At 45.8% G+C, this 70,938-nt stretch overlaps 3 protein-coding genes across 5 annotated transcripts in view; 1 reads left to right on the forward strand and 2 right to left on the reverse strand.

Annotated features, from left to right (window-relative positions):
* Positions 1-1,593: 1,593 nt before the first annotated feature.
* On the reverse strand, positions 1,594-39,440 carry LOC101601540 (carbohydrate sulfotransferase 6). 3 transcript variants are annotated; one of them, XM_045156506.1, is made up of 3 exons: positions 39,419-39,440; positions 35,086-35,167; positions 1,594-4,867 (listed from the first exon to the last, which is right to left on the reverse strand). In XM_045156506.1, exons 2-3 carry the CDS (start codon positions 35,125-35,127, stop codon positions 3,665-3,667), a joined length of 1,245 nt encoding a protein of 414 aa, XP_045012441.1. In that variant the 5' UTR covers positions 35,128-35,167; positions 39,419-39,440; the 3' UTR covers positions 1,594-3,664. The 3 variants fall into 3 exon arrangements, with proteins under 3 accessions (XP_045012441.1, XP_045012450.1, XP_045012456.1); XM_045156515.1 differs by lacking the exons at positions 35,086-35,167; positions 39,419-39,440 and adding an exon at positions 29,465-29,873; XM_045156521.1 differs by lacking the exons at positions 35,086-35,167; positions 39,419-39,440 and adding an exon at positions 24,468-24,600.
* Positions 30,190-53,465, reverse strand: Tmem231 (transmembrane protein 231). Its single transcript, XM_004659607.2, has 7 exons — positions 53,251-53,465; positions 52,990-53,159; positions 39,861-39,989; positions 39,419-39,562; positions 35,086-35,167; positions 32,127-32,232; positions 30,190-31,795 (listed from the first exon to the last, which is right to left on the reverse strand). The coding sequence occupies exons 1-7, from the start codon at positions 53,387-53,389 to the stop codon at positions 31,618-31,620; spliced, it is 948 nt and encodes a 315-aa protein (XP_004659664.2). The 5' UTR covers positions 53,390-53,465; the 3' UTR covers positions 30,190-31,617.
* Positions 53,466-61,186: 7,721 nt separating this feature from the next.
* Gabarapl2 (GABA type A receptor associated protein like 2) overlaps positions 61,187-70,938 on the forward strand; it is a 13,092-nt gene continuing 3,340 nt past the window's right edge. Inside the window, exons 1-3 of the mRNA XM_004659606.2 lie at positions 61,187-61,344; positions 61,703-61,758; positions 63,163-63,335. Of these exons, the coding sequence (XP_004659663.1) occupies positions 61,311-61,344; positions 61,703-61,758; positions 63,163-63,335 (263 nt within the window). The 5' untranslated portion in view covers positions 61,187-61,310. The remainder of the gene's footprint in view (positions 61,345-61,702; positions 61,759-63,162; positions 63,336-70,938) is intronic.

Here is a 70,938-nt window from a genome sequence, read left to right on the forward strand (position 1 = left end):
AGACAGGGGCTTACCCTGAGGCTTGCCTAAGAGCTCACTGTGCCAGGAGACTTGTCACAACCCTTACCCGGAATAGCTCCTTGCACTGGGGTCACCACAAGGCTTGCCTGCAGTGTTGCACAGAGAGCGAAGCAGGTACTGATCATCACTCAGAGGAGAATGGTTGAGTTGTGTGGCAAAGACCATGGAATACATTTACTATGGCCAATAATAGTATGTGTGCCCCGAGCAGAAGAAACTTACGGGATGTCATTGTCCAGCTAGGCTCTGAGCCTCATACCAAGGTTTTCCTTGATCTTGCCAGGCACCTGTATCTTCCATTAGCCTCAGGCATCACAAGCTGCTTGCCCAAACCTGGGATGGTCTCCTCTTAGGCTGACTCCTCCACTTGAAGGGGTGTGACAGGTTCCTCAGGTAGGTTGGGGAGGGACATGCAGACAGGAAAGAGGCCAAGCAGCAGAGAACATCACGTCCTAGTCAACGGTCCACTGCACCCCTCAATATTTTGGCCCTTGAGATGTTTGCTTATGTGGGTCCTGGGGAATCGAACCTGAGTCCTTTGGCTTTGCAGGCAAGCACTTTAATCGCTAACCCAGCTCTCCAGCCTGAGATATTTGTAGCCAAATGCAATGATAGATTCCTAACATCTGAGGACTGATGTCATGGGCAAATGGTCTGGCTTTCCAAGCCTCTGGTGAAGTTCTTTGCTGTGGTCCAACTTTATCCCCACTGTGGTTTACTTCCTAGAACCACTGGTATTGAAATCAAAGCTGGGAATTTGAGTCCCAGCCTATATATGTGACCCAAGTCTTTTTTTTTTGTTTTGTTTTTCAAGGTAGAGTTTCACTCTAGTCCAGGCTGACCTGAAATTCACTATGTAGTCTCAGGGTAGCCTCAAACTCATGGTGATTCTCCAACCTCTGCCTCCCGAGTGCTGAAATTAAAGGTGTGCACCACCACACCTGATTTTTTTTTTTTTAAAGGTATGGTCTCACTCTAGCCCAGACTGACCTGGAATTCACTGTGTAGTTTTAGTGTGGCCTTGAATTTGGTGATCCTCCTACCTCAGCTTCCTAAGTGCTAGAATTAAAGGAATGCACAACTATGCCCCGCTGCTTCTCACTATTCTTTTGGCTCTTTTTAGGTAGTGTTTCAGTGTAGCTCTGGCTGGCCTGGAGTCCACTATGTAGTCTCAGGGAGGGCTTGAACCCAGGGTGATCCTCCTTACCTCTGCCTCCCAAGTTCTGGGATTAAAGGTGTGTGACACCATGCCTGGCTTTTTAAAAAAATATTTATTTATTTGACAGAGAAAGAGGGAGAGAGAAAATGGGCACACCAGGGCCTCCAGCTATTGCAAATGAACTACAGACATGTGTGCCCCCTTGTGCATCTGGCTCACATGGGTCTTGGGGAATTGAACCTGGGTCCTTCGGCTTTGCTGGCAAACACCTTAACCGCTTAAGCCATTCCTCCAGCCCTCCCCCCGCCCTTTTTTGAGGTAGAGTCTCACTCTAGCTCAGGTTGACCTGGAATTCACTATGTAGTCTCAGGCTGGCCTAGAACTCACAGCGATCCTCCAACCTCTGCCTCCTAAATGCTGGGATTAAAGGCGTGAGCCACCACACCTGACAACACTTTTTTTTCTTGGCTGTAGTTCAAATTCACCTGGAATTTGAATTCACTATATAGTCTCAGACTGGCCTCAAACTCACCTTGAACCTCCTAACCAGGCCTCCTGAGCTGGGTTAAAAGGTGTATGCCACCACGCCCAGCTCAGCACTCAGGTTCTGGGGACCAAATTCAGGTTCTCAAGCTTGTGAGCTTGACTATCTCTCTCTCTGACCCTGGACACATTAGATTTAATATTCAACTAAAGAAGCAGAAAATGTCAGATATTCTTTGCCCCAAGTTCCATCAATTGAAGGCCACACCCATGCTGAGAATCAGATGCCAGTAACCACCACTACACCTTCTGGCAAGCAATGGGAACAATGATGTGGCAACCTGAGTTCACAGACCGGCCGTGTGGCCCAGTGTGAGCTGGAGTGTTTGATGTGGACTCAAATTCAAATCCATTTCCTTGTCCTTCCTACATGTTCTGTGGAGGCCGTCCTCCTTTTTAAACATTTACTGGTTCTTGTTTCCTACAACTAAGCCCCTCTGTACACCAGCATCCCTTTAGGAAGCTTTTGTGCTGCCTGTGTGGTTTTCAGGCATGCATCTTATTCTGCTTTCCTCCAGGGCCTCACCTGGAAGTATCAAGAGAAGTCAGAACCACCAGCCAAGTGGCAAGACCTCTTTCAAACTCCTGCTTGGTGAGACAGTCACCTCATGGCTGTCCTCCATGGACCAATCCCCTCACCAATCTCTTACTGTGCTACCAGCTTCACCTGGCTTGCTGCCCAGACCTCTCTGGCTCTCTCTCCCTCCTCCTTCCAGGCTCATCTAGGCTATGTCCTGTGTTCTGCCTCTCCTTCCAGCCCCTCAGCTGGAGAGCTGGATCTTTAGCGGACTGCCTGCTCTTCCCTAAAGCAAACCACATGAGGAAATGTCTATTTGCTAGGAGGCAGCTCTCTAAAAATCTCACTTACCTTTTTTTCTCTTTTGAGGTAGGGTCTCACTCCAGCCCAGGCTGACTTAGAATTCACTCTGTATTCTCAGGGTGGCCTCTAACTCATGGAGAACCTCCTACCTCTACCTCCCAAGTGCTGGGAGGCTTGAGGTGTGCCAGCAACCCTTTTCCTACGTACTGCAGCCCAGAGCACAGTGTGTCTCCCTTCGTCCTTGTCATGTGACCTTAGACAAATCCCCGTATTTTTGAGGTGCTTGTCCAACACTGTAGACTGTAAACTGTAATTTGTGCCATACAAGTTCATCATGTTTATTTCCGTAAGTAGGCTCTGTCCCCTCAAGGTAAATTCAAAGATCATTAGTGATTCATCCATGGGTCTCCTTCCTAGAAAGTGAGGCTGAGCGGGGCCTGGTGGCATATGCCTTTATACCTAGCACTCAAGAGGCTGAAGTAGGAGGATCAAGATGAGTTCAAGGCCAGCCTGAGACTTCATAGTGAATTCCAGGTCAGCCTGGGCTGCAGTGAGACCCCATCTAGTAAAATCAAAAAGAAAAACAAACAAACAAACAAACACGTGAGGCCGAGAGAGACCACAAGTGGGATTGTCTCTGGTTCCTCGCTAATGATGCAGGTGAATACAAATGTCACAGGCTTTGATGGTACCAAGTGTGAGGATGTGCGTGCAGGTGAGGAATCGTGCAGACTTTAGGAGCCAGCGCACAGCAGTGCTCCTCCACTCCCAGCCAAGGCTGGGTCACCGGTCTTTGTTACTTCATGATATGTCTATTGCAGAACAGAGTTAAGGAGAAAGAAATGCTGGAGAAGGAGCCAAGTTGGTTCTCGGCCCAGAAGTGGGGGGCAAGACTTTCACTTTCCCTAAGAGTGAACCTTATAGGACCCCAGCTCTTTGGAAAGTCAAAATTTGAGGAACCACTTTGGATTTGGACTCAGTCCTTTCCTAGTACAATCCAAGTTCCCCAAACTCTCAGCTTCCCGCCCGCACGCCACCTGGCTTGCTATCTCAGGCTCGGTCTTCCGCATACAGTCTCCACCAAACGCTGCCGCCATCGGAACTGGGGCCTTCTGCCAAGGCTAGGGCTGCGCATTGGTGGACGAGGAAGGCGCCCACTTGAAGCTGTCAGTGCCACGAGGCAGTACCAGGTCCACAGCGAGGTCACGCTGCTCGCGCTCGGAGCTCACGGGCTGGTAGCCCAGTAACTGCAGTGCGCCTGCGCACAGCTCCTGCACGCGGTGAATCTTAGCAAAGGGCAGCGCATGGCGCCAGGCCTGGGAGACGTTGAGCGCGTCCCTGGACGTGGTCTTGAAGGCCTCTCGGCGCGCGCCGGGCCCGGACCCATGCGTGATGTTGTGGATCCAGGTCTGGAGCTTGGGCGTGAGGCTCAGGCCGGTGAAGGCGTAGAGCGCGCGGATCTCGGCCAGGGGGTCCCTCGCCAGGTCCTCGAAGCGCACCAGGCGGTAGCGGCCTCGCAGGAAGGGCGGCGGCTTGCGCAGGGCGGCCTCGGCGATGCGCACGTGGCTGCGGCACACCTCGCTGACCACCCGCAGGCCGGGATCCGCCACCACCCACGTGCCGTTGGTGCCCAGGACGATGCCGTTGTCGCGCGCCAGCGCCTTGGCCGTCTGCTCGCGGGAGCGCAGCACGGCGCGCGGGTCGCGCACCAGGTGCACGATGCGCAGGTTGAGCGCGGGGTCGCTGAGCAGCGGGTAGAGCACCTGCAGGTTGAAGAAGCGCACCTCCTTGAGCACCACGTGGCTGTAGGAGCGGCAGGCCTCCCCGGCCAGGCGGAAGGGTCGCCGCGCGCACAGCGGCTTGCACACCGCCTCGCTGCTGATGTCGTCGCGGCCGAAGGCGCTGCAGGCCGGCGGCGAGCACAGCGCGCGGCTCACCGCCCACTGGAAGAGATCCGAGAGGTTCCTGCGCCAGGGCAGGTAGGCATCGAACACATCCATGTCACACAGGAAGACCGAGCGGACCAGGTCGCGCACCGCCATGTGCAGCGCGGGGGCGCTGCCCTGCGACAGGGCCGACCACACGTGCCAGGCAGGCTCCATCAGGTAGAAGACGTCGGGGTGCTGGCTGAAGAGCTGGCCTACAAAGGATGAGCCCGAGCGCCATGAGGACAGAATCAACACATGCACATGTTCCTCCCTGCCTGCGGAGGACGGTGTCCCCTGTCGCGACACCAGAAAGAGTAGGACGCAGGTCTGGGCTAGCAGGAGAGCTGGCACGATAGTGCTGGAGAAGCGCGGTAGCCGCATGCCTCCAGCCAGGGCCTGTGAAAGCAGAGAGACAGGGTTAGAGACCGCAGTTGGCACGTGCATCCCAGGCCCCAACTAATGTAAGGGACAGCTGGGTACCCTCTTGGACACGTGAAGTAAAGGCCTATACCATGGGGACTGGGGATATAACTCAGTTCAAAAGCCAGGCGTGTTGGCGAAAGCCTTTAACCCCAGCACTCAAGAGGCATACAGGTAGGAGGATTGTTGTGAGTTTGAGGCCAGTCGGGGACTTCAGAGTGAGTTCCAGGTCAGTCTGATCTATGATGAGAATCTACTTTGGAAAAATAAGTTCAAAGTCATCCTCAGAGACACAGAGTTCTTGCTAGCCTGAGCTAGACAAAGACACAATCTCAAAACAAGCAAACAAAAAAACAGACATGAGGGTTGGAGAGATGGCTTGGTGATTAAGCCACATGTCTGCGAAGACTAAGGACCCTGGTTCAATTCCCCAGGTCCCACGTAAGCCACATGCACATGGTGGCACTTGTGTCCGGAGTTCATTTTCAGTGGCAAGAGGCCCTGGCATGCCCATTCTCACTCTCTCTCTCTCTCTCTCTGTCTCTAATAAATAAATAAATAAATAAATAAAAATAAAATCTTAAAAAAAAAACAGACATGATCTATGCTGAGTAAAAGTCTAGTTGCATAATATTGTCAGAAACCTATGAAGCAATCATCTATCCAATAGCTATTTTCATCAGCCTGCTTGAAGAAGATATTTTCAGACAGATCTTGTCTTTTGCTTAAGAATTCCCTGGGCTGGAGAAATGGCTTAGCAGCTAAGTCACTTGCCTGCAAAGCCAAGGACCCAGGTTCGATTTTCCAGGACCCACATACGCCAGATGCACAAGGTGGTGCATGTGTCTGGATTTGTTCGCAGTAGCTGATGGTCCTGGCATGCCCATTCTCCCCCCCGCCCTTCTCTATCTGCCTCTCTCTCAAATTAAAAAAAAAAAAATTCCTCAAGAAGGCACTTTTAGGTGAACTGATCAGTCAGATCATCCAAGCTCCTTCAGATTGAATCCTGAATCTTCCATTTCCTACTTTGTGGTCTTAGCGCTGAACACTTAATCTCTCTGTGGTTCAGTTTAATGTCTGTTAGAGGGGGATAATATGGTATCTAGATTATAAGATTTGGGGGATGACTGAAACAAGCATGGAGGATGGGTCACAGACTAACTCCATAACCAAGGATTGGTACTGTTCACATATTGGGCTTCCACGTTGCAAGATTTTGGAATTATTTCTTTTAGTAGGTTCTCACTCTAGCCCAAACTGACCTGGAATTCACATGAAGTCTCAGGGTGGTCTCAAATTCATGACAATCCTCCTACCTCTGCCTCCCTAGTGCTAGGATTAAAGGCATGTGCAACCATGCCCAGCTTTCTTTCTTTTTTTGAGGTAGGGTTTCACTCTGGTCCAGGCTAGCCTCAAACTCATGGTGATCCTAGATAAATCTCAGTACTGGGACTAAAGGCATGGGCCACTATGTTCAGTTCTGATTTTTTTGTTTTGTTTTTTGTGGTAGGGTCTCGCTCTCACCCAGGCAGACCTGGAATTCACCATGTGTGGTGGTTTGATTCAGGTGTCCCCCATAAACTTAGGTGTTCTGAATGCTAGGTTCCCAGCTGATGGATATTTGGGAATTAATGCCTCCTGGAGGGAGTGTATTGTTGGGGGCGGGCTTATGGGTATTAAAGCCAGTTTCCCCTTGCCAGTGTTTGGCACATCCTTCTGTTGCTGTGGTCCATCTTATGTTGGCCAGGGGGTGATGTCCACCCTCTGCTCATGCCATCGTTTCCCCTGCCATCGTGAAGCTTCCCCTCGAGCCTGTAAGCCAAAATAAACCTATTTTTCCCAGAAGCTACTCTTGGTTGGGTGATTTCTACCAGCAATGCAACCCAGACTGCAACACCATGTATTCTCAGACTTGCATGAACTCATGGTGATCCTCCTACCTCTGCTTCCCTACTGCTGGGATTAAAGGCATGTGCCACCATGCCTGACTTGATTGTTTTTTTTTTTTTTTAATTGACAAGCAGGAAAAAAACTTTAAGAAAAATGGATGGATCTGGATAACCCTAACCCTAACCTCCTCCATGTAGACCAGCTGACAGAAAGCTGGAAAAAGCCACACTGCATGCAGTTCAATGGGGGAGAGAGAAATCACCGGTGAAGATACTCAACAGTGGACCCTGCAAGCCTTATATTTGGCCAGCCAGACCAAATGAACCAATGGGTGCAATAGTGGCATGTCTGTTATGGGGGAAACCAACTGCCCTCTAATTTGACTGGAGGCCTGCTCCATGGGAGGGAATACATCCCTGATACTGAAAATCTGTAACAGGGTTAGTCATGAGCCCTAGGGGTGTAATGTCTGCTGCTGTTTGGCTAAAAGTTTATACTATGCTCATCAAACTGCCCAGTAAACACTTCTCTTAATGTTCATACCCATATATTAATGCTACTCTCACTTTTGGTTAGAGAACCTTCTTTTTCAGATGGCAGTAGCTTTGGGATGACTCGGAAGGTGCCATGATTCTGAAAAGTGACAGGGGAGTGCTCAGCACTGCAATATCTCTATCACACCTTCCAAGGCTCAGGGTCCATTGAGGAAGAGGTGGTGGAAAGAATGTAAGAGCCAAAGGAAGGGTAAGATTCCTTACAACGTGCTCCTCCAGACACAAAATGGCCTGGATATGCATGACCTCACGGTGCCTGACACAACCTACACAAGACATCATAATAGGAGGAAAAGATGATGACATCAAAATAAAAGAGAGACCGATTGAGAGGGGGAGGGGATATGAAGGAGAGAGGAGTTTCAAAGGGGAATGTGGGGGGAAGGGGAATTACCATGGGATATTGCTTACAATCATGGTAAACATGTTTACAAAAATTAAATTAAAATTAAAAAAAAAGAAAAGGACTGGAGATATGGTTTGGTAGATGAGCTCTTAAGTAGCCTGCTCAGGTCCCTAGGTTCAATTCCCAGCCTCCCACACACAATAGGCATAAAAACTAACATCGTTGGCATAGAGAGGTGCTAAAGGCAGCATAGTCTCCAGAACAAGGGTGTCCTCAAGAAACCATGTGAGTTTCAAAAAGTCCAGTTAAGTAGGAAGCAGGATGGAGCCAGACAGAACCAGGCACACCTGGAGCAGATGCGGGCCCCTTTCGTGCTAGGACTGACTTCTCAGTGCTGTCCAGGGCTGGGAGCGCTGTTAGTGCTGATCACAGATCCATGAGAGGTACCCGGAGGGTCCTTAGGCCTGAGAGAGCAGGAGGGTGACTGGTCAGAGCCCACAAAGGGGATAATCCCTGCAGATGGAAAACGCCCCAGGTTTGGGAGCTGAGCTGCCCTGTCACTGGCCGAAGCTGGGCAGTTTTCCAAGAGGATGTAAACAGATGGACTCTGCTGAAGGACAGGAAGGGGCTGACTGTGAGTCCCAGCACTGTCACTTAGGAGCTGTGAGACCTGGGGCAAGTGGTTTGATTTCACTGACGTTCACATTTCCTCCTCTGTGAAACAGAGATTGTGACTTTTTTTTTTTTTTTTTTTTGAGACAGGGTCTTGCTGTGTATACCAGGGTGTGGTCAAACTCCTTATCCTCCTGCCTCTGCTTCTCAAATGCTAGGATTTCAGGCATGTGTGTCACAATGCCTGGATGCAGCACTGAACTTCTACTGGCTGTTATGAGGGATGATGTTATAAACACCTCTGAAGAGTCGGCTTGGCATGAGAGGTCTTTGCCTAGATGAGACATCCTACAGTGGCCTTTGCTTTGAACCACAACACTTCTCTTACAGTCTAAATCCTCCCTGCAGAGTACAGGACCCTGTTGCTTGGCTCAAACCAAAGATGTTTGTCCTGGTCAGTTAGGGATCTTGATCCCAGGCCAAGGTGTTTGTCACTTGGTTCTAAGAAAGCCAGAGTTCGTATTAAGTGATGCATATACTACCAGGCACTACGATCTGATCCTATTACAGGAACTCAATAACTAGAAAGAACTTCAAAATATCCTGTGCCACACCAGGTCTCTAGAGGCCTGGGCTCTGCGTGGGAGTAACCTGATTTGGAGTCAGGTATTCCTGCACAGGTCAAGTGCCAAGGGGTTTACAGTTAAGAAGAATGGGGCTGGAGAGATGGCGTAGCGGTTAAGCGCTTGCCTGTGAAGCCTAAGGACCCCGGTTCGAGGCTCGGTTCCCCAGGTCCCACGTTAGCCAGATGCACAAGGGGGCGCACGCGTCTGGAGTTCGTTTGCAGAGGCTGGAAGCCCTGGCGCGCCCATTCTCTCTCTCCCTCTACCTGTCTTTCTCTCTGTGTCTGTCGCTCTCAAATAAATAAATAAAATTAAAAAAAAAAGAAGAATGTGTGATGAGACAGGCATTATATGTACTTTGTAATTTGTTTATTAAGAGAGAGCGAGAGGAGAGAGAATTGGCACACCAGGACCTCAGTCACTGAAATCGAATTCCAGACACTTGCTCCACCAAATGGGCATGTGTCACCTTGCACTTGCCTCATTTTTGTGCGTCTAGCTAACGTGGGAGCTGGAGAATAGAACATGGATCCTTAGGCTTCACAGGCAATAATCTTCACCACTAAACCATCTCTTCAGCCCTAATATGTACTTTTTTGTTTTGTTTTGTTTTGTTTTTATTTTTCAAGGTAGGGTCTCTAGCCTAGGTTGACCTGGAATTCACTATGTAGTCTCAGGGTGGTCTCAAACTCACAGCAATCCTCCTACCTTTGCCTCCTGAGTGCTGGGATTAAAGGCATGTGCCACCACACCTAGCATGATATGTACTTAAAGGTATCTATTTATTTGAGAGAGAGAGAGAGAGAGAGAGAGAGAGGCAGATAGAGAGAAAGAATGGGCATGCCAGGGCCTCTAGCCACTGGAAACAAATTCCAGACACATGTGCCACCTTGTGCATCTGGCTTATGTGGACTCTGAGAAATCAAACCTGGGTTCTTAGACTTTGCAGGGAAGCACCTTAAAAGCTAAGCCATCTCTCCAGCCCATGATAGGTACTTTTATCTTCATTATCAAGCTTTAACCTTCCAGTATTAGGTGGCAGAGATTATTATCTCTGTCTGTATTCACTGAGCCAAGCAGAGCTCACACACAGGAAAAGCCAAGGCTAGGGAGGTAGTTCAGCGCTAGACCACTTGGCTCGTATGTATGTGGGTTTAATTCCCAGTAATACACAACAAAACAAGGGCCAGGCTCTAGGTCAGGTCACATTACTAAGCAGCCCTGTTTTTGTTTTTGTTTTTCCCTGAAGTAGGGTCTCACTCCAGTACAGGTTGACCTGGAATTCACTATGTAGTCTCAGGGTGGCCTTGAACTCATTATGATCCTCCTACTGGGATTAAAGGTGTGCTCCACCACACCTGGCTCTAAGCCTTTTGAAGTTTTTTATTTTTACTTATTTTAGAGAGAGTGAGAGAGAGACTTGGTGTGCCAGGGCCTCAGCCACTGAAGTCAAACTCTAGATGCAGGCATCACCTAGTGTGCATGTGCGACCTTGTGCTTGCATCACCTTTGTGTGTCTAGCTTCTAAATTTCTTCCTTTTTGATTCTTTGGTGGGAGGAACACATACATTTATTACATGTTTAATTTTTGCATAAGGCAGTAGTACATGTAGCACTTAGGAGCTAGAGGCAGAAAGATCATGAGTTGGAGCTTATAGATAATGAAGTAAGCTGGGAGCCATCCTGTCTCCAAAAAAGGGGCATAAAGGAGAGTCTGGAGAGATTTCTCAGTGGTTAAGGCACTTGCCTGCAATGTCTAGCAACCTGGGTTCAATTCCCCAATACCCATGTAAAGCCAGATTCCTAAAATGGTGCATGCATCTGGGGTTCATTTGCAGTGGGTACAGGCCCTGGTACACCCATTCGTACTCTCTCTCTGCTTGCAAATCAATCAATCAATAAAATATGTATTTTTTTCAATCAATAAAATATTTTTTAAAAAGGAGTCCAGCATGATGATACACACCTTTAATCCCAGCACTCAGGAGGCAGAGATGAGAGGAACACTGCGAAATTGAGGCTACCCTGAGACTATATCGTGAATTCCAGCTCAGCCTGGGCTACAGCAAAACCCTACCACAAAAAAAAAAAATAATCAAAATAAACCTAGGGAAAAAAAAGGAAAAGGCAGGTAAAGTGGAAGACAGCTTTAATGCCAGCACTCAGGACACAGAGGTAGGATGATCACTGTGAGTTTGAAGCTAGCCTGGGACTATGGAGTGAGTTCCAGGTCAGCATTGGGCTAGAATGGGACTCTACCTCAAAAATTTTAAAAAGGGTGGGGAGCTACAGAGATGGCTCAGTGGCTAAAGGTGCCTGTCTGGAAAGTTTGACAGCACAGGTTCAATTCCCCAGCACCCATAATAAGCAAGCTGCATAAAGTGGCACGTGTCTGGAATTCATTTGCAGTGACAGGAAGCTGTGGTGTACCCATACCCACTCTCTCTGCCTGCCTTTCTCTGTCTTTTTCAAATAAGGCTAAGAAAAAAAACACCAGCCAGGTGTGGTGACGCACACCTTTAATACCAGCACTTGGGAGGCAGAGGTAGGAGAATTGCTCTGAGTTCAAGGCCACCCTGAGACTATATAGTGAATTCCAGGTCAGCCAGGGCTAGAGTGAAACCCTATCTCGATCCTCCCTCACCCCAAAAGAACCCCAAACCGTAATAAAACTGTTTTGGAAATAAGCCAATTTAGATATAAAAATGTGATGGTGGCCGGGCATGGTGGCACACGCCTTTAACCCAGCACTTGAGAGGCAGAGGTAGGAGGATCACCATGAGTTCAAGGACACCCTGAGACTCCATAGTGAATTCTAGGTCAGCCTGAGCTACAGTGAGACCCTACCTCGAAAAACCAAAGGAAAAAAAAAAAAAAAAGAGTGATGGGATGGTTGTGGCTAGAGAAATGGCTCAGTGGTTAAAGGCACTTGCTTGGAAAGTTTTGACAGTCTGGGTTCAATTCCCCAGTGCCCATGTAAAGCCAATTCACTAAGTGGCATAAAGCCCTGGCATGCCCATGCTTACTCTTTCTGTCTCTCTCTCCAATAAATAAATAAAATATAAAAATATATAAATGATGGTCAAGAGACCAGATAAATAGTGGTCTCACTGAATAGCCCAGATACCCAGCCGTGAGAAGGTCATGCAGACTTGTCTCCAGAATTATGGGAAAATTTAGCCCCTGGCCTCCCCTCAATGCTACCAGAACTGGCTGACTCACAAAGCTCATGATGCCTATCCACTCAGTTCCAGCCTTGCTGCTCAAGACTCCCACCCAGCATCTCCCATACCAGTTGGCCAATAATCAATCATAAGTGGTCCCCAAGAACTCCCATGCTCCTTGGCTATACAGTGCCCAGCTCTGACTCCCACCTGGAACCAGCTTCCCTTAAGGGTGACTCCTGTGAGCCTCTTACGGCATGGGCACAGTCATACTGGGCATGATTGCATCTACTGAGTCCTCCTAATCCCCCTTTCCAAACCAGCCTGTAAACTGGGCTTGATGGCACATGCCTGTAAGCCCAGCACTTGGAATTTCAGGCAGGAGGACCAGAAGTCCAAGGTGTTCCTTAGTTACATAGTGAGGCCACACTGGGCGACATGAAACTCTATCTCAAAAACAAAACAAAGCCACATTTTTCCCTAGAAAAGCACTATTTATCCACTCAAAGTGTATGCGGTTTGGGTGCAGCTGACCCACTCCTATTGGATTGCTAAGGGTCATGTGAAGATGCCCATCTTATACAGTACAGTCTACACATGCTTACCTCTTTATCTCCCACTCCACATAGAACTGGCTTAGGGGTTAAAGCACTTGTCTGCAAAGCCTAAGGATCCAGGTTTGATCCTCCAGGTCCCATGTAAGCCAGATGCACAAGGTGCCACATGCATCTGGAGTTTGTTTTGCAGGACTAGAAGCCCTGGTGTGCTCATTCTCTCTGTGTGTCTCTATTAAATAAATAAAATAAAAATAAAATCTTTAAAAAGAGTAGAATACCAAATTGGGCATGTTAGTGCACGCCTTTAATCCCAGCACTTGGGAGGCAGAGGTAGGAGGATTGCCATGACTTTAAGGCCAGCCAGAGACTACAGTGAATTCCAGGTCAGTCTGGGTTAGAGAGCAAGACCCCACCTAGAAAAACCAAATAAATAAATAAAATAGTAATGATAAAAAATAAGAAAATGAATTAAAAAGCTGGATTACAACGTGGCACATGCGGAGCTCATTTGCGGTGGCCACAGGTCCTGGAGCACCTATTCATTCTCTCTCTGCTTGCAAATAAATAAATTTAAAAAAAAATTTTAAGCCAGGTATGGTGAGACAGGCCTGTAATCCCAGCAAAGGTAGAAGGATCGCCGTGACTTCAAGGCCACCCTGAGACTACATAGTAAATTCAGGCCAGCCTGGGCTAGAGCAAGACCCTACCTCAAAAAACAAAACAAAACAGAAAAAGGCCAGGTGTGGTGGTGCACACCTTTAATCCCAGTACTTGGGAGGCAGAGGTAGGAGGATCACTATGAGTTCAAGGCCACCCTGAGACTACATAGTGAATTCCACGTCAGCCTGGGCTAGAGTGAGACGCTACCCTGAAATAAAAAATAAATAAATAATGGAACACCTGCCAAACTCCAATCCAAGGGAGAGGGAAACTGCCTGGGTATGAAGCCAGCACAGAAGGAAACTGATCAGAGAAAGAAAGAAGTTCCCAAATAAATTGGCAGCGTAATGGAAACATCTGGATTCAGCTGTTCAAGATTTACCCCGGGATTTCTCAGCTGAGGAAAGCATTTCATTTCTGCTTAAGTCAATGTGAGCTGAGATACTTATGGTGGGTAGGTAGGCACAGACTGTAGGGCAGAGTTCCTAAGTGCTGATCATGCTATTTCCCCAGGACTGTACTACACACTTGAATGCATTCAATCTGAAAATTCATCAACGTGGTGTGGTGGTACTTGCCTATAATTCCAGCACTCAGGGGTAGAGATGGGAATATCAGGTGTTCAAGGCCACCAGCTTTGGCGACACAAATTTGAGGTCAGCCTGGGCTAAAGGAGACCCTGTCTCAAAAACAAAACAAATTAGGAGATAGGAAGAGGGCTCTGTAGTTAAGAGCCCTTGCCACTTAAGCAAGAAGACCTCTTGGCTGAAGACTGCTGGTTGACTCTCCAGACTCCATGTAAAAAGCAGGGCATGCTGGGCGTGGTGGCACATGCCTTTAATCCCAGCACTCTGGAGGCAGAGGTAGGAGGATCGCTTTGAGTTCGAGGCCACCCTGAGACTGCATAGTGAATTCCAGGTCAGCCTGAGCTAGAGTGAAACCCTACCTTTAAAAACAAAAAATAAACAAAAAAGTATAAAAAACTAACTATTAAATATATAAATAAATAAAATAAGAGACTAGAGCACAGGGAACAAATCAAAACAAACAAAAAACAAAACACTGGCAGGTGGGCTTAGAGGTGGTACACAGCTGTAATCTAAGCATTTAGGAAGCAGAAGCAGAAGGATCAACAAAAGTGTGAGAGCAGCCTTTATACACCATAGGTAGCAGACCAGCTACACTATATATAGAGCAAGATCTAAGGAGATGGCTCAGTGGATAAAATAATTGCTATTCAAGTCAGAGCACCTGATTTCAATCCCCAGAGCCCACATAAAATGCCAGAAATTGTGACTGAGTTTTGTAATCCCAGCATACTAGCAGCAAAATGGGAGGGGAGATGGAAGCAGAAGAATTTCTTGGCAGCTCATAATGAGTGAAGCAAAGAACTGCAGAGTTTTACCAAGAAAGAGAGAGAGGGCCGGGAGTGGTGACACATGCCTTTAATCCCAGCACTTGGGAGGCAGAGGTAGGAGGATCACCATGAGTTCAAGGCCACCCTGAGACTCCATAGTGAATTCCAGGTCAGCCTGGGCTAGAGTGAGACCCTACCTCGAAAAACCAAAAAAAAAAAAAAGAGGGGGGGGGCTGCAGAGATGGTTTAGCAGTTAAGCGCTTGCCTGTGAAGCCTAAGGACCCCAGTTCGAGTCTCGATTCCCCAGGACCCACATTAGCCAGATGCACAGGGGGTCACACGCATATAGAGTTCATTTGCAGTGGCTGGAGGCCCTAGCATGCCCATTCTCTATCTGTCTCTGTCGCTCTCAAACAAATAAATAAAAATAAAAAGAGAGGAGAGAGATCCTCTTTGTATGAGGTGAAAATGTGAGGACTCTACACATGTGTTGTGGCACACATGTCACCTCGTTCATGCACACACACATGTATTACACTTTATTTATTTGTTTAGGGTATGGGGGGGATTAGGGGCTTACTCTAGCCCAGGATTTGGAACTTACTCTGTAGTTCCAGGCTGACCTCAAACTCACAGTGAACCTTCTATCTCTGCCTTCTGAGTGCTGGGATTAAAATCATTCACCACAAACCTGGTGGAGCCTGCCTTCAATCCCAGCACTCCAGAGGCAGAGGTAAGAGGATTGCTGTGAGTTCAAGGCCAGCCTGAGACTACACAGTGAATTCCAGATTAGCCTGGACTAGAGTGAAACCTCTACCTTGAAAAACAAAACAAACAAAAGAATCAGAATCTTGACTGAACCTAAAGACTAAATGAGAGCCAGGTGAAGTGGCTGATGCCTATAATTCCAGCACTCTAGAGACTGAGAGAGTGAGAATGGGCACACCAGGGCCTCTAGCCAGTGCAAATGAACGCCAGACGCATGTGCCACCTTGTGCATCTGGTTTATGTGGGACCTGGAGAATCAAATCTGGGTCCTTACACTTCACAGGAATGCACCTTAACCATTAAGCCATCTCTCCAGCCCTGCTGTGTACTTTAAAGGTACACTATCCTTTAAACATCCCTTACCATGTTTGGCCTGAGAGATACAGGAAAGGAATAGTTGTTCTGACAGGGTTGCAGATGGGAAAAGAGGCACAGGAGAGATGGTCTGGCATGGCAGGTACTGAGCTGGAGTGCAGCAACTTGTAGCCAAGCTCAGTCCACCCTCCACTAGACAGCTTCTCTCATCAGCAGCCTGTCCCAGCCCTGGCGTGGAATCTAAGGGAATGAAATGTAATACTGGGTGCAAATACCAGGCTCAGATTTCTCTGTTGGTGTCAGCTGGAGGCCATCCCTGCTCAGGAATCCCAAAGGCTAGGGACATTGCATTCTAAATGAAGAATCAGTAAATTTTAGGCCTCAAAGGCCACCAGTGAGGCAAAACCATGCTAATGGAGCTCAGTACATTCCTTAGGGAGAAGGAAGAATAGGAGGAAAAGGAGGGGAAGAGAAATGGAAATGAAGGACAGGATACAAGGTAAAGATGTTTATGGTGCAGTCAGTAAGTGCCATCTAATATTTAAAACTGGGCAAAGAAGCTGGGTATAGTGGCACACCCCTTTAATTCCAGCACTTGGGAGGCAAAGGATCACCATGAGTTTGAGGCCCACCCCGAGACTACATAGTGAAATCCAGGTCAGCCTGGGCCAGAGTGAGATCCTACCTCAAAATAAATAAATATAAAAATATAAAAACTGGGCAGAAGACTGAAAAGACATTTTTCCAAAGAAGATATACAGTCGGGCATGGTAGTGAATGCCTTTGATCCCAGCACTTCGGAGGCAGAAGTAAGAGAAACACCTAGAGTTTGAAGCCAGCCTGGACTAGAGTGAGACCCTACCTCAAAAAAAAAAAAAAAAAAAAAAAATTAAAAAAGAGGCAGCGGAGGCTGGGGATGCTCAGTGGGAGAGTGCTTGTGTAGCATGCACCAAGCATGGGCTAGACCAGCACCCAGCAAGGGGACAGAGAAGAGGGAAGAGGAGAACTTTTTAGGTTTCTTTGAGACACTATCCCAGGATGGCTTCAAACTTGCTATGCTGCCAAAGCTGGCTTTGAACTCTTTATCCTCCCGCCACCACTCCCTCAATTCTAGAATTACCATGATATGACACCACACCTGACAAGAATCATTTTTAGAATTACAAACGTTAAGCCGGGAGTGGTGTTGCATGCCTTTAATCCCAGCACGGGCAGGCAGAGGTAGGAGGATCATAGTGAGGTCACCCTGAGACTCCATAGTAAATTCCAAGTCAGCCTGGGCTAGAGTGAGACCCTACCTCAAAAAACAAAAACAAACGAACAAAAAAATTACAAGCGTTAGTGGAAATAGAAACCAGAACTTCTGCAGAGTGCTGGCAGAAATGTAAAATGGTGCAGCTAATATGGAAAATAGTCTGGCAATTCCTCAAAAGGCTAAATAGTGTTACCATATGATGCAGTAATTCCAGCCCTATATCCAAAAACTTGGAAACATATACGTCCACATTAAAGCTTGCTCATGAATTTCCACAGCAGTATTAATTTATAATATCCAAAACAGAGAAACATCCCAAATATCAATCAGTTAGTGAATGAATAAACAAAGTATGGTGTTGAATACAACAGAAAATCCTCTGGCAATAAGAAGAATGATATAGGGCTGGAGAGATGACTTAGCAGTTAAGGTGCTTGCCGGAAAAGCCAAAGAACCCAGGTTCGATTCCCCAGGACACACATAAGCCAGATGCACAAGGTGGCACATGTGTCTGGAGTTCATTTGCAGTGGCTAGAGGCCCTGGCACACTCATTCTCTCTCAAATAAATAAATAAAAATAATACTTTTAAAAAAGATCCGGGAGTAGTGGTGCACACCTTTAATCCTAGCACTTGGGAGGCAGAGGTAAGAGGATCGCTGTGAGTTCAAGGCCAGCCTGGGTTACAGTGAGACCCTACTTCAAAAAACAAACAAACACAGAGGATGAAATCAGAGAATCACTCCCATTCACAATTGCATCAAAAAAAAATAAAGTACCTTGGAATAAACCTAACCAAGGAAGTAAAGAATCTCTACAATGAGAACTTTAAAACACTTATGCGAGAAATTGCAGAAGACACTAGAAAGTGGAGAAACATCCCTTGTTCCTGGATTGGAAGAATCAATATTGTGAAAATGGCAATCTTACCTAAAGCAATCTACACATTTAATGCAATCCCTATCAAAATTCCAAAGGCTTTCTTCATGGAAATAGAAAAAAAAAATACAAAAATTCATTTGGAATCACAAAAACCTCAAATATCTAAAATAATACTGAGCAACAAAAATAAGGCTGGTGGTATCACCATACCTGATTTTAACCTATACTACAGAGCTATAGTAACAAAAACAGCATGGTACTGGCACAAAAACAGACATGTAGATCAGTGGAACAGAATAGAGGACCCAGGTGTAGCTATAGCCACCTGATATTCAATAAAAATGCCAAAAATACTCATTGGAGAAGAGACAGTCTCTTCAGCAAATGGTGTTTTGAAAACTGGATATATGTCTGCAGAAGATATATATATATATCCTTCTCTCTCGCCATGCACAAGAATTAAGTCCAAATGGATTAAAGACCTGAAACTCTGAAACTGCTAGAGGAAAAAGTAGGAGAAACCCTTCAATATATTGGTCTTGGCAAAGACTTTCTGAATACAACCCCAATTGCTCAGGCAATAAAACCACAGATTAATCACTGGGACCTCATGAAATTACAAAGATTTTGCACTGCAAAGGACACAGTGAAAAAAGCAAAGAGGCAACCTACAGAATGGGAAAAAATCTTCGCTAGCTATATATCTGATAGAGGATTAATATCTAGGATATACAAAGAACTCAAAAAGTTAAATAATAAGGAATCAAACAAGCCAATCAAAAAATGGGCTATGGAGCTAAATAGAGCATTCTCAAAGGAAGAAATACGAATGGCATATAATGTTCCACATCACTAGTCATCAGGGAAATGCAGATTAAAACTACATTGAGATTCCATCTCACTCCTGTCAGATTGGCCACCATCATGAAAACAAATGATCATAAATGTTGGCAGCGATGTGGAAAAAGAGGAACCCTTCTACACTGCTGGTGGGAATGCAATCTGGTCCAGCCATTGTGGAAAACAGTGTGGAGGTTCCTAAAACAGCTAAAGATTGATCTACCATATGACCCAGCTATAGCACTCCTAGGCATATATCCAAAGGACTCATCTCATTTCCTTAGAAGTACGTGCTCAACCATGTTTATTGCTGCTCAATTTATAATAGCTGGGAAATGGAACCAGCCTAGATGTCCCTCAACTGATGAGTGGATAATGAAGATGTGGCACATTTATACAATGGAGTTCTACTCAGCGGTAAAGAAAAATGAAGTTATGAAACTTGCAGAAAAATGATAGACCTGGAAAGGATTATACTAAGTGAGGTAACCCATGCCCAGAAAGCCAAGCACCACATGTTCTCTCTCATATGTGGATCCTAGCTACAGATGATTGGGCTTCTGTGTGAGAAGGAAAATACTTGGTAGAAGAGGCCAGTAAGTTAAAAGGAGACATAAAGGGAAGAGAAAGGAAGGGAGGAGGATAATTAATAGGTTGATATTGTATATATTACTATATACAATGATTGTAATGGGGAGGTAATATGATGGAGAATGTAATTTCAAAGGGGAAAGTGTGGGGGTGGGGAGGGAGGGAATTACCATGGGATATTTTTTTATAATCATGGAAAATGTTAATAAAAATTTAAAAAAAATAAAAATAAATAATATAAAATTAAACAAACAAACAAACTAAAAGAAGACCATGACCACGCATGGGTGGAGTTTGCCTGCCTTCACTTTCTGGAAGTTTCTGGAAGAGGTGTCTGCAGACCTGAGCTGCCAGCTGGCCAGAGAAGGCCAATGCCATTGGGTAGAGGATCTCCCCCTATACAGAGTAAAGTGTTGTATCTACCCAACTCAAACCCAACCTCAGGACTGTGCACTGGGCCTGGCTGTGGCCGAAGACATGCCTGGCTCAGGACTTGGCTTCAGTGGCTATTCCTGCCAATTCTGGCTATGCAGAGGCAGGGAGGCTGAACTTACACAGTACAGAGGCTGCAGGAGGAAACAGATGGAAAATCTACTAGGAAGTGAATGCAAATCAGCCCAGTGGCACAGACCTGTTTTCCCAGATATACATGAGGCTGAAGCAAGACTACTGCAAGCTCAGGGCCCTCCCCGATAATTTAGGATATAGCTCACTGGTGCTCGCCTAGCATGTACAAAGCCCTAGGCTCAATCCCCACTACTGCAAAGTCAGTTTGGGAAAGGGGACTAAAGATTCCTTAGCTCTTTCCCAGACTCTGAGCTTCAGGGATTCTGTTTAGAAAAATCCTTTCTATGACGCTAGGAATATTGCTTAGTGGTAGAGTGATTGTCTAACATACATGAGGCCCTGGGTTCCATTCCTAACACTGAACCAACAAAAAGTTTTTTTTTTTTTTCTTCTCTCATACACAGTTACCATAGACCATGCCTGTGACCCAAAAATTGTAGGGAGTTCTTTGTACTAGTAGGCAAGCAATCAATTCTGCAGTTCTATTCTCATTCTAGATTCTTGGAAAGAGAACCAGAGCCCATAGTCACAGTTCCCAAGACCACTACTCCTCCCCACTCAGACGTGACTTGCAAGCCACACATTTAACTATTTAATTTTACTTATTGCTATACAACAGGGTTCTCATGGTCCTTTACTGAAAGAGTCAATCTATTTGCTTTAATTATTCACAGCACTTGGAAATGTTGATGTTTATGGTTCTATTATTATAGCCGAGTGCCTTTAATCCCAGGGACGCAGAAGGGGAGGATCGCAGTGAGTGAGTCTGAGGCAAGCCTAAGACTATACAGTGAATTCCAGGTCAGCCTACTTGGTGTGTGTGTTGGGGGTGGAATCAAAGGCTATTAGAAAGGATAGAAATGAAGAGATGCACAGGGTGAAGGAGGAGGAACTTCCTGGTCCTTTCCCACTTGGTGGCCTCCAGGTATCCTGGAGCCCTGTCCTTAGGGTTTTCATAAAGACTCTGTATTTAATGTTAAACAGGGTGGGGAAACCCTGTGAGGCCTGTCTGTTTAGATTCTTTTTGGCTTCTCTATGCAACATTCCTTCCTTCTGGGTATGAGGCAGTCTCTCTTCTGAAATTGAAATGCTGGGCTGCAGAGATGGCTTAGCAGTTCAAGGAGCTTTTTTGAAATCAAAGTGTCATGATCTACTATCAGACAAGGTAAGGCAGGGGAAGATTGGAATTGCTATGACCTGCCTTAGAGGGGAGATAGGAGCCAAAATCATGACCATTATCCATCACACCCCCACAGAAATCCTCCACGTGCACTTTGTACCATGTCTAAAGTGACAATCACAGACTCATGCAGCAGGATGCCTTCCCCTGCAGCAGCTCAGTGTCCATACGATTATACCTTTGCATATCCCCAGCTTCCAGGCCAGAACCTGCATATTAGTTTGTTTTTCCAAGACAGGATCTCTTTCTAGCCCAAGGCTAACCTGGAAGTCACTGTGTAGCCCCAAGGCAATCCTTCTACCTCTGTGCTGGTACCCAGCTATTTTATTAAACTTTTTAAACTTTTTTATTTTTTAAATTTTTGTTTATTTTTATTTATTTTATTTTATTTAAGAGCGAAAGACAAAGAAAGAGGCAGAGAGAGAGAGAGAATAGGCACGCCAGAGCCTCCAGCCACTGTAAAGAACTCCAGATGTCTGCGCCCCCTGGTGCATCTGGCTAACATAAATCCTGGGGAATTGAGCCTTGAACCGGGGTCCTTAGGCTTCACAGGCAAATGCTTAACTGCTAAGCCATCTCTCCAGCCCTTATTAAACTGTTAATTGAATATTTTATTTATTTTTAGAGAGAGTGAAACCATTTCTCCCTTATTAAACTTTTAAATTGCTTTATATTTTATTTTTATTTATTTATTTATTTTGGTTTTTGGAGGCAGGGTCTTACTCTGTCTCAGGCTAACCTGGAATTAACTATTTAGTCTCAGGGTGGCCTTGAACTCACAGCTACCCTCCTACCTCTGCCTCCTGAGTGCTGGGATTAAAGGCATGTGCTACCATGCCTAGCTGCTTTATATTAGCAGTTTAAGGCATTTGCTTGCAATGCCAAAGGATCCAGGTTCGATTCCCCAGGACCCACGTTAGCCAGATGCACAAGGGGGCAAACAAGTCTGGAGTTCGTTTACAGTGGCTGGAGGCTCTGGTGTGCCTATTCTCTCCCCTACCCCTCCCTCTCTCTGTCAAATAAATAAAATTAAAACAAACAAAAAACAGGTGGTGCCTTCTGACCCCATGCACCTATTAAAAAAAAAAAAAAAAAAGTAAAGTAGGGCTGGAGAGAGATGGCTTAAAGGCTAAGGCACTTGCCTGTAAATCCAAAGGACCTAGGTTTGATTCCTTAGGTCCCAACATAAGCCAAATGTACAAGGTGGCACAGGGTCTGGAGTTCATTTGCAGTGGCTAGAGGCTCTGGTGTGCCACTCTGTGTGCATGTGGGACCTTGTGTGTCAGGTTTACATGGGATTTGGAGAGTCAAACATGGATCTTTAGGTTTCGCAGGCAAGCACCTTAACAGCTAAGCCATTTCCCCAGCCTTCTTTTAGGTGTTTTTTTTTTTTTTAAATTTTAGAGAGAGGAAAGAGAGAGAGAGAGAGAGAGAGAGAGAGAGAGAGAGAGAGGGAGGGAGGGAGGGAGGGAGGAAGGAAGGAGAGAATTGGTGCCAGGGCCTCAGCCACTGTAATCAACTCAGATGCTTGAGCCACCAAGTGGGCCTGTGCAACCTTGTGCTGCTTATGCTAGCCTCACCTTCGTGCATCTGGCTTATGTGGGATCTGGAGAGTTGAACCTCTGGACTGCAGGCAAGCGATATGAACACTAAGCTACCTCTCCAACACTCTTTCTTTTATCTTTTCTTTTCTTTTCTTTTTTTTTTTTTTTTTTTTTTGAGGTAGGGTCTCACTCTGGCCCAGGCTGACCTGGAATTCACTATGTAGTCTCAGGGTGGCCTTGAACTCACGGTGATCCTCCTACCTCTGCCTCCCGAGTGCTGGGATTAAAGACATGTGCCACCACATGCAGCTCCTCTTTTTCATTTATTTTTTTGAGGTAGGGACTTACTCTTGCCCAGGCTGACCTAGAATTCACTATGTAGTCTTTGGATAGCCTGGAGCTCATACTGATTTTCCTAACTTTATCTCCAAGTACCACACCCATCTTGGGCAAATTTCTTAACTAAGTGCCCTTTTATTTCTTTACTCTATAGAATAAGGGGGATAGTATGCCTAACTTACGAGCTTCATTTGAAGACTCAATGTGTGAATCTTTGTAAAGTACTAAGATCAGGCTCATGGTAAACTTGCAAGTGTTCAGGAATCTCAAATTCTGGGTCACAATTATAGTCTATGAATCTAAGGAAGAGTATGCATAAGGGAATCCCAAGGACAATAGTTCTAACACTTTGGTGACCTTATGATCCTAACGAGAAGATAGCAAGCACAGGCAGGAGGACACAAGCAATATGCAAAACACAGGGCGATGAGGAATAATGGCTGAAAGTCTACTTTTCTGTCTTATCCCAGGACGACCAGTGCAGTGCTAGACTTTGACCTCATCACACAGCCTTCCTCGGCCTACAGGGCTCTCACACAGTGTACTATCCCTAATAGCTTTGCTACTGATCCAGTCAATTATAGCTCTAAGTCGAACAGTCAAGATCTTCCAGCTCCGAACGGAGGATGGTGGTGCACACTGTTAATCTCAGCACTCAGGAGGGAAGTAGGAGTTATTGGGAACTATGAGTTCGAGGACAGCCTGAGACTACATAGTGAATTCCAGGTCAGCCTGGGCTAGAATGAAACCCTGCTTCGAAAAAACAAAGAGCGAAAAGAAAATCCATATTCTGGGGCACCTACACGTAAGACCAAGACAGCCCAATGTCAAGCAGCCAGAAGCGAGGTAACTGGATTCAAATTCATATAGGTCTGGTTCCAAACTCACTCAACTATTTTTCCTTTAAGAATTCTATGGGGAAAGCGCCTGATGAGCGTTTTAAAGCCAAGTCTTTTTGAAAGGCAAGTTTCAAGAGATGGAGGACCTCCCGCCCCTAAACGAGGGTATTCCGGGAGGACGCCTGAAGTCTAGGGCAGACGCTTCCCAAACCCTGGCCCGGCAGTGGTGCGCTTCCCAAGTCGCGGATGCCACAGCCACCCTCCCCGCACCAACCCGAGCCGGGCAACGGGACCGAAGAGGCTCCTGGGCTGCGACTCTGGTCTGGCTCTAAGCCCGCGTTGGGGTGGAACATCCCGCGTGGAGAGCCGGCAAATCAACGTCCCCCGAAGCCTGGCTACTCCGCTGACCACAGCCCACAGCCAGCTCTCTCTCTTCACCGGGAGTCGGCGAGGGCCATGGGGTTCTTAGGTCCCACAGTTACGAAGGGGCACCCGGTGATGACAGCGCCCGGACTCCGGGAGGACGCACGGGTAGCGTGGGAAGCACCCGGAGACCCCAGTAGGAGTGTGCAAACCAGGAAAAGACGCGCAACGAGGAGGCGAAGCTGGGGGTCTGAGCCCCCACCTCCCCGGGACGATGGAAGGGACCCAGTCCTCCCGCCCGGCACTCAGCCCCCGGCCCGGCCCCGCTCTACCTGCGCGCTGCTGGCCGGCGCGCACACCCGCGATGAGCCGCTCCGAGGTGGCTCGCGTCCCGGGCGACAGGCGGGAGCGAAGGAAGGAAAGAGGCCAGGGGCCCCGCTCCGCTCCCCTCCCGTCCCCGGCGGCGACTGTGGGACCACGCCCCGGGGGAGGGACGCCCTGCCGAGGGCGGGAGCAGGTAGGCTCGGGGGTGCGCGGTCCACCCCCACCCGCCGGGGATGTCTGTCTCTGCGTTCTCGCGGCCACCTCTCAGCCCACCAATGAACCGAAAAATCTGTCTCCCTCCGGCCCCCAGAGGAGGGAGGTTCTGGGAGGACAAAAGGCCCTTGTGAAGGAAATCGAATCTTCCTCTTGCCCCCTCCATGCACCCGGTGGCATCCTCGCAGCAAAGGGACCTGGAATCCAAACCGCTTCCCAAGTCCTAAGAGACCCAGGCACTTTGATGCCAGGGGTACCCATGCTGACTCCCGAGCAGAGGACTGGGGAGGGGCTGAGAGACCAGCTGGGTTTTAGGAACCTGACCTGCAGTTGTCCTACTCCCGGCCCTCCCTTGTCCCAGATAGCCTCGACCCAGAGGCCAGGGCTTGATAACAGTTCCGGATAAATACAGGACACGTTTCAACAAATAAAACAGATTTTCTCCTTTACAGGCAACAGGGCAGAACCCAAGCAAACAGAAAAGACGGATCCCTGCGGAAGACTTGTAAATCTGTGGTGGGGTCTGAACCGAGTCCCTGCTGTTGGAAGTGTACCGTAGCGCAGCCTTTCCCGGGTGCGGCTTGGCAACAATTAACATCCTTGTACATGGCTATAAGATGTCTGAACCAGTCATTCATTTCTAGGATCTATCTTAAGCAACAAGGATTTAAAGCTTTAAAGAAGTGGTACTCAGCCGGGCGTGGGGGCGCACGCCTTTAATCCCAGCACTCGGGAGGCAGAGGTAGGAGGATCGCCGTCAGTTCGAGGCCACCCTGAGATGACAGAGTTAATTTCAGGTCAGCCTGGACCAGAGTGAGACCCTACCTCGAAAAACCAAAAAAAAGAAGTGGTACTCACACAACAACCCCCCCCCCCAAAATGCAAAGAACACAAAAGACGAGAAAGATGTGTTTTAGAATGTTAGCCACTAATTTGGGATAATGGAGTTGGACAGTTATTTTTAAAAACTTAGCCTGGCATGGTGAGGCACGCCTTTAACCTAAGCACTCAGGAGACAGGAGGATCTCTGGGAGTTCAAGGCTAGCCTGAGACTACATGGTGAATTCCGGTGAGACCCTACCTCGAAAAAAAAAAAAATTTTTTTTTTTTCGAGGTAGGGTCTCACTCTGGTCCAGGCTGACCTGGAATTAACTCTGTCATCTCAGGGTGGCCTTGAACTCATGGCAATTCTCCTACCTCTTCCTCCCGAGGGCTGGGATTATTGGTGTGCTCCACCATGCCCGGCTAAAAACAAATTTTTTTTTAATTAAGCATGGTGGGTTATGGCTGTAGTTTCAGCATTCAGAAGGCCTGAGGCACAACGACTGCCTCCAGTTTGAGGCCAGCCTAGGTTACACAAACCCTGTCTGAAGAAAACATTTAAGGTTTAGACTGGAGATAGCTCAGTGGTTAATGTACCTGCCTGCAAAGCCTAACTACCTCGTTTTCATACCCCAGTACACATGTAAATCCAGATGCAACAGGGTGGCACATGCATCTGGAATTTGTTTGCAGTAGCTAGAGGCCCTTGCATGCCAATTCTCTCTCTCAAATAAATAAGTAAATAATTTTTTTAAAAACTAAGGCTTAGGGCTGGAGGGATGGCTTAGCAGTTAAGGCACTTGCCTGCAAAGCCACAGGACCCAGGTTCAATTCCCCAGGACCCACGTAAGCCAGATGTACAAGATGGCCCATGTTTCTGGAATCCTTTTGCACCAGTTGGAGGCTCTGGCATGCCCATTCTCTCCCTCTCCCTCTCCCCCCCCCCCCCCGTGTTAAATAAATGAACAAATAAAATATGTTTTACGGGCTGGAGAGATGGCTTAGTGGTTAAGCGATTGCCTGTGAAGCCTAAGGACCCCGGTTCAAGGCTCGGTTCCCCAGGTCCCACGTTAGCCAGATGCACAAGGGGGTGCACGCATCTGGAGTTCATTTGCAGAGGCTGGAAGCCCTGGCACGCCCATTCCCTCTCTCTCCCTCTATCTGTCTTTCTCTCTGTGTCTGTTGCTCTCAAATAAATAAATAAATTTAAAAAATATTAAAAAAAATGTTTTACCTTCCAGTGAGTTGTTGGCCAGGGAGGTCCCTGATGCCTCCAAAACATTACAGGTCATTGCTAAGGCCCTTGGTTTCCCACCAGGAATAGATGGTAGGACCCCACTGCTCAAGACTCCACATACTTGGGCTGCAAGGTAAGTGAGAAATCCTGCTGGAGGTGAGCTGAAAACTTCCTCCATGTAGACCAGCTGACAGAAAACAGGAAAAAGCTACTTTGCATGCAGTTCAATGGGAGAGAGAAATCACCAGTGACAATACTCAACAGTGGACACTGCAAGCCTTATATTTGGCCAACCAGGCCAAATGAGCCAATGGGTGCAATAGTTGTATGTCTGTTATGGGGGAAACCAACCACCATCTAATTTGACTGGAAAACTGCTCCACAGGAGGGAATATATGCCTGACACTTAAAGCCTACAATAGTAATCATGAGTCCTAGGGGTGTAACATCTGCTTCTGTCTGGCTACATATATATACTATGCTCACCAAAATGCCCAGTAAGCACTTGTCTGAATGTTCATATCCATATATTAATGCTATTTTCACTTTTGATTAGAGAACCTTCTCTTTTCAGATGGAAGTGACCTTGGGATGATTCAGAAGGCATCATGGTGCTGGGAAGAAATGACAGAGGAGTGCTCAGCACTGCAATATCTCTACCACACCTTCCAAGGCTCAGGGTCCACTGTGGAAGAGGTGGTGGAAAGAATGTAAGAGCCAAAGGAAAGGTAGGACTCCTTACAACGTGCTCCTCCAGACACAAAACGGCCTAGATATCCATGACCTCACAGTGCCTGGCACTACCTACACAAGACCATAAAAGGAGGAAAAGATCATGACATCAAAATAAAAGGGAGACTGATTAAGAGGGGGAAGGGATATGATGGAGAATGGAGTTTCAAAGGGGAATGTGAGGGCAGAGAGGGAATTACCATGCGTTATTGTTTACAATCATAGAAGTTGTTAATAAAGAAAAGAAAAAGAGGGGTGGAGCTTTGGAGGTGTGAGATGTGAAGGGGTCTTATTTGGAGGTGCTCTCGGGACTTCAAGGTACTACCTTCTCTTCCCACAAGTACATGGAAGCATGTTCATAACTAGTTTGTATCCAAATTCTCTCTCCTTTTTTTATTTTTAAAAAATATTTTATTTTATTTGTTTGACAGAGAAAGAGGGCGGGAGAGAGAATGGGCACGCCAGGGCCTCCAGCCACTGCAAACAAATTCCAGATGCGTGCACCCCCTTGTGCATCTGGCTAACGTGGGTCCTGGGAAATCGAACTTGGGTCCTTTAGCTTTGCAGGCAAACACCTTAACTGCTAAGCCATCTGTCCAGCCCACTTATATATATATTTTTTCTATTATTTTTAAGCTTTATTTTATCATTCTTATCCAACACACTTATATATTTTTAAGTATTTCATTTTTATTTATTTGAGAGAGAGAAAGAATGGGCACACCAAGACCTTCAGCCACTGCAATTGAACTCTAGACACATGTGCTACCTTGTGCATATGCGTGGCCTTGCGCATGTGTCTCCATGTGCTTATGTGGGATCTGGGGAATCAAACTTGGGTCCTTAAGCTTCACAGACAAGCACCTTACCTGCTAAACCATCTCTCCAGCCCCTCCCCCATAAAACTTTTCTTTTTCTTTTGTTTTTTTTTGAGGTATGGTCTCTCTCTAGCTCAGGCTGACCTGGAATTCACTCAATTCCCAGGGTGACCTTGAATTCATGGCGATCTTCCTACCTCTGCCTCCCAATTGCTGGGATTAAAGGTGTGCGCCACCACACCCTGCAGGCTATGGTAGGTGGATCACCATGAGTTTGAGGCCACCCTGAGACTACATAGTAAATTTCTGGTCAACCTGGGCTAGAGTGAGACCCTACCCCGAAAAACAAAGAAAAGTCAGTGGCTGGAGGAATGGCTTAGCAGTTAAGGTGCTTGCCTGCAAAACCAAAGGACCCAGGTTTGATTACCCAGGACCTACATAAGCCAGATACACAAGGTGGCACATGTGTCTGGAGTTCATTTGCAGTGGCTGGAGGCCCTGGCATGCCCATTCTCTCTCCCTCTCCCTTTCTCTGCATCTTTCTCTCTGTCAAATAAATAAATACATAAAAACAAAATATTTTAAAAAGTAAAATAAAAAACAAAGCCGGGCATGGTGGCGCATGCCTTTAATTCCAGCACTTGGGAGGCAGAAGTAGGATCGCAGTGAGTTTGAGGCCACCCTGAGACTACATAGTCAGTTCCAGGTCAGCCTGGACTACAGTGAGACCCTACCTCAAAAAACAAAACTAAACTAAACTAAACAAAAAAAAAAACTGGGCTAGAGTGATGGCTTAGAGGTTAATGCACTTGCCTGTGAAGACTAAGGACCCATGTTTGACTCTCCAGGTCCCACATAAGCCAGACACATAAGATGATGCACACAAGATGACCCATGTGTATGGAGTTCATTTGCAGTGGCTGGAGGCCCAGGCACACTAATACTTTCATGAAATATACAAAAAATGGGGGGAGAGAGGGAAATACCATGGGATATTGTTTACAATTATGGAAGTTGTCATTAAAAATAATTTAAAAATAAAAAATAAACAACAAAACCCCCCAAAATATAAATAAATAAAACGCATTAGTATGAAGAGGAAGGGGGTAAAGAGAAAGGAACAGAAAAGAGGAGAGAGCGTTGTTACCCATATATGGAAACTAAGTAGTGCCTAGCGCCTTACCTGATTCAAACAGAAACAAATCATTTGATAAAATCAGGACTCTTTCTTTCTCTCCATACCCCTACACTGAGAAATCACCTCAAACTCTCACTAGCTCTGTGTTACAGCTCAGTTAATTTCCCACTATTTCTCCTCTTGCCAGTCTGCTGTGTGATTCAGGTCCAGAAGCTAACAACATCTGATCTGAAAATAACCTGATATTCACCAAACACAGTTGGAATTTTCCAGCCCATGTCTGTCACTTGCCATGTGGATTCCACTGAAAACTCTCCTTTACTTGGGGTTGGACTAGAGGACTTTTGCCAAAGAGCTAACAAAAGCTCCAAGGTCTTTAAGTGCAGCGCTGGCAGAGCCAGGCCGCTGATGAGTAACTCAGAGGCGTGTGCGACCTCTGCCTCCCTCCTCTTCCCCCATCCAAGGCCTTTTCCTTTAAAAGCCACAGGAAACCTTCCAGTTTGAACATTTTAATTAGAAAGTTATAAAATGTCATGGTTCTTACACATAAATTTTGTACTAGAATAATTTAACAAATTACAATGTGTATCTTTGGTGTATTTTCCATCTCAGTAGTTTTTTTTTTTTTAATTTAATTACTTCAATTTAGGGTCTTGCTCTGGCCCAGGCTGACATGGATTATCTAGTCTCAGGCTGGCCTCGAATTCTCACAGCAATCTTCCTAACTCTGCCTCCCAAATTCTGGGATTAAAGGCATGCACCACTACACCCAGCTTCTCATTACTTTTATTTGAGATTTAAACCAGAAACCATTTTTCATTTAAGTCTTTGGGGGAAAATGAAACATATAAACAGTGCTAAATATTAAAAGGAACTAGTGTTAGGTAATTTCTTATTTTGTTCTGAAAGAGAGGTGCTTTGGAAATTAGAACTACATCTCCAAAGAAAACTGAGGCACACACTCAGTGTGTGGTGGGTGGGTGTGAAGCATGAGCCACAGGGGTTAGGAATGTCTTTCCTGTGCTGAAAACAAACTGGGGATCACACGATTGCTCAGGACAAGATTGGTGCTGGAGATCAGTTCTTGTATGCAGAAGAGGCCCATCTGGTCATCTCTTCTGCAGAATCTTGCTTAGCCAAAAGAAATATCTGGTTGGACTGCTTGTCACTCTCTCAACCAGGCTGGATTGGAAGGCCTGGCTAGCATCTTCTTTCTATGCTCCTGGTACCTTCCCCAAAACTACCTCTCTGCTAGGCACTCTGTTCATTAGTCAAGGAAAATCCAAGTAGCTGGGCTTCCATTTAGCCCACCAAATAAATAAATCCTGTGGGTGTCAGGCAGTGGGGGTCAATACCAACAACAACCCCTCTGTCATCCATATCCTTTTAGCAAGGGGGAGGGCTGTCAAGGAGGAGTGGCATGCATCCAGGCTGTTGGGTGAGGGCCAGAGAGAAAGAACCTGTTGTTAGAAGCACAGCGTCCCCCACTGCTGCTGAGGGGACTGAATGAAACAGCACTTCTGACTTCAGTCTGCCATCCCAGAGGCTCAGACAGAGGGCAAGAGGCAGGCAAAGAGCCAGCCCCAGCAGGGCAAGGACACAAGGCTGTTCAGCTGAACTCACGACAGACAGACCATGTCTGTTAGACTGAGGGCAGGTGTCTGGCCTCCTGTCCTTAAGTCACGGACCCTCGTGCACATGTTTTGGGGGCTCTTGTACTTGGCCACACCCCTTCAGTTCTCCAGTTAAAGGATTCTGGAAATCAAAAGCTCCCCTGGAGTGGACAGTACTGGGGATTTGCACATTTATCATGACAGCCCTGAAAAGGGTAAAAAGTGGTTGACAATCAGGGGCAAGAAGTCATGTCTCCTGGTTCAAAAGACGAAGAGTCTTTGCTTGAACAAGATGGGACTCTTTCCAAGAAGCCTAAATTGACTGTAATTTTCTCCTGAAATTTAGGCTAACATGTGAACAAGAACCAGAATCCTGTGACTTTACCACAAACCAGTCCCTGACAATTTCCTTGGTGCTTGAAGGTAGGGAGCTTATATAGTGCAAAACTGGAAAGAACTCTTCTTTGAGGGAAAACACGCGCCGCAAATGTCCTCTGGGCCTTGTTCAGAGATGTTGTAAGATGGCAGTTCTCAGAAGATGACAATGAGGTAGCCAATGGTCCTAAGTCTCCAGAAATGGTCCACTTAGGATAAGTGCTCCTTACACACTTCTCCCCAGGGCACTGCTACAGGGATGGTGGTCACTACTTGATTCTGAAACACAAATATTTTGATCTTTTCAAACACCCAGAGGAAGATGAGCAGGATGCTGACGTACTGGACCCAGGCAAACTTTATCATCTCCCAAAAGCCTGGTTGGTAGGTACATACAGTTAAGGAGGCACAGCTGACATGTAAGGAACAGTTACCTCAGGGTTCAGGTCACATGGGAAATGGCAAGCATATTTCAAATACCCTGAAGATAAAAGGGATAACCAGAGATTATTGAAACATAAATATGGATGGTCCTGACCTACAGGAAATTGATTTTTCCCCCTGTAGGAGCAGACAGATACAGTCATTGCAAGGCCTAAAGTGCTGTAGCAATTTCCAATCTAAGGCTTTCCACATCTGCTCCTACTCACGACAGCTAAGGAGCCCTTCCTCTCTTTGTGGAAACAGAGCTACTGCTGGCTGGCTAACAGAAAGGATATGAAATGACTTCCACCGGGTATCTGATGATAGCATTAATCACAAATGGAGCTTCCGCGGCCCTGCCCACCAGCCAGATGGGGTTGGGGTCATTTAGGACTGTGGTAACTGCAACACAAACACACAGTATTAATCCAGGGTGACCCTTTGGAAGGAACTATTAAAGGCTATAAATCTTTGAGTACAGAATGCAAAAATAAATAAAGAAAAATGTCATGTGCAAAGCTACTTATATATTACTTAAAATGCTTGTCAAAACACTTGTAAAAATGTCAAAAACTTAGCGAATGGGCTGGAGAGATGCCTTAGCGGTTGAGATGTTTGCCTGCAAAGTCAAAGGACCCCAGTTTGATTCCCCAGGACCCACATAAGCTAGATGCACAAAGGGGCACATGCATCTGGAGTTCATTTGCAGTGGCTGGAGGTCCTGGCATGTCCATTCTGTCTCTCTCTGTCCGCCTCCTTCCCTCTCTTGCTCTCTTAAATAAATAAATAAAACTTAATTAAAAAAAATAGAAGATGCTGGGCATGGTTGCGAACGCCTTTAATCCCAGCACTTGGGAGGCAGAAGGAGAATCCCTGTGAGTTCGAGGCTACTCTGATACCACAGAGCGAATTCCAGGTCAGTCTGAGCTATAGTGAGACCTTACCTCAAAAAAAAAAAAAAAAAAAAAATTTCAGTGGGGTGAGGTGGCACACACCTTTAATCCCAGTACTCAGAAGGCAGAGGGAGGAAGACTGCCGTGAGTTCCAGGCCACTCTGAGACTACACAGTGAATTCCAGGTCATCCTAGGCTACAGGGAAACCCTACCTAAAAAAAAAAAAAAAAAAAAAAAAAGGTGGGGCATGGTAGTGCATGCCTTTAATCCCAGCTCTTATGAGACAGAGGTAGGAGGATCACCGTGAGTTCAAGTCCACCCTGAGACTACACAGTGAATTCCAGGTCAGCCTGAACTAGAGTGAGACTCTACCTCGAAGAACAACAACAACAAAAAAAAGGTGTGGCATAGTGGCACACGCCTTTAATCCCAGCACTTGGGAGGCATAGGTAGGAGTATTGCTGTGAGTTTAAACCCACCCTGAGACTACATAGTGAATTCCAGGTTGGCCTGGGATAGAGTGAGACTCTACCTCAAAAAGAAAAAAAATTTATTACATAGTTATATAAGTTGAATTCCAAAGTGTCTCCATACTAGCTGTATGAAACTATCTGGGTACAAATCCAAGGGTGAATGAAATAAAGGGAAAAATTGATTTACAGACCAATGGCTTGTTGGTTTGGTTTTAGGAGTTCCATTACTGGAAAAACGTTACTGTATTTCATAAAATTAGGAAGAAATATTGGAAGTCAGGCCTGCTTTTGAAATGTCTGTAGTGTCTGTGTCTGGATTCCAAGTAACTTTCTTTGCATGCCTTTAGGGAAATCCTCAGGCCACCAACTAGCCTAGGGTGCTGAATCAAACACCCAACATTGGGTGGCCTGAGCAGCTGCTTCTGTAAGGAGCCAACATGCTCTGCCTACAGAGGAAACCACAGTGCTTCTGTTCTCCTAGTAGGCTGTGTGCCTAGCACACATGCTCCATTTCTACCTGGAAAGTGGACAGCAGATTGTCACTGCCTTTGTTTATGGTTATACCATGGGGCTTAAATTTTTTATTTTGTAAATACTTCAAGTGTTTTATTTATTAATTATTATTTTTTATTTTTTGTTTATATTTATTTTTTTATTTGAGAGCAACAGACAGAGAAAGAGGTACAGAGAGAGAGGAGAGTGGGCGCGCCAGGGCTTCTAGCCACTGCAAACGAACTCCAGATGCATGCGCCCCCTTGTGCATCTGGCTAACGTGGGTCCTGGGGAGTCGAGCCTCGAACCAGGGTCCTTAGGCTTCATAGGCAAGCGCTTAGCCGCTAAGCCATCTCTCCAGCCCCGTTATTAATTATTTTATTTTTATTTTTTGGTTTTTCGAGATAGGGTCTCACTCTAGCCCAGGCTGACCTGGAATTCACGATGTAGTCTCAGGGTGGCCTCAAACTCACAACAATTCTCCTACCTCTGCCTCCCGAGTGCTTGCTGGGATTAAAGATGAGCGTCACCACGACTGGCTATATTTTATTTATTTATTTGAGAGAGAGGCAGAGTAAGAGAGAGAGAATGGGCATGCCAGGGCCTCTATACACATGCACCACCTTGTGCATCTGGCTTACATACGGGGAATTGAACCTGTGTTCTTAGACTTCAAAGGCAAGCACCTTAACTGCTAAACCATCTCTCCAGCCCTCATAGGGATTAATTTAATCGGGTTTATCCTTAAGAAAAGTAAACAGCAGGGTGTGGTGGTGCATGCCTTTAATCCCAGCACTCAGGAGGTAGGGGAAGGAGGCTAGAGTGAAACCCTACCTGGAAAAACAAACAAACAGAAAGAAAGAAAGAGAAAGAAAATGAAACAGCCAAGTATGGTGGCACATGTCTTTCAGCACTCTGGAGTCTGAGGTAAGAGGATCACTGTGAGTTCGAGGACAGCCTGGGACTCCAGAGTAAATTCCAGGTCAGCCTAAGTGAAAGTGAGACTCTACCTCAGACAAAAAAAAAAAAAGGGAGGAGGGGGAGGGAAGGGGGAGGGGGAGGAGGGGGAGGAGGGGAGGAAGGGGGAGGGAGAGAAGAAGAAGAAGAAGAAGAAAACAAAAAGAAAAGAAAAGGACCCTTCAAGGCAGGGATGGGATAACAAGCCCAAGTAATCACTAACCTGCTGGATGACAGGAGAGGGATAGGTGGGAATGAGCATGGCTGTGAGGAATAGACAAAAAGGATAAAGCCTGGTGAGCCCACCCACCTCCCATCACAGAGCCTTTACTGGTTTTATGACTATCTCACAACAGGGCCTCCAATTCTGCTTGTTTTCTGTCCCTACAGCCAGGGAAGTGCCTGCACAGTGGCCCAATGGCCTCTACCTGTGACTTACCATTCCTTTCCTGGTAGGCAGCAACAATGTGGGTGAGGTCATAGTCGTGGGCAAAAGGACTGGTCCCGTTGATCACTGACACCTACGACAGGGAAGCAGGACAGAGTGAGTAGAACTAGACTGCTTCTCTCTTCCTTCAGCCTTTCTGTTCAGCTAGTGAGTCCCAGAGAGACAACACTGATTCCAGAGACCATCCTCTTGCTCTTGGTGACCTATTCTTGTTTCAGTAATCTTTTCTTTAAAGATGAGTCAAGGGTTGGGGAAATGGCTTAGTGGTTAAGGTGTTTGTCTATGAAGCCTAAGGACCAAGGTTCAATTTCCCAGGACCCATGTAAGCCAGATGCATAAGAGGGTGCACGCATCTGGAGTTCGTTTGCAGTGGCTGGAGGCCCTGCAGCACCCATCCTTTCTCTATCTGCCTCTTTCTCTCTCAACTAAATAAATAGTACATTTATTTTAAAAAAGAATTAAAGATGAATCAACTGTTTTGCAACAATTTAAGTTCATTTACTCTCAGCCTTTCCTTTTGTGGTGATTGAAACAAGGACCAAGGTTCACCAGGTTTCAAATCTGTAAATGCCCTTCTCTATTCTAATCAGAGAAATTATTTGTTTCTTCTTTTATTTTTTTATAGTTTTAAATTTATTTTCAAGCAGAGAGAGAATATGAATTGGTGTCACTTCAAACAAACTCCAGATGCATCTGTCACCTTGTGCATTCGGCTTGACATGGGTACTAGGAATTTGAACCCAGGCTGTCAGGCTTTGTTTGTAAGCAAGTACTTTTAACTGCTGAGCAATCTCTCTAGCCCTTCTTTCCTCTTTTAGATATACCATATTTCCAACACCTGTTTTTTTCTTGCTTTTTTTTGTTGTTATTTTTCAAGATAGGGTCTGTAGCCCAGGCTGACCTGGAATTCACTGTGTAGTCTCAGGGTGGCCTCAAACTCATGGTGATCCTATCTCTGCCACCACGCCCAGCTTAATTTATCTTTTTAAAATGTAGAAACAGAAATAGATAAAATGCAAATGTTAAGCATTGAAATCTTTCCTTGAGTGTATGTTTGGGTGGTGTACATACGTGTGTGTGTGTGTGCGCGCGCGCGTGCTTGTAAGTGTGTAGGTGTATGTGTTTGCAGGTGCACTTGTGTGACCAATACGTGTAGACCTCATAAATCAAAAAAAAATCTCATTTTTGAGATAGGATCTCTCACTTGACCAGGAGTTTACCAATTTGACTGAATTAGCTAGCCAGTAAGCCCCAAGGATCCGTCTGTGTCCATCTCCCCAGAGCTGACATTACAGTAACAATGCCACCATGCCCAGCTTTTATATGGGTGTTGGGGACTTGAACTCTGGTCCTCATGCTTGTACAGTGAGCACTTTACCAACTAAGCTATTTCCCCAGACCACTGGTAAAAATATGATCCTTTGTAGTTGGAAATGATTTCCTGCCCTCTAATATCATATTCCCATTGGTACACAAATCATCAAAATGCCATATCATGTTTATGTATTATAGCTCCCCCCTTTATAACTCATGTTTCTTCTAGCTACAGTGACCCTACATCCCAGTTATCTGCAACAGTCCTGTTATACATCAGTAATAACTGGTAACATCCTCTTTCACTGTCAAACAGAGCTTGTTAGAAATAATAAAAGGATGAAGAATGCAGGAGGTCTGCACTCACACAGTAGACAGTAATCTTCACTTTCTTACTTTGAAGCTAGGAAACTTTGGGAAGAGTCATACTAGTAAATCCCAATGTCCACATTAGCAAAATGAGAATTCATTTTTCTTTTTCCCTGAGAGTTCATCTTTTCAATAATTATCTATGAAAGCTTACAATGTGCCAGGCACGGTTGTAAGTACTGGGGTGATAATACACAAGGTATCAATGCTTTTAACACAGGCAGCAAAGATGTCAGGGGCAACAGATGTAAATTTGTGTGAAGAATGCTAAGTCAAGCAGGGAAGGCTATTTTAGAAAGCAGAGTCAGGGGCTGGAGAGATGGCTTAGTGGTTAAGTGCTTGCCTGTGAAGCCTAAGGACCCCGGTCTGGGGCTTGATTCCCCAGGACCCACGCTAGCCAGATGCAGAAGGGGGTGCATGCATGTGGAGTTCGTTTGCAGTGGCTGGAGACCCTGGGGCACCCATTCTCTCTGTCTCTCTGTTGCTCTCAAACAAATAAATAAAAATAAAAATAAAAGAATGAGCAGAGTCAGAGAAGGGATGTGTCACTGGACCTACATGGAGTGGTCTAGTATACAATGTGGACACCTTGTAGAGAGAATGGCAAGTGGAAAAGTGTGAGGCAGGAGCTGCTCTGTGGGTTCAAAGAAGAACAGGGCCTGTGCTCCAACAGGAACAGGGGACTAGTAACTGTTGAGCTGGAAATGGCAAGTACAGGCATCTCAGAAGTTGCTATGAGGACTGAAGAACATGATGTTTGCAAGCCTGTGTTTAATTTCTGTTGAGGTATATGGTGTTGCTATGTGGCCCAGGTTGGTCTCCAGTTCCTGGCCTCAAGTGATACACCCACCTCAGTCAACCAAATGGTGGGATTATAGGTGTGTGACACCACACCCAACTGTAAACCTTCCCACCCAGGGCTGGCATATGGTACATGTTCAATAAATGGTGGCTAGTATTTTTTAAAATGTTTTACATGAACATTTTACAAGATCATTGGAATATGCCATAGTTCATTATGATTGTCAACTTGATTGGTTTGAGAAACACCTAGGAGATTAGTAAAGCACAGTTATGATGTGTCTGTGAGAGAATTTCCAGAGATTAGGACACAACGACACTAACCTAACTGATGCTTTGATCCACTAATGGATTCAAAATATATCTGTCCAGCACTCATGAGGCACAGGGACCATCGTGAGTTCAAGGACACCCTGGGACTACACAGAGAATTCCAGGTCAGCCTGAGCTAGAATGAGACCCTACCTCGAAAAACCAAGAACCAACAACAAAAACAAACAAACAAAAACCCTAAAATACGACTGCCAAAGGACTGGAGAGATGGCTCAGCAGTTAAAAGCACTTGACTGCAAAGCCTGATGGCCTGGGTTTGGTTCTTTGTTCATCTGAAGTTCATTTGCAGTGGTGTGAAGCCCAGGCAGGGCCATGCCCTCTCCCTTTCTCTCATAAATAAATAAATAAATAAATAAAATATTAAAAATATGACTGTCAGTCTGGGCATGGTGGCACATGCCTTAATTCCAGCACTTGGGAGGCAGAGGTAGGAGGATTGCTGGGAGTTCAAGGCCACCCTGAGAGTACATAGTGAATTCCAGGTCAGCCTGGCTAGAGTGAAACCCTACCTGAAAAAATAAATTACATTAAATTAAAACATGTGTGTGTGGGGGAGCTAAATGTGGTGGTGCACACCTTTAATCCCAGCACTCGGGAGGCAGGGGTAGGAGGATCACAGTGAGTTTGAGGCCACCGAGACTACAGAGTGAATTCCAGGGCCTGAGCTAGAGTCAGACCCTACCTCAAAAAAAAAAAAAAAAAAAAAAAAAGAAAAAATAAAATAAAACAAAATAAAATAAAAAAAAAAGGGGGGAGAGGGAAGGTATTACCATGGGATATTTTTTAGAATCATGGAAGTTGTTAATAAAAAAAATTTTTTGAAAAGAAAAAAAAGATACTTGTCCACCAAATAAAAGCATGAGAAACATTAAAAAAAAAAAAAAAAGACTGTCAAAACTACTGGGCATGGGGAGGTGTGGGGCTGTGAAGGGTGAAGTTGGAGGAAGAAGGTCATTAGCAACTTGTCCTCAAACCTAGGTCCTTTGGCTTTGCTGGCAAGAACCTTAACTGTTAAGCCATCTCTTCAACCCCCCTGTTGCAGTCAGGTTCACATTGCTGACAGAAATCACCTGACCAAGAGCAGCTTGTGGGGAAAAAAGGTTTGCTTTGGCTTACAGAATCAAGGGGAAGCTCCATGATGACAGGGGAAAACGACGGCATGAGCAGAGGGTGGACATCACCCCCGGCCCACATAAGGTGGACGACAGGAATACGAGAGTGTGCCAAATACTGGCTACAATAACCATAAGCCTGCCCCCAACAATACACTGCCTCCAGGAGGTGTTAATTCCCAAATCTCCATCAGCTGGGAACCTAGCATTCAGAACACCTAAGTTTATGGGGGACACTGAATCAAACCACCACACCCTCCCCCATTTTTTGAAAGACATCATGGTAAGAATTCCTACTCTCTGCTACATTAGGGAATGCTGTAACCAGCCTCAGCTTATCAGAAAATGTGACACACACAGAAACAAAGAAGCTAGATAGCACAAAGCATCCTCACATTGTATCGGACATCCAGGCCACTGTAGCTCAGTGGCTGCTTCTGTAGCAGCTTCAGCTCGCCATTGATGTACAACTGTGACCCAGGAACAGCAAAGGAGGACTGGAGAAATGCCATGCTCTGCATCACAAATGTTGACATCCTCTGAAAGCAATAAAAGGAGAGGCAAAACCATCAGCTGTGAAGGGCTCTGGGTTCATGAGTCACTGATGTGCAGCTGAGGCTATGGGGCTGCATATACTTGGCCCACACAGGAATCCCTGTCTCAAACTCGCTTAGCTATTTAAGATGATCCTAATGAAAACCATTTCATTTGCCCATGTTAAAGTCCCTCCAACACCCCAGAGAAGAATCTTCTACAATGTGGGACCCCCTAGAAAGCAGAGATAGGGCTCTGCTCTCTCCAAGGAGGAAAGAGAGGAGCCTGAGAGGATGAACTCACATGCAATTGGTAGGAGAAGGTCAGAATGAGTTGCACACCAAGAACATGCTCTGTGGATTGCAGAGGAAGCTCAAGTTTAAAATACAACATGTCCATTTTCCCATCCTGGTTCCTATCTTCTTCTCTACTCTAGAAAAGCCAAAAGAAAGAGATTTCTTGTATGTATGTACGTACGTATGTATGTACAAGCAGAGAGAGAGTTGGGTATGTCAGGGCCTCCAGCTGTTGCAAATGAACTCCAGATGCATGTGCCACACCACTTGCATCTGGCTTTTACATTGTACTGGGGAATCAAACGAGGGTCCTTAGGCTTTGCAGGCAAGTGCCTTAGCCAATTAGCCATCCTTCCAGCCTTCTTTTTTCCCCCTCCCTCCCTCTTTGAGACAGAACTTACTACCATATAGCCCTGATTTTGAAATCATTATGAAAATCAGGCTGGCTTCAAACTTGTGGTAATCCTCCTACCTTTGCCTCTTAAGTGCTGGAATCACAGGCCCACTCTATGCCCAGATCTTCTTTTCCTTTATAGTGTTGGGTGTTGTATCTATGGCTTCCAACATGCTAGGCAAGAGGTTTACTATTGAGTTACATTTCAAGTCAGCTCCTTTTTTGTTGTTGTTTGCGAGGTAGGGTCTCTCTCTAGCCCAAGCTGACTTAGAATTCACTTTGTAGTCTCAGGATGGCCTCGAACTCATGGGGATCCTTCTACCTCTGCCTCCCGAGTGCTGGAATTTTTTTTTTTGGGGGGGGGTTTCAAGGTAGGGTCTTGCTCTAGCCCAGACTAACCTAAAATTCACTATGTAGTCTCAGGGTGGCCTCAAACTCATTGTGATCCTTCTACCTCTGCCTCCTGAGTGCTAGAATTAAAGGCATGTGACACCATGCCGGGCTACCAAGTGCTATGATCAAAGGCATGTGCCACCATGCCCAGCTAACTCTTTTATTTATTTACTTATTATTTATGAGAGAAAAAGAGAGAGAGAGAACAGGCACGCCAGGGCCTCTAGCCACTGCAAACGAACTTCAGACATATGCACCACTGTTGCAGTCAGGTTTACATTGCTGGTAGAAATCACCCAACCAAGAGCAACTTGTAGGAAAACGTTTTTATTTTGGCTTGCAGGCTTGAGGGGAAAGCTCCATGATGATAGGGGAAAAGTGACGGCATGAGCAGTGGGTGGACATCAACCCCTGGCCCACATAAAGTGGACAACAGGAACAGGAGAGAGTGCCAAACACTGGCATGGGGAAATTGGCTATATCATCCATAAGCCCGCCCCCAGCACTACACTGCCTCCAGGAGACATTAATTTCCAAATCTCCATCAGCTGGGAACCTAGCATTCAGAATATAAGTTTATGGGAGACACCTGAATTAAACCACCAGCGCCACCACATGCATCTGGCTTATTCAGGTTCTAGGGATTTGAACCTGGATATTTAGGCTTCCCAGGCAAGGGCCTTAACTGCTAAGTCATCTCTCCAATCCAGCTCTTTTATTTTTTTATTATTTTTACATTTTCGTTTATTTATTTATTTTTTTTTTTGGTTTTTCGAGGTAGGGTCTCACTCTGGTCCAGGCTGACCTGGAATTAACTCTGTCATCTCAGGGTGGCCTTGAACTCACGGTGATCCTCCTACCTCTGCCTCCCGAGTGCTGGGATTAAAGGCGTGTGCCACCACGCCCGGCTCGTTTATTTTTATTAATTTGTTTGAGAGCGACAGATAGAAAGAGACAGAGAGAGAATGGGCGCGCCAGGGCCTCCAGCCACTTCAAATGAATTCCAGACGCATGTGCCACCTTGTGCATCTGGCTTATGTGGGTCCTGGGGAATTGAGCCTAGAACTGGGGTCCTCGGGCTTCACAGGCAAGCATTTAACTGCTAAGCCATCTCTCAAGCCCTTGTTTTTGAAGGTAGGGTTTCACTGTAGCCCAGGCTCACCTAGAATTAAATATGTAGTCTCAAGGTACCCTTGAACTCATGGTGATCCTCCTACCTCCCAAGTGCTGAAATTAAAGGCATGCACCACCACATCCAGCTTCAGCTCTTGTAAATTAAAAAATAAAAATAAAATAAATCAATGGGCTAGAGAGATTGCTCAGTAGTTAAAACATTTGCCTGCAAAGCTTAACACCACCGGTTTGATTCCCAGTACCCATATAAACCAGATGCATAAAACAGCGCATGCATCTGGAGGTTGTTTGCGGTGGCTTGAGGCCTTAGTGCATCTACTCTCATTTTCTCTCTCTGCTTGCAAATAAATTATATGTATATATTGTTTTTTTCAGGGTAGGGTTCTTGGTCTAGCCCAGGCTAACCTGGAATTCACTATGTAGTTTCAGGGTGGCCTTGAATTTACTTCAATCCTCACCTCTGCCTCCTGAGTGCTGGGATTAAAGACGTATACCACTATGCCTGGCCTATTTATACATTCTTTCTTTAAAAATATATTTATTTATTCATTTGACCAGGATAGGGGGAGAGAGAGAATGAATGAGCACACCAGGGCCTCCAGCCACTGCAATTCCAGATGCATGCGCCCCCTTGTGCATCTGGCTACATGGGTTCTGGACAATCAAACCTGGGTTCTTTGGCTTTGCAGGCAAATGCCTTAATCACTAAGACATCCCTCCAGCCCTATTTATACATTCTTAAACCACAAGTGCCTTTGTTTCAGATCCTTGATGTTGGACCATCTATCTCATAAATTTAGGTCAGGACTTGTGATCTTTTAGGACTAATCAATATGATGAAAAAAGAAAGTAAGTGAAATTAGCAAGGCATTAAAACCACAGACATTTGACAAAAATCGAAAGAAAGAAAGAGAGAAATCACAGCTCATAAATTGTAAGTAGGCACTTAAAAATAAAATAATATCCAGGCTTCCCAGCCACAACTGCCTCACAGTGACCTGACAATGACCAGAAGGAAAAGAAGGTTACTGATCTATATCATCCCTACTGTGTGTGTATTTGGCACACACACATCTTGATCGAGGTGTAAACTAGTCCTTTCCCACTACTTTCTCAGAAGGATGCTACTGTGGAATGTAGTGCTCCCCTTTGAATCCGCCTATGAGTTGTTCATTTAGCTTTCTACCATTACCATTCTATGAGGAAAAGTAAGTGTTTCTCAGGCTAACATAGTTTGAAATCAAGACACCTGTCTTCAGAAGCTTCCAATCATTTTCCTTTCAGATAATATCCTTTGCTTGTGATAAACCTACTTTCCTTCCATCGGATACTACTATCTTGGTCCTATTTCATCAGCTTCACAGGGTGGGGGAGGGAGCTCTGCTATCAGGTTGATGATGGAGTGACTGAGGCAATAACATATTAGGTAGCATTAACAGGATGGCCAAGAGGAACCTTGGCTTCCGGTTCAGGTAAGACCTGGGGACAACAGGCAGTTAACTTAGCAATGGCTCCAAGTCTTCTGGATCTGAGGACAGAAGGTAAGGATCAAAATTCTCAATTTACAAGAGGTGGTGGCCAGGGGAGAATCACTAGGAGAATCCAGACTCCAACAGTCTAAGAGAGAGGGAAACTCATTTCATTTGATCTTTGTGATAAGTGACCAGCCTTGGACAAAGAACAAGTATTATCTCTACTGTATGGATGAGAAAATCTAGGCTCAGTAAGTTAGAGGATTTATCAGAGGTAGTTAATAATGGTACAGACAGGAATTGAGATTAGGTGTTTTATTGTTTCTCTGCCTTTTGGCTAAAATCAAGTGAAGATTAGGTATGCTTTCAGTAATTCTTTTTTCTTTTTTGGCGGTGGTAGTACCAGGGATTGATTGTATAAGCTAGGCAAGTGCTCTACCACTAAGCCACATCAACAGCTAGGCATTTTACTTGAAATTTCTTTCTAGGGCGAAACTGTTCATTCATTAAAAAATCCAGGTGTGGGCTGGAGAGATGGCTTAGTGGTTAAGCGCTTGCCTGTGAAGCCTAAGGACCCTGGTTCGAGGCTTGGTTCCCCAGGTCCCATGTTAGCCAGATGCACAAGGGGGCGCACGCGTCTGGAATTCGTTTGCAGAGGCTGGAGGCCCTGGCGCGCCCATTCTCTCTCTCTCTCTATCTGTCTTTCTCTCTGTGTCTGTCGCTTTCAAATAAATAAATAAATAATTTTTAAAAAAATCCAGGTGTGGTGGCACATGCCTTTAATCCTAGTACTTGAGAGGTCAAGGTAGGAGAATTGCTGTGACTAGATAGTGAAGCCCAGGCCAGCTGGGTCTAGAGCAAGACCCTACCTTGAACAATCAAAAAATTATAAATATATTTGCAAGCAGAGAGAATAAGAGAAGGGACAGATAGAGAGTGAGCACACTAGGGCCTCCAGCCACTGCAAACAGATTCCAGACGCATGCTCCATGCTACACCTCACTTTACATGTGTACTGGGGAATCAAAACTGGGTCATCAGGCTTTGTAGGTAAGCACCTCAACCACTAAGCCACCTCTCCAACCTCTCCTTTAAAAACATTTTTTTGGAAGCCAGGCGTGGTGACGCACGCCTTTAAGAAGACAGAGGTAGGAGAATTGCTGAGTTTGAGGCCACCCTGAGACTCCATAGTGAATTACAGGTCAGCCTGGAGTAAAGTGAAACCCTACCTCAAAAAACAAACAAACAAACAAACAAAAAACAAAACAACAACAAAAAATATTTTGGGGGGCTGGAGAGATGGCTTAGCGGTTAAGCGCTTGCCTGAGGACCCTGGTTCAAGGCTCAATTACCCAGGACCCACATTAGCCAGATGCACAAGGTGGCACATGGTGGCTGGAAACCCTGGCATGCCCATTCTCTCTCTCTCTCTCTATCTACCTGCTTCTTTCTCTCTCTATCTGTCGCTCTCAAATAAATAAATAAAAATGAACAAAAAAAATTAAAAACAAAAAAATTGTTTTGGGGGAGTGGAGAGATGGCTTAGCAGTTAAGGTATTTGCCTGCAAAGCCAAAAGACCCTAGCTCGATTCCCCAGGAGCCACATAAGCCAGATGGATGCACAAGGTAGTGCATATGTCTGGAGTTTGTTTGCACTGGCTAGACGCTCTGGAATGCCCATTCTCTCTCCCAAATAAATAAATTTTAAAAATGCTTTAAAAATTTGAGGAGGGCTGGAGAGATGGCTCAGCAGTTAAGGTGCTTGTCTGTAAGCCTCAGGACCTAGGATCAATTTCCCAGTACCCACATAGGCCAGACAGATGTACACGGTGGCACATACATCTGGAGTTCATGTGCACTGGCCAGAGGCCCTGGCACACCTATTCTCACTATCTTTTTTTCTTTCTCTCACTCTCTCAAGTAAATAAATAAATATTTCCATGGCAAATGTTTTAAAACAATTTTTTTCATTTATTTGGAAGCAGAGAGATACACACAAAGAATGGGCACCCCAGGGCCTCCAGCCACTCCAAAGAACTCCAGATGCAGGCTCACTTTGTGCATCTAGCTTTACATGGGTACTGGGGAATTGAACCCCAGTTATCACAGCTTAATAGGCAAGTTCCTTAACCAACAGCTGGGCCATCTCTCCAGCCCTAATACCTGATTCTTTTTTTTTTTTTTTTTTTAGTTTTTATTTTTATTTATTTATTTATTTGAGGGAGAGAAAGAGGCAGAGAGACGGGGAGATAGAATGGGCACATGAGGGCCTCCAGCCCCTGCAAATGAACTCCAGAAACATGCGCTCTCTTGTGCATCTGGCTTACATGGGACCTGGGGAATCAAATTGGGGTCCTTTGGCTTTGCAGGCAAATGCCTTAACTGCTAAGCCATCTCTCCAGCCAGCCCTCACACTGGGTCTTATTTACAGTGTAATATCTGATTCTTCAATTTACTCATTAGCCTGCCAAGTATTTGTGCATGGTGTGTGCATGTGTGCACATGCATGTGGAGGCCAGAGGTTGACTTTGGGTGCTTTCACTTTCCACTTCATTTACTGAGACATGGTCTCTCAGTTGAAACCAGAGCTCTGTAATTCAGCTAGTACTATTAGCTCACTTGCCCAGGGGATTCTCTCACTGTCCTGAGTGGCTGGAATTATGGGCATGTGTCACTGGCCCTCTCCATCATTTCACTATCCATAGGCAAAATAGATATTGTTACTTCATTCCGGGATCATCAAATTCTGGGTTCCAGGTCATCAAATTCTTGCTACCCATGTTTCAGTGAATCTAAAGCACCAACAGTTGTAAAACACTTCATTATTTTATAGACTAACAAAGAAGGGAAAGGCTGGGCGTGGTGGCACATACCTTTTTTTTTTTTAATTTTTATTTATTTATTTATTTGAGAGCGACAGACTCAGAGAGAAAGACAGATAGAGGGAGAGAGAGAATGGGCGCGCCAGGGCTTCCAGCCACTGCAAACGAACTCCAGACGCGTGCGCCCCTTTGTGCGTCTGGCTAATGTGGGACCTGGGGAACCGAGCCTCGAACCGGGGTCCTTAGGCTTCACAGGCCAGCGCTTAACTGCTAAGCCATCTCTCCAGCCCGGCACATACCTATAATCCCAGCTTCTAGGGAGGCAGAGGTATGAGGATTGCTGTGAGTTCAAGGCCACCCTGAGACTACATAGTGAGTTCTAGGTCAGCCTTTGCTAGAATGAGACCCTACCTCAAAAAACAAAACAAAATAAAACAAAACAAAAGGGAAAATGTTTCCAATTACTGTGCTAAGGCTTTCTAACCAGTATTTAGCATTTATTGAACATGCTTTTATTTATTTATTTGTAATTTTTTTTTTTTTTTTGAGGTAGGGTCTCACTGTAGCTGACCTGCCACTCATTATGTAGTCCCAGACTGGCTTCACACTCACAGTAATCCTTCTACTTCTGCCTCCCATGTGCTGGGATTAAAGGCATGTGCCACCATACCTGGCTAATGTTTTTACTGGACTGGAGGGATGGCTCAGTGGTTAAGGCACTTGCCTGCAAAGACTAGGGGCCTAGGTTTGATTCCCTACTGCCCATGTAAGCCAGATGCACAAGGTGGTACATTGCGTCTGGAGTTTGTTTGCAGTGGCTAGAGGCCCTTGAGCAACCATTCTCTATATTTCTACCTGCCTCTCTTGCTAATAAATAAACAAATTTGTAAGGGGGAGAGAGAGAGGAGAGTATGGGTGTGCCAAGGCTTCTTGGCACTACAAATGAACGCTAGATGCATGAGTTACTTTGAGCATCTGGCTTTATGTGGGTAGTGGGGAATCAAACCCAGGCCAGCAGGCTTTGCAAGCAAGTGCCTTTAACCACTGAACCATATGGCCAGCCCCAACACTATAAGATTACTCAAACTGGGGGTGCAGCTCAGTGGTAAGGCACTTTTCTAGTACACTTAAGGCCTTGGGCTATACCCAACATCAATTCAGGAGGAAGGTTAATCAAAATTCAAGACTCTAAGCTGGGCATGGTGGTACACACCTTTTTTTGTTTTGGTTTGTTTTTTTGAGGTGGGGTCTCACTCTAGTCCAGGCTGACCTGGAACTCAGTATGTAGTCTCAGGGTGGCCTCAAACTCACAGCGATCCACCTACGTCTGCCTCCTGAGTGCTGGGATTAAAGGTGTGTGCCACCACATGCAGCTCATGGTACACACCTTTAATCCCAGCACTCAAGAGGTAGAGTTCCAGGCCACCCTGAGACTACATAGTGTATTCCAGGTCAGCCTGGGCTAGAGTGACACCCTACTTTGAAAAACAAAAAAATAAAAAAGAAAATTTCCAGTGCCAGGTATGGGATATCTTCCAATGAGTTGTTGGCCAGGGAAGCCCTTGATGCCCCCAAAACATTACAGGCCATTGCCAAGTTCTTGGTTGCCCATCAGAATAAGATAGTTAAGATGCTACTGCTGAAGACACCACATACTTGTACTGCAGGTCACTGAGAAATCAAACTGAAGCAGAGCTGGAAGCCCTTTTCCAGTTGATTAGCTGTCAGAATACTAGAAAGAGCTATATAATCTGTTGGGGGAGAAAATTTGTCAATGGTCTTAACTAGCAGTGGACCTGGCAAGCTTATGGTAGGCCAGCCAGGAGAAATGTACTAACTGGTACAATGGTGGCATGTCTGTTATTAGGGAAATCAACTGCTCTTTGACTGGATTTAAAGCTGGCTCCAGGGGAGGGGATTTATGCCTGGTACTGCAAACCTAGTCAAAAGCTTATGACTCTCAGCACTCGGGAGGCAGAGGCAGGAGGATTGCCGTAAGTTCAAGGCCACACTGAGACTAGTGAATTCAAAGTCAGCCAGGGCTAAAGTGAGACCCTCCCTCAAAAGAAGAGAGAGCAAGTGAGTGAGCATGAGCAAGCAAGAATGGGCATGCACCAGAGCCTCTAGCCAAACTCCAGATGTATGTGCTGCCTGGCTTATGTGGGTATGGGGGAACTGAATCTGAGTCCTCAGGCTTCACAGGCAAGCGATTTAATTGCTAAACCATCTCTCCAGCCCACAAATAAAATACTTAAAAATTAAAACCAGGGCTGGAGAGATGGCTTAGTGGTTAAGACACTTGCCTGCGAAGCTTAAGGACTCAGGCTTGATTCTCCAGGTCCCATGCAAGCCAGATGCACATGGCAGCGCGCACATCTGGAGTTCGTTTGCAGTGGCTAGAGGCCCTGGCACACCTATTCTCCTTCTCTCCTCCACTCTCTCCCTCCACCCTCCCCCTTGGTCTCTAATAAATAAATTAAAAAAAAAACTAAAACCAGAGTCTGGCGTGGTGGTGCACGCCTTTAATCCCAGAACTTGGGAGGCAGACACAGGAGGATTATCATGAATTTGAAGTCACCCTGAGACTACATAGTAAATTCCAGGTCAGCCCGGGCCAGAGTGAGACCCTACCGCAAAAAATGGAAAAAAAAAAAAATTAAAGCCAAAACCAATATGGGTAATACTCTCAAGGCAGTGGTTTCTGGTTAATGAGATAAAAGACTACCTAACCCCAGTCCACTGAGAGACCAGTTGTGGTGATGAACAAGTAAAAGGAAGAAATGAAGCCTGATGTTTACCCTTGCTTTCACGATTAAGTTTTCATGATTTTTATATTTTATTGCTTGTGTGTGGGTACTTGTGTGTGGGTATGCATGCAACCCTGGGTGCTATCCTTAGCAATGTCATCCACCTCTGGTTAAGACAGGGTTTCTCCTTGGCCCAGAGTTCACTAGTTAGGTAAGACTGGCTTCCATGAGTCCCAGGGGTCTGCCAGCCCCACAGCACAAGGATTACAGGAATACATGGACATGCCTGGCATTTGATGTGGCTGCTGGGGATTAAACTCAGGTCCTCCTGAACTATCTCTGCAGCCCTCATGAGTATTTTTTTAAACTCAACTAACCCAAAGCAAATGACAGACAGGAATACATAAATGTGAAGAAAAAAAAACTACTAAAATTCAAGATATAAACATATTGTGTAAGCCAAGAATGATGGCACTTGCCTGTGATTCGAGCACCTGACAGGCTGAGGTAGAAGGAATATCAGTTGAGGCCAGCCTAGGCTTAATATAGTCAGTTCCAGGTCAGCTTGGGCTAGAGTGAAATCCTGTCTCGAAAAAAAGAAAAGGTTTGAGGTCAATGTGGTTGCATACTTCTTTAATCCCAGCAATCAGGAGGCTGAAGAATGAGGATCAGCTTGTGTTGGAGACTAGCCTGGACTACAAAGTGAGTTCCAGGTCTACATGGGCTAGAGTGAGACCCTGTACCAAAAATAAAAAATAAAAAGAGGTACGAAGATCACTGTTGCATTCAAGGCCACCCTGAGACTACACAGTGAATTCCAGGTCAACCTGGGCTACAGTGAGACCCTACTTTGAAAAAAAAAAGTGTTTTCATTTTTCAAAATATGTGAAATGTGTAACGTACATAGCAAGTATGGTGAGGGGCTGGAAAGATGGCTCAGCAGCTAAAAGCACTGGTTTGCAAAGCTTTCTGGCCCAAGTTCAGCTCCCCATTACTCACATACAGCCAGATGCACAATGCTTTTTATATCTGGATTTTGTCTGTAGCTCTGGTTCATTCATGCTTCCTCATTTTTTTCTTTTTCAAATAAATAAATAAGTAAATAAATATTTAAAAGAAAGAAGTATGATGACTATATGGTGAGAACCCCTCTACTGCTGGCCTCTTATGCAGTCAGTCACTCTTGATTAGAGGCACTAGAGGCTCAGAAATGAAAACGAGAGCTGGGTGTGGTGGCACATGCCTTTAATCCCAGCACTTGGGAGGCATAGGCAGGAGGATCACCATGAATCACCCTGAGACTACATAATGTTCCACGTCAGCCTCGCCTAAAGTGAGACCCTCCCTCGAAAAATCAAAATAAAATAAAATAGGAATGGAGAGATGGCTTAGTGGTTAAGGCACTTGCCTGTAAAGCCAAAGGACCCAGGTTCGATTCTCCAGGACCCATGTAAGCCAGATGCACCAAGTGGTGTATGCTTCTGGAGTTCATTTGCAGGGGCTATTCACTATCTGTCCCCTACTCACTCACTCTCTCTCAAATAAATAAAATATTTTTTAAAAAATAATAAAGGCTAGGCATGATGGCATACACCTTGAATCCCAGTACTTAGGAGGCAGAGGTATGAGGATCGCCATGAGTTTGAGGCCAGCCTGAGACTACATAATGAATTCCAGGTCAGCTGGGGCTACAGCAAGACCCTACATCAAAAACACATAATAATAATAATAATAACAATAATAATAAAAATAAAATAAAAATGAAGGGTGGAGGTATGGCTTAGTGGTTAAGGCACTTGCTTGCAAAGCCAAAAGGACCTAGGCTCAATCCCCCGGACCCACGCAAGCCAGATGTACAAGATGGCCTATGTGTCTGGAGTTCATTTTCAGTGGCTGGAGGCCCTGCAGTGCCTATTCTCTCTCTGTTTCTCTCTCACTCTCAAATAAATATAGAAATTAAAATAAGGCCAGGCATGGTGGCGCAAGCCTTTAATCCCAGCACTTGGGAGGCTGAGTTAGGAGGATTGCCATGAATTCGAGGCCACCCCAAGATTACGTAGTGAATTCCAAGGCAGCCTGGGCTAGAGCAAGACCCTACCTTGAAAAAATAAATAAAAATGAGGGACGGGCATAGTGACACACACCTTTAATACCAAACCTTGGGAGGCAGCTTACTTTTCCTTCTATTTATTTATTTATTTATTTATTTATTTATTTATTTTGCTTTTTTCCAGGCAGGGTCTCACTCTACGCAGGTTGACCTGGAATTCACTAAGTAGTCTCAGGGTGGCCTTGAACTCACAGCAATCCTCCTATCTCTGCCTCCCGAATGCTGGGATTAAAGGCATGCACCACCACGCCCGGTCTTACGTTCTATTTTCTTGCTTAAGTGTTCTTTTCTTCTCTTTACTCCTTTGAGACAGGGTATCATACAGCCCAGGCTAGCCTTTACTTTAACATGCTATGTAGCCATGACATTGTACTTCTTTTCCTCCTGCCTCTATGTTGCAGTTATCACTGGGACAAACACCCACCCAGAAGCAGGATGGGAGGCAAGGGTTTATTTCAGGGTTATAAAGTCCAGAGGAAATACCATCATGGCAGAAGCTAGCTAACTTCATCATACACACACAGCAGGACAACAGAACAAACAGCCAGAGTTCAAGCTGAGTCTCTACACATTTAGTAGGGCTGGACTCAAGATCTACCCCTAATGACACACCTCCTCCAGGAGGGCTCCACAGGACAAAAAGTAAGTAGAAAGCTTAATCAATATTACCTTAGGGGGCTGGGCCTTGTGGCACAAGCACACCTTTAATACCTACACTCCAGGATTAAAAAAAAAATACAAAACTTAAGGGCCTGGAGAGATTGCTCAGTGGTTAAGGCACTTGCCTGCAAAGCCTAACAATTCAATTCAATTCCCCAGTACCCACATAAAGCCAGACAAAGTAGCACATGCATCTGGAGTTCAACTGCACTGGCTAAAGGCCTGGAATGTCCATTATCTCTCTCCCTCCCTTTCTATGGTTGGAAAAAAAATGTATATAAACATATAGGTTGGGTTTTTTTGAGGTACAGTCTCGCTCTAGTCAAGGCTGACGTGGTCTAAGGATGGCTTCAAATTCATTTCAAAGATGGCTTAGTGCTAAAGGTGCTCGCAAAGCCAGAAACAAACAAACACACAAACAAACAAAAAAATATTTTCTCAGCCGGGCGTGGTGGCGCACGCCTTTAATCCCAGCACTCGGGAGGCAGAGGTAGGAGGATCGCTGTGAGTTCGAGGCCACCCTGAGATTACAGAGTGAATTCCAGGTCAGCCTGGGCTAGAGTGAGACCCTACCTCGAAAAACCAAAAAATATATATATATATATTTTTTTTCTCAGATGGACTGGCATCACAAGCCTTTAATTCTTGGGAGGCAGAGGTAGGAGGATTATTGTGAGTTGGAGGCCACACTGAGATTCCATAGTGAATTCCAGGTCAGCCTGGGCTAAAGCAAGACCCCATCTGAAAAACCAAAATGTTTTAAAAATCGTACTTAGCTGCTAGGAAAAAAATGTTTGCTTTTTCCCCCAGTTACACAAATTTGCCATTTAAAATGCAACTTCCAAAGAAATTTAACCAGATGTTTTGTACTTCTAAAGGAAACATTTTCAGAACATGAAGAGAAAGGCAATGGTTGTAAAGAAAGCATTTGGTTTATGATAAAGTAAACAGCAATTTGCTGACAGTAAAATAGTTCAATTTCAAGAAAGGCAGCTGCAGGAAGAAGGCACATCCCACAGCCAAGTCCCCAGCACAAACCGGAAAATTAACCAATCAGTGACTAGGTTTCCAGGTGGCCACTCTGCTTAAAAAGGCCAGTCTTTTTGGTGCTTGCAGGGCTGTGATGGGCCGTCAGCATCCTTAGAGAGCCTTGCCCACGGAAGTTCCAACACCTGAGACAGGCGGTCCCCTGGCTTTGGGACGCCGGTCAGGACAGCACAGCTAACTTTCTGGGAGTTGTGCTCTTGTGGAGGAGCTGAGTGAACATCATCTACCCAGAAGTTGAACATCACAGGCCCAAGGGCCTGCATATCCAACCTCCTCCAAGCCCGGGAGTCCCTAAGGGCCGAGCCGTGGACCCGGGCTTCTGCGTCCCTCCCCCAGGCCCGGGCGGGAAGCACGCACCGAGACGAGAGGGACGCGCAGGTGGTCGCCCTGCAGCCGGTTGAAGGCGGGGAACGTGCTCCAGGCGAGGAAGGCTCCGGGCTCGGGCCCCAGCAGGGCCACGAGCAGCGCCTGGTGCTGGAAGCGCACGGTCGGCTGCTCCTCGTAGCTGCTCCGCTTCAGCCAAAACCCTGGTTACACAAAGCGGGGTGGGGGTGGAGAGGGGTCAGGACGCCCGGCCCGGCCGCGGGCGGAGGGCGCGTCCGGGCGGGGCAGGCTCACCGTGGCTCCGGAAGGCCACCAGCAGCGGGGGGATGTAGGTGAGCGCGGCGGCCAGCAGCAGGAAGAGCGCGGCCTTGGAGCAGAGCCCCGCGCGGTAGCCGCGCTCGGCCGGGTGAGAGAAGAGCTCGTAGAGCGCCATGAGCACCGCGAGAGAGCCCAGCGCGATTCCGGCCGGAGGAGCAAGTTTGGCTTCTCCTGGTTGCCATCGCGGTGGTCTCCACGGCAACCTAGGGCGCGGGGGGGGGGAAAGGAGCCAATAGGAAGAAGGCGGGTCTTTACCGGAGGTGGGGCTAACGGGGGAAAGCGCGGGGCGTAAACACTAGGTTGCATTTTACCCGGTGCTCGAGGACTTTAAGGCTAGCGTATGTTCTCTCTCAAGTAAATAAATAAAATATTAACAAAAGATAAAATTGACTTAGTAAATACCTCTCTAGAGGTCATCCATGAACTAAAGGTCTACCATTAACCACAACCCCAGTTACCACAGTACTGCTTCACAGTAGGGAAGACACTAAGACCTGAGTGGTCAGAGGATAAACCGTCATTTACTACATCGTTCTTGACCGTTTTATTTATTGGGCATTTCGAGGTAGGGTTTCACTCTAGCCCAGGCTGACCTGAAATTTACTGTGTAGTCTCAGGGTGGCCTCGAACTCATGGTGATCCCCCTACCACTGCCTCCTGAGTGCTGGGATTAAAGGCGTGCGCCACCACATCTGGCTAATCATATCTTTTAAATAAATAAAATCACAATAGGTAGCTTCCTCAAATCATGGAGGCAAAAAGGAACCATTAGTATCCATTATTACTAGTTATTTTATTTTATTTTTATGAAAGAGGCAGAAAGAGAGATGGGTGCATCAGGGCCTCCAGTCACTGCAAAGGAACTCCAGATGCACGCGCCCCCTGTGCATCTGGCTGACGTGGGTCCTGGAGAGTAGAAATGGGACCCCTTGGCTTCAAGGTAAATGCCTTAACTATTAAGCCATCTCTCCAGCTCCATTATTACTCATTACTTTTACAAAGTTCATGGCATCTCATGGAGACCGAGTCATTTTGTCACCTAGTTCTTAGCAGTTTCAGTCATGAGTTAGCTACAGTTTTTCCTTATGTAGAAAGAAAACTTTGGAGGCAAACACCTCCTTCTCACAAAATAACCACCCTAAGTAATCTACATTGGACCTATGTATTCCAAAAGACCTTTATTTTAGTAGTTATTTAAATAAATCATGCTTAACAAGCAAAGATAAAATATAATATCCAAATTATCTGATAGATTTAAGCCTAACAGTTTCTAGAATTAAATGTTAAGCGTGCTTGACTGTGAAGTGTAAGGCCCTCCATTCCTCAGGACCTACACAAGGGGTGCATGCGTCTGGAGTTCGTTTGCAGTGGCCAGAGACTTTGGTGCGCCCACTCTCTCTCTCTCTCTGCCTCTTTCTCTGTCTGTCTGTCTCTCTCAAATAAATAAATAAATTTAAAAAGAAATGTGGGGCTGGAGAGATGGCTTAGTGGTTAATGCACTTGCCTGCACAGCCAAAGGGCCCACTTAAAGCCAGATGCACAAGGTGGCACATGCATCTGGAGTTTGTTTGCAGTGGCTGGGGGCCCTAGCATGGCCATTCATATTTCCCCCCTCTCTATATATACATATAAATTTGGTTTTTTGAGGTAGGGTCTCAATCTAGCCCAGACTGACCTGGAATTCACTCTGTATTCTCAGGGTGGCCTCGAACTCACAGTGATCCTCTTACCTCTGCCTCCCGAGTGTTGGGATTAAAGGCATGCGTCACCACTCCCTGCTTGTTTTTTTCTTCTTGCATATGTGTGTGTGTAATATGTGGTGCAAGCACATGAATGTGCCCATGCAGTGCCCTGTGTGCTTGTCTACAGGGTCAGAGGGGAACATCAGGTGTCCACCTCCATTGCCTTGCCCTTCCATCATTCTTTTTATTATTATTTTTTATTTATTATTTTTTTTTTGGTTTTTCGAGGTAGGGTCTCACTGTAGCCCAGGCTGACCTGGAATTCATTATGTAATCTCAGGGTGGCCTTGAACTCATGGTGATCCTCCTACTTCTGCCTCCCAAGTGCTGGGATTAAAGGCATGCGCCACCATGCCTAGCTCTTTGTTTTTATTATTATTATTAAGTAGAAAGTTGTATGGCTATATCATGTGTTGGTACCATCATTTCCATCCTCCCTGTCCCCATTCCACTGAGGGCCCTCCTCAGTAGGATTGTTGGTATTCCCCCTGGGTTTGTGAGGTATAGATTTGAGACCTTTAATCATTCTTATTTGAGTAGAGATTTTACTATCTGAAGCTCTCAGTTTTTTCATGAGTCAGTGACTCTCATCTCTATTCCTCAAAGAACTGGGGTTAGAGATATGTGTGGTCTAGAAATCAAACTCAGTCTCTCAGGCCTCTTCTGGCCCTCATCCTTACCCAGGAAATGCTCTTGACTACTGAGTCATTTTTCCAACCTCTCACCACCCTGCCAAATCCTAATAGTTTGCCTTTATCTGGAAACCTTTGAAAAATGTACCCTTCTCTTTGTATCAGAAGATTCATGTTCCCTGTGAAGTCTCTTGCTAAATATGAGGCTTAATGCAGGATCTGCTACACTCTCTGTCCTTCACTATCCATGTTAGCCAAAGTCTCCAACATCTGAAACTCATCCTACAGGTTTTGTAGATCTGCTCATGTGTAATTGCATATACTAATTATCCTCTCTCTCCTCTGACTCACCTTTTCAACCATCCACGCCCTCAAGGAGCACTATTCTAGAAGCTATACACAATCCATAAAGGTGGTGGATGTATATGAAGGCCGACCACAAAAGCCAACAGTGATGAATTGAAAAAAAGATTCCAAACACAAAAAGACGTGGCAGATCACTGGGACTGTTGGGAGACATGCCCAGCAGTGGAATTTTACCCACATGAAGTGTATTTATCTCTTACACATTGAAGACTGATGCATGCATGTCTTAGTCTAGGACACGGTGATCAGTGACATAAAGGCAAACTGAGATTTCTATTGTGCATGTTTGTTGTTTGTTTTGAGGCAGGGTCTCACTCAAGCCCAGACTGACCTGGAATTCACTCTGTAGTCCAGGCTGGCCTTGAACTTAGGCTATCATTTTAGTTCAGCTCCTGAGTGCTGGGATTAAAGGTATGCTCACCAAGTCTGACTTAAAATATATATATATATATCTCCCTGGAAGCAGGGATTTTGAGCCGAATTTTTTTTTTTTTTTGAAGTAGGGTTTCATTCTATCCCAGGCTGACCTGGAACTCACTATGTAGTGTCAGGGTGACCTTGAACTCATGGTTATCCTCCTACCTCTGCCTTATGAGTGCTGAGTGCTGGGATTAAAGGTGTGTGCCACAACACCGGCTTGGGCCAAATTTCTTGTTTCTTCCTCCAGTCAGGTTCGTATTGCTGGCAGAAATCACCCAACCAAGAGCTGCTTGTGAAAAAAAAAGGTCTATTTTGACTTACAGGTTCAAGGGGAAGCTCCATGATGACAGAGGAAAAAGATGGCATGAGCAGAGGGAGGACATCTCACCCCTTGGCCAACATCAGATGGACAACAGCAACAGGAGAATGTGCCAAACACTGGCAAGGGGAAACTGGCTATACTACCCATAAGCCCACCCCCAACAATACACTGTCCCCAGGAAGCATTAATTCCCAAATCTCCATCAGCTGGGACACTAGCATTCAGAACACCTAAGTTTATGAGGGACATCTGAATTGAACCACCACATTCTGCCCCGACCTCCATAAACTGATATCCATACATGATGTAAAATACAATGCATTCAGTCCAACTTTAAAAGGCTCCATAGTTTTTTTTATCAATCCTAGTGATATCCAAACATCCCATAATCCAAGGTCTTTTTTTAAATTATATTTTTATTTATTTTGAAAGGGAGAGAAAGAGCCGAGCGTGGTGGTGCACGCCTTTAATCCCAGAACTCAGGAGGCAGAGGTAGGAGGATTGCCATGAGTTCAAGGCCACCCTGAGATGTCAGAGTTAATTAATTCCAGGTCAGCCTGGACCAGAGTGAGACCCTACCTGGAAAAACAAAACAAAACAAAAACAAAACAAAACAAAAAACAAAGGGAGAGAGAGAGAGAATGGGTGTGTGCCAGACCTCTAGCTGCTGCAAACGAACTCCAGACAACATGCATCATCTTGTGCATCTGGCTTATGTGGGTCCTGGGGAACCAAACCTGGGTCCTTTGGCTTTGCAGGCAAGTGCTTAATCACTAAGCCATCTCCCCAGCCCAGTCCAAGGTCTTTTAACTGAGACATAATACCAAAAAAAAAAAAAAAAAAAAAAAAAAAACAACACCCATAATGGTACAGAATAATGCACACTGCAAAAGGTGGCATTGGGTATAGCAAAGAAATACTCAAGCAATATATGCTTTAACTAAGGCAAATACCAAACTCTGTCCAATAACTCTAACCAGTGAAAAGTCTCCAAGTCTGATAATTTTAACTAACAAAAAGTGTCTGGAGTTCCAATTCCACTCCTCCAGCTATGTTAGTCACAAGCCTGGAAAACTTCGTCTGGCGCTGGCAGCTTTCCTCAGCAGCCGTCTCATGGTCCTGGCATCTCCACTGAATCTCCGCTGCAACCCATGGTTGATCCTCATGGCTCTATTGGGTCTCCATTCAGGCATCCAGCAACCCTTGCCATCACACTTGGCAACAAGTGCCTTTAACCACTGAGCCATCTCTCCAGCCCCTTAAGTTTTGTGTTTTTTTTTTTTTTTTTGAGGTACAGTCTCACTCTAGCCCAGGCTGACCTAGAATTAACTCTGGAATTAACCTCAGGGTGGCCTTGAACTCACGGCAATCCTCCTACCTCTGCCTCCTGAGTGCTGGGATTAAAAGTGTGTGTACAGCCGGGCGTGGTGGCGCACGCCTTTAATCCCAGCACTCGGGAGGCAGAGGTAGGAGGATCGCCAAGAGTTCAAGGCCATCCTGAGACTACATAGTGAATTCCAGGTCAGCCTGAGCCAGAGTGAGACCCTACCTCAAAAAAAAAAAAAAAAAAAAAAAGTGTGTGTCACCATGCCCGGTTAGCCCCTTAAGTTTTATTTTTTAATTTATTTTACATGCTTGAGAGAGAGAGAAAAAATGGGCACGCCATGGCTTTCAGCCACTGCAACCAACCTTCAGATACACGCATCACCTTGTGCATCTGGTCTACTTGGGTCCTGGGTAATCAAACCTGGTCCTTTAGCTTTGAACCTGGGTGCTTTAGCTTTGGAGGCAAGTGCCTTAACCACTAAGCCAATCCTCCAGCCCTATTTTTTTTTTTCAAGGTAGTGTCTCACTATAGCCCAGGCTGACCTGAAACTCACTCTGTAGTCCCAGACTGAACCTGAACTCACAGCAATCCTCCTATACTTGCCTCCTCAAGTGCAGGTACGAACAGGATGCACCACCATGCCCAGGTTGAATTTCACCCTTATAGAGCCATTCACCTACTCTGGATCTTCACTTGATGTGTCTCTTGGCCATTTTATACTTAATATAACTAAGATCAAACTCTTCTCACTCATAAAACTGCTCCCCTATCACTTCATAGAATGGCAGTGCCATCCTCACTTTTTGTTCATTGTTCTTTTCACTTCATATCTGTAAGGAAAATGTAAGACACAAGTGAAAGAGAAGCCATGGGCATTTGCCTGCAAAGCCTAAGGAACCAGGTTCAATTTTCCAGATCCCACATAAGCCAGATGCATAAGAAGATGGCGTATGTGTCTGGAATTTGTTTGCAGTGGCTAGAGACCGTGGCGTGCCCATTCTCTCTTGCTCAATCTCTCTCTCTGTTGCTTATAAATAAAAAAATAGATATGGACTGGGGAAATGGCTTAGCAGTTAAGGCATTTGCCAGCAAAGCCTAAGGACCCCGGTTCAATTCCCCAGGATCCATGTAAGCCAGATGCACAAGGGGGCACATGTGTCTGGGGTTTGTTTGCAGTAGCTGGAGGCCCTGGTGCACCCATTCTGTCTTTCTCTATGCCTCTTTCTTTCTCTCTCTCAAATAAATAAATAAATTTTAAAAATAGTTTATTGAGAGGTACAGTTAGGGGCAGCCTTCCCGTGGGATGAAGGCTGAAGCACTAAACTAGGATGGGGTTTATACTTTTAAGGAGGATCCTAAGAAAAACAGACTGGACCAGGTGCAGTAGGTTAAGGAACTTGTAGCTGTTTGTGTTTTTGTTCAGAATAGGCTTCCTCAGCCAGGATTGTCTAAAGGGAGGATACCCAAATGGTTTCTGGTCCTTTAAGGCCATCTGAGCTAAGGTGAGTAGAATACATCAATCAGGAGAGGTGTCAGGCCTTCAAAACCTTTTAGTCTTAGGGACAGTTAATAACTTTTTTTTTTTTTTTTTTGAGGTAGGGTCTCACTCTGGTCCAGTCTGTCCTGGAATTAACTCTGTAGTCTCAGGGTGGCCTTGAACTCACGGTGATCCTCCTACCTCTGCCTCCCGAGTGCTGGGATTAAAGGCATGCACCACCACGACCGGCTCCTAAGAAGCTTTTTTTTTTTTTTTTTGTATTTACTCATATGTAGCTCATGTTGACCTTGCACATATTATGTAGTTGAGGATGACCTCAAACTTCTCATCCTCCTGCCTCCATCTCTGGAGTGCTGGAATTACAGGAATATGACACACACCTTGTTTATGTGGTGCTGGGTATTGGAACCCAGGACTTCCTTCATATTAGGCAAGCACTCTACCAACTGAGTTACATCCTCAGTCCCACAATAGCCTTTTATTTATTTGTTTTTGTCTTTTTTTTTTTTTCCAGGTAGGGGCTCATTCTACCCCAGGCTGACCTGGAATTAACTCTGTAGTCTCAGGGTGGCCTTAAACTCTCAGTGATCCTCTTACCTCTGCCTCTTGAGTGCAGGGATTAAAGGTGTGCACCACCATGCCTGGCCTGGTTATTTATTTTTTTGAGGTAGGGTGTCACTCTAGCCCATGCTGACCTGTAATTCGCTATGTAATCTCAGGGTGTCCTTGAACTCAGCAATCCTTCACCCTTGGCTTCCACAGTGCAAAGCGTGCGCCACCATGCTTGGTCCACAGCCACCATGGGCTAAGGCACGAAATCTTTTAACAAAAATACTTTCAGAATGAAGCTAGATTCCACAGCATCCACCAGGAATTTCAGCTGTAGGAAATGCTGGATGACAGTGCTCAAGCATTCAGGCATGACAAATGTATCAGGCCCACAAGCACGTGGCAGGGATCATGTGCCCAATTAAACACGAACCTTCTGGTTACATGTTCTCCAGCTCATAAACAGATGGTGACCCAGACCAGACTGCCCTGATGACTCGGCTTGGAAGAAAGGAAATACATCACTGGAGAACCTTGGCATATGCCTAGGCAGGTGACACACACATCACAGGCTGTGATTGAGGAGCCACTCCTACTGTCAGGCAAGGAACCTTGTCCCATGACTAGTTCTCAGGGGAGTTCTCAGAGCCTGACGATCACAAATGACCTCTTCCAGTTATAGGGACTCTATGCTCCGTGATGAAAATTACGCTCCCAAAGTGCACCAGCCTAAACATTAGCCTTCACATCTTCCCAAACCCTGATATCGACCCCCATATTTTCCCCATTATCAGCTCCTGTATACACGTCCTATACTGTTAGTCATAATATATCCGTCAGGCACAGTCCTAAACCCCAATCCGGTCCCCAGACCATCCTTTCCTGGAGTTGCCAGGCGTTGTCAGACGCCCCGGATACGTCGTTCAGCCCCCGCTTACTCCCCCACGACCCCTTCGCAGCAGCCCCTCCTCGGCCCCGCCCCCGGCTGAGGGCCCGCCCCCGACGCCACGTCCAATTGCGCGGCGCCGGAAACCCCGCCCCCAGCCGGTCGCTAGGCTCTGGGAGCCGGAAGTCCCGCCTGCCGAGTATTCGCCGCTGCCTCCGGCGTCGTTGTTGTTGTGGTCGCTTCGCTGAAGTCCGCGGCTCCGAGAGCCGGCTCCGTCCCCTCCGCGCCGCCGCCATGAAGTGGATGTTCAAGGAGGACCATTCGCTGGGTAAGCGTCGGCCGCCGGCCAGGCCGCGGGGGGGCCGGAGCCCGGCTGCCCCCTCCCCCACTCGGGCAGCCCCGGGCCCGGGCCGAGGCGGGCCGGGTGGATGCCGCGTTCTGGGTTCGGGTCGCCGAGGCCCTGTCACCTAGGCGGCCTTCTTCCGCTGACCCGGTGCCGTCGTTCGCGGGTCCTTCCGGGAGTCCCGGGACCGAGGAGCGCGGCCGGCCGCGGAAGCACCGGAGCGAACGCTGGAGCGCTTGGGCGTGCGCAGGTCGCGGGCGGAGGGAGGTTAGGGGCCCGCCCCGGCGTGGAGGAGCGGCCGGCGGGGAAGGCTCGACGGTCAGCCCGGTTGTTTCTCTCACAGAACACAGATGCGTAGAATCCGCGAAGATCAGAGCGAAATACCCCGACCGGGTTCCGGTGAGTGTGTGGACTCCCCGCCCCCTCAGCCCGCTGTCACCCCTGGGGTCTGGGAGCCCTGGCAGGGTCCAGGGCCATTCAACAGTTGACGAGTTGAGGTTCCAGTGCCAGCTGAAGCAGGACACTGGCCTGTCCGGGGTGGGGCCGGCTTGCGGTCCGGGCGCGAGGGGCTGCTGGTGCTGTTCAGGTGCCTCGGTGCTGAATCTGCCGAACTAGGCCAGCAAGCGTGTGCAGCCTCCAGGCTCCCTCGCCAATTATGTAAGGAACCATGTTCTAGGACAGGGCAACAGGTCACTACCACTTTTGGGAACGATGGTGGAGGGAGACTGTTACTATGGTCTTGGAAAGTGGTACTTTAGTCTCAGGACATTCATCTTTAACTTTGAGCCATTAACTTCTACCTTCTCTTTTTCATCTTGACCCTGCCTTCCTTTCTTAACTGGTACATCCATCTGCAAAGCCACTGAAAACTTTGCCTTCTAATCAATAATATATATGATACTGTATTTCTCTCATGATAGGGAAGATGGTTTCTGTTATTGCTGTTGATTTTTTTTTTTGAAGGACATAAAGTCCGGGCACTGTCTAATTGCTTATGAACTGTTCTTTTGGGGAGCTATTTGGACATATTGGAAACCTGTTTAGAGAGAGAAGCAACAGGCCAAATGAAAAACTTAGTTCTTGGTTGACTGGAATTTTTACATATTCCCATTAGTACGTCTATTCTTGTATCCAGTGTACCTTGAGATTTTTTTTTTTTTTATTTTGGTTTTTCAAGGTAGGGTCTCCCTCTAGCCTAGGCTGACTTGGAATCCACTCTGTAGTCTCAGGGTGGCATTGAACTCATTATGATCCTCCTACTTCTGCCTCCTGAGTGGTGGGACTAAAGGCATGTGCTTGACTCCTTGGGATTTTAATTCTCCAGTAGTTTGCTTCCATTCTGGGATCTTAGATTAACAGGCTGTAACTGAAACCTCAGCATAGAGTCTTGTATCTGTTAAGTGTTGAAAAGCTTAGTAGGTGTATTCCTCTCCTAAATGCTGAGATCAGAGAGAAGAGATATAATTGACCACAGAAAAGCACTTACGGTTTCCCTGTAACACATTTATCTTGGTTCTTAATCTCCAGAGTATGGCTTCTTAAGCCATGGGCATATTTTCTCATGCTGTGCACTTCTTGCACCCACTAACTACCTTGAACATACTCTTATCAGTGTGAAGCCAGAGCTTTAGGAAATGCTGTCCTGATTATCTGTCTGTCCCTCCCTTCTCTATTTCTCTGTGTCTAAATTAGTATTAATTTATTTTCAGTGGTGGGTATCAAACTTAGGGCTTTGTTCATGTTTGGCGCTTGCTGTACCACTGAGTTAATAACCTCAGCTGCTGACCTCTCTTGGCTTTCCAGGTGATTGTGGAAAAAGTCTCAGGCTCTCAAATTGTGGACATTGATAAAAGGAAGTACTTGGTTCCATCTGACATCACTGTGGCTCAGTTCATGTGGATCATCAGGAAAAGGATCCAGCTTCCTTCTGAGAAGGCAATCTTCCTGTTTGTGGATAAGACAGTCCCACAGTCAAGGTGAGAGGTGTTTACTAGATGAGCCTTCTGGTTTTACAAATCTGTTTGGCTGCTTACAGAATCCAAACCTTTGGGAGTGTGAATACACTTTAAGGAGTTCCTGACTGTTCCAGGTGTGGTGGTGCACATCTTTAATCCTAGCGCTCAGAATGCAGAGGTAGGAGGACTACTGTGAGTTTGAGGCCAGCCTGGAGTTGCATTGAGTTCCAGGTCAGCCTGGGATAGAGTGAGATCCTAAATTGAAAAAGTGATGCACCTCTAGTCTTAGATTCCTATATATATAGGAAGCTTGTGTGTGTATGGGTTGTGGGTACATGTGTTTGTGGTTGTGTGTGGAGGCTAGAGGTTGAATTACTTTTTTTTTTTTTTTGATTTTGAAGGAAGGTCTTGGATTTCAATGTGTAGTCTCAGGGTGGCCTCGAACTCATCATGGTGATCCTTCTACCTCGACCTCCCCAGTGCTTAGGCATGTGCCACCACACCCAGCTTGAATTACTTTTTATGTTTTATTTATTTATTTTACTGAGGCAGGATCTCATTTGAACTCTGATTCAGCAAGTTTAGCTAGCCAGGTTACTCAGGGATCCATCTGGCATGCTCTGGGATTATAGACAGGCTGCCACAACCTCCCAGATTTACATGGGAGCTGGGGATCTGAACTCTGGACCTCATGCTTAAGTGGTAAGCACTTTATTCACTGAGCCATCTTCCCCGCAAGAAATATATATATATTTTGGAGGTAGGGTCTCACTCTAGGTCAGGTTGACCTGGAATTCACTATGCAGTCTCAGGGTGGCCTCACACTTATGGTGATTCTCTTACTTCTGCCTCCCAAGTGCTGGGATTAAAGGCGTGCACCACCACACCTGGCTTAATAGTCTAGTTTTAAACCCTTTTGGAAGGAGAGAAATGGACTGACTTAGTCTAAACTTAGTCCTTTCCCATTATTGATTGAGCACTTTAAACTCAACTAAATTTTTGCCTCCACATGTCTTCTCAGTATGAATCCCTGGTCATAATTTATTGACTGATTCTGTTTCAAGTTACCCCCAAAGTAGTATTTCTAAAAAGGAAGACTTTCAGGAGTCCTAGGAACTAGCCCAGTATGTCAAATGTTTCACTAGAAATCCTTGAAAACACCAGAGGATACTGGTGGTCAATACCTGTAATCCTAGCATGTGGGAGGCTGATGCAGGAGGATTGTGAGTTAAAGGCTAGCTTGGCCTTAATCTTTCATGGTGGTGGTTGTGGAGTGTGTGGGGAGAAGTGGGAGAGGGGAGGGAGAGAGAGAGATCAGAACCTACCCACTGGGCGCTGCTGGTCTGTAAAAGCTCTTTTCTCTGCAAGCTTCGTTGTTGCCAAAGGTATACTTGTCACCTTTGGGATCCTCTTAGCCTCTATTCATAGGTCTCTGGGCATTGTATTGAAGGGTATTCTTTTTATTGAGGGAAGAAACCTGGGCCATCTGCAGTGTCACTCCCAGCTTCCCTTAAGGTAGTGTAGGAGGTAAATCTTATCATACTATCTGGAACTTTTTTTTTTTTTTTAAGGCAGGGTCTCACTTTAGCTCAGGCTGGCCTGGAATTCACTATGTAGTCTTGAACTCACAGTGATCCTCCATAGTGCTGGGCTCACAGGCATGCTCTACTACGCCCGCCTCTATCTGGAACTTGTGATCTTGTTTCCTTCTTCCTGGAGGGGGTAGGTGATTAGGACCTCTGGCAAGGAGTGTATTTTCTTTAATGCTGATTGTCTGGCACTTTATATTATTTTTGTTGTGGTGCTCTGAATCCATTCCTGGGCCTTATTCATGCTAGGCAGGTGCTCTACTTCTGAGCTGCATCCTCACTCTTTGGTACTTCTGGAAGGAAATGGAGCAGGCTTCTGAAGGCATTAAGATTTCTCTGATGGCTCATGGTAATATAGCAATTAAAATGGCATAAAAGTCTTATCTGTCCCCTCCCCATTGTTCTTGAGGTATAAATAGATATTGCGAGTGAAAAGTGATTCTCAGAGCAGCAGCAGAGGTTGCTTCAGGGGCATTTTCTCTCCAGGTACTTGAAGAGAATTCTTCTGTCTCCCATTTGCCTTTGTAGTCTGGTTTAGGTCTGTGCTAAAGCAGATTACATGCAACCCAAGTCAGGAGTTTAGGACTAAATGACCAGAAACTGAGAAATTCCAATCCTGAATCTCGGGGATGTAGAGAATGCCTCAGGCCCTTTGCATATTGGGTAATGATGTTTGCTTCTTACTTCATACAGCCATTCTTTGTTCATTTTGGAGGTTTTCTTCTTTTTGTTTTTTTTTTTCAAGGTAGGATCTCACTCTGGTCCAGGCTGACCTGGAATTAACTGTAGTCTCAGGGTGGCCTTGAACTCATGGAGATCCTCCTACCTCTGCTTCCCAAGTGCATCACCACGCCCGGCAGTTGGAGGTTTTCTTCTTAGAACAAATTTGTTAGCCAGTCTTCATGACTAATTTGTAATCCCAGATTTTTGGAGGCTAAAACATGAGGATTGAGTTTAGGGCCACCCTGGAGAATATAATGGAAACTATTATTTTATTAGGAATCTGTCCTAAAGAAAACAAACTCAGGACTGGAGAGATGATGGAGAGATGAGTCTTAAGTGATTAAGGTGCTTGCCTGCAAAGCCTAAGGACCCAGGTTCCCTTCCCCACTACCCACATAAAGCCACCTGCACAAGGTGGCATGTACATCTGGAGTTCATTTGCAGTGGCTACAAGCCCTGGTGTACCCATACTCTCTCTCCCCCAAATAACTTTTTTTTTTTTTTTTTATGTAGGGTCTTAACTCTAACCCAAGCTGACCGGAATTCACTCACTGTGTAGTCTCAGGGTGGCCTTGAACTCCTGGCAATTCACCTACTTCTGCCTCCTGAGTGCTGGGAATAAAGACATGCACCATCATGCCTGGCCCAAATAATTTTTTTTTTTCCCCTGAGGTAGGGTCTCACTCTGGCCCAGGCTGATCTGGAATTCACTGTGTAGTCTCAAGGTGGCCTTGAACTCACAGTGGTCTTCCTACCTTTGCCTCCCAAGTGCTGGGATTAAAGGTATGTGCCACCAAGCCTGGCAAATTGAAGAGTATTTTATTCATTTATTTATTTGAGAGAGAGAGATAGAGAAAGAGGGAAGGAGATAGGCAGAGAGAGGATGGGCATGCCAGGGCCTCTAGACACTGTAGATGAATTCCAAATGCATGTGTCACCATGTTCATCTGGCTTACATGGGTTCTGAGGGAAATCAAACCTGGGTTGTTAGACTTTGCAGGCAAGCACCTTAGCTGCTAAGCCATCTCTCCAGCCCCCCCTCAAGTAAATTAAATAGATTAAAATCCAACCCCAAACAAAAAATAACACCAATAAAAACAAAGATTGTTTATAAACAAAAGGCATGTGATATCACCAGGCTCTGGGCAAGTGTAATCTTTAGCATTTTGAGGAAAATCCCACAGCAGAGGGTATGCTTCCCAAATCTGGTGTGAGTTAGCTTCTTCATATCCTCCCTAAAGGCTTTGGCAGCCTGTTTCCAGCCTCCTTAGGGAAGCCTGGAGCTAACCTTCACCCAGGGCTTGTAGACTCCAGAATATGGCTGGGGAAATCGGTTTAGAGAAAGGATGAATCCAGGTTTGCAGGAGCCTTCCCATCCCCATTGCCTGACAGAGATGCATAAGGATCAACCTTGTATGTAGTTGAATAAATTTCTGTTCTGTGTGGAGCTGAACATGGGATAAGCATAGAGTCATAATTATTTAGTTAGTATTATATACTGATTCTAGATATGCATAGAGACATGTCTGGAAGAGTTTTATTTACTGCTACTACTTATTTTTTATTTTTATTTTTTTGGCTTTTTGAGGTAGGTTTTCACTCTAGCCCAGGCTGACGTGGAATTCACTGTGTAGTCTCAGGGTGGCCTCAAACTCACTGCGATCCTCCTACCTCTGCCTCCCAAGTGTTGGGATTAAAGGCATGTGCCACCATGCCCAGCATCTTATGTTTTTTGTTGTTTTTTTTTTTTTTTTGAGGTAGGGTCTCACTCTGGCCCAGGCTGACCTGGAATTAACTATGTAGTCTCAGGGTGGCCTCGAACTCTCGGCGATCCTCCTACCTCTGCCTCCCCAGTGCTGGGATTAAAGGTATGCGCCACCACACCTGCCTTATGCATTTTTTTTGTATGTTTTTCTTTTCTTTTGTTTTCTAAGGTAGGGTCTCACTCTAGCCCAGGCTGACCTGGAATTCACTATGTATTCTCAGGGTGGCTTCGAACTCTCAGCGATCCTCCTACCTCTGCCTCCTGAGTGTTGGGATTAAAGGCGTGCGCTACCATGCCTGGCATTATGTATTTTTTAAATTAAGTTTTATTTATTTGTTTATTTGAGAGAGCAAGAGAGGGAAAGAGGCAGATAGGGAGAGAGAGAATGGTGGCCTCAAACTCAGGGCTATTGCCTCCCAAGTGCTGGGATTAAAGGCATATACCACCACTCCTGCTTCAGCTTTTTATTTACTACTACTTGAGTTCCTTTTTTGAGGTAGAGTTTCACTCTAATCCAGGCTGACCTGGAATTCACTGTGTAGTCTCAGGGTGGCCTTGAACTCATGGTGATCCTCCTACCTCTGCCTCCCCAGTGCTGGGATTAAAGGTGTGCACTACCATGGCTGAGTTCTTTTTTCTTTAAAAACAAAAACAAGGGCTGGAGACATGGTTTAGCTGTTAAGGTGCTTGCCTGCAAAGCCAAAGGACTCAGGTTCATTTCCCCAGGACCCAGGTAAACCAGGTACAAGGTGGTGCATGCATCTGAAGTTTGCAGTGGCTGGAGGCTCTGGTGTGTCCATTCTCTCTTTCACTCTGCCTCTTTCTCTCTCAAATGAATAAAATACAAAATTTAAAAAATATTAAAAATTATTTATTTGAGAGAGGGGGAACGGAGAGAATAGGCATGTTAGATCCTTCAGCCACTGCAAATGAACTCCAGATGCATGTGCCATCATGTGCATGTGGCTTACGTGGGTTCTGGGGAGATTCAAATCTGGTTCCTTAGGCTTCACAGGCAATCACATTAACCACTAAACCTGGAATTTACTGTGTAGTCTCAGGGTAGCCTTGAATTCATAGCGATCCTCCTACCTCCGCTTCCTGAGTTCTGGGATTAAAGGCATGTGCCACCACACTCGGGCTAAATTAACACTTTTGATAATTTATGGGTAAGTGTCTCTCTAAAGAGGTCTATTTAAGGAATATCATAGTATTTCTACAAGAGAAATATCAGTTAAAAGGAATAAGTACTTCCTCTTTATATTTTAGAATCTTTGGAGATCCTCATTTTGCAGTCCAGTTCCTTTCCACATTCCATAATAGTGGTCACTGACCTCCCGCCTCACCTCACCCATCCTGCCTGTCTGGGAGGGAGAGAGGGAAGTCCAGGGGAGGCTCGTGACTGTGAGCTCCACAGCAGATGGCTGGCCAGGTGTACTCAACAGACCAGCCTGTTTGTGACTCAGGCTAGATCTCACAGCTTTCCACAACCTGCCCTCCTTGTTTGGGGGCTGATGGTACCACTGTGTTTGGTTACCAACACAGCTGTAGGTCAGCCTTCCTTAATTTATTTGTAGGACTATTGAGTCTAAATGTGAATCCTGCTGAAACTTGCTTGTGTTATTGGTCGGTTCCTTTCCTGGAGAAGTGGTTTTGCCTGGATCTTTATGATCCTGCATGAAGTGGGGAGCAGGCTTTAAGTAATTTAGGTTTGCTTCACTCAGTAATTCCACCTCATCTTATATTGCATCCATGGCTTGCATCTGTCATTGGCTTTTCCCATGAGAATCAAAGGAGTTTTGGAGTTGGTAGTGCTTCTGGTAACCTGGAATGGCAACCTTTTTAAGATTGCTGTGTTAGTATTGGATGCTACAGAACTACATATGCAGCCATCTCACAGTAACTTAGGCAGAAAGCCTTGGAATTGCAGGGCTAGTTGTGAGTTTTGCCAGCAAGCCTGGGCAGCTCACCCATTAGAGGTGTTAGAGCTGCCTCTGTGGCCATTTCTCCAGTGGCTTGTTCTGTGCTGCATGGCCTTCAGTTCTGAGAGATGTATTGAACTTAGAGCTGAGTAGTTTGCTATTTTAGTTAGGGTTTTCTTGTTTGTTTCTTTGAGGTAAGGTCTCACTCTAGTTCAGGTTGACTTGGAACTCACTATGTAGTCTCAGGGGGGCCTGAAACTCATGGTGATCCTCCTGCCTCTGCCTCCTGAGTGCTGGGATCAAAGGCATGTGCTTCCATATCTGGCCGTAGTTAGGACGTTTAAAAAAGTATCTGTGGGCTGGAGAGATGGCTTAGCAATTAAGGTGCTTGCCAGCAAAGCCAAAGGTCCCAGGTTCAATTCCTCAGTACCCATGTAAAGCTAGATGCACAAGGTGGCACATGCCTAGAGGCCCTAGGCCACCCATGAAAAAAAGAAAAGAAATAAAAAAGTATTTGTGAGTAAGAGAGACAGACAGAGATAGAGGTAACAGGTGCAGCACCAGAGCCTTTTGCGCAAATGAACTCCACATGCATGAACCACTTTGTGCATCTGGCTTTATGTGGGTACTGGGGAATTCAATCCAGGGCATCATACTTTGCAAGCAAATGCCGAAATGTTGAGCCATCTCTCCAGCCCCAGAACTTGAACTTCTGATCCTCCTGCCTTCACCTCCCCAGTGCTGGGATTATAGGAGTGTGCCACCACACATGGGTTCTGTGGTGCTGGGGTTGACTCTGGTCTTTGCATGTGCTAGACAGGCACTCTACCAGCTAAGCTGTATACCTTGCTGTGTCTACATTTTAAACATTTATTCTGACCTAGACCTCTCCATGCTAGTGACTTTGGATCAGCAAGTTACTGCTAGTTCTGGTTGACTCTACCACATCTCAAATAGTAAATTCCTGTGACCAGAGCTTGTATGAGGTTGTAGGTGTTACTAGTCTCACTCTGAGACAAATCAGTTTCTTGGCAGAGAACTGGCTTGGGTCTCCAGTGCAGCTGTTTTTAGGCATAGAGAAAGCTGCATTCCCACCCACATGCTAAAAGAATCTGTTTTGGGAGGGTTCTTGAGAAGCTTGAGCAATTATTCATTTATTTATTTGCATTGCTGGGGATCCAACTTACGGTATGACACATGTTAGGCAAGTACTCTACCACTGAATTACATTCCCAGGTTAGGAAAGGGTTCTCTGGATCCTAGATAACAATGAGAGCTTTTTGTTTTATTTTTATTTTCATGAAAGAGAGTTAAAGACAATGAATATGAAGGAATTAGTGTATATGGGCACACCAGGGCCCTCTTGTCAGTGCAAATGAACTCTAGTTGCATATACTTTGTCTGGCTTTACATAGGCAGGCATTTTGTAAGCAAGCATCTTTATTTTTTTATTTTAATTTTTATTAACATTTTCCATGATTATAAAAAAAATCCCATGGTATTTCCCTCCCCCCCCCCCCACTTTCCCCTTTGAAATTCCATTCTCCAGCAAGCATCTTTAATAGCTGAGCCATCTCCCCAGCCCAACGTGAGAGGGTCTTTTTTGTTTGTTTTTGGAGATAAGA

Source organism: Jaculus jaculus, chromosome 1 (assembly GCF_020740685.1).
Source record: "Jaculus jaculus isolate mJacJac1 chromosome 1, mJacJac1.mat.Y.cur, whole genome shotgun sequence".
Taxonomy (NCBI): Eukaryota; Metazoa; Chordata; class Mammalia; order Rodentia; family Dipodidae; genus Jaculus; species Jaculus jaculus.

Bases quoted from the DNA above. Each gene is read 5' to 3' on its own strand.
- Tmem231 (XM_004659607.2), bottom strand. From the start codon at position 53,389: ATGGCGCTCTACGAGCTCTTCTCTCACCCGGCCGAGCGCGGCTACCGC. The intron at 32,233-35,085 runs GTAAGTCACAGG...TTTGTGTTGCAG, and splicing joins TGCCTACCAGGAAAGGAATG to TTACCACAGTCCTAAATGAC. The intron at 31,796-32,126 runs ATATCCTTTCTG...AACTGTATGTAC, and splicing joins TACCCGGTGGAAGTCATTTC to CTACCAACCAGGCTTTTGGG.
- LOC101601540 (XM_045156506.1), bottom strand. From the start codon at position 35,127: ATGACCTCACCCACATTGTTGCTGCCTACCAGGAAAGGAATG. The intron at 4,868-35,085 runs GTAAGTCACAGG...CTGCTTTCACAG, and splicing joins TGCCTACCAGGAAAGGAATG to GCCCTGGCTGGAGGCATGCG.